The sequence below is a fragment of the Sceloporus occidentalis genome, unplaced genomic scaffold, assembly GCF_023333645.1.
Source record: "Sceloporus occidentalis isolate IW3139 unplaced genomic scaffold, rSceOcc1.0.p SCAF_107, whole genome shotgun sequence".
Classification (NCBI taxonomy): domain Eukaryota; kingdom Metazoa; phylum Chordata; class Lepidosauria; order Squamata; family Phrynosomatidae; genus Sceloporus; species Sceloporus occidentalis.
This window is the reverse complement of record NW_028317087.1, coordinates 526,298-598,386: the sequence shown is the minus strand read 5'-3', so window position 1 is coordinate 598,386 and position 72,089 is coordinate 526,298. Positions and strand designations below refer to the sequence as shown.

Genomic DNA, 72,089 nt, shown 5'->3' with positions numbered 1-72,089 from the left:
TGGAGTCCATGATTCACACCTCAAGGTAAATGCAACAATAAAATAATATATTAGTTGTACATAAATTCTAGAGCAAAGTTTAAAAATGTAGAGCAATCATCAAGGTGGCTCTGGGTTTCTAGGGGCCCTAAAGAAAAGGTCCAGATGGGCTATCTCAAGTACAAGCGATAAAAAGGATAATTCGACGTAAACTAAAAAACACAGTACTTACTGTCACCAGTCTGTTGAGGAAAAAGATACGTCATCATCCTGCTGCCCCCAAACTGTCCTACTTTTGCAGGCTATAGTAATAATGAGCAGGTTGAGAAAATCAAGGATCCCTCAGACAGCTCCTGATATAAAAAATTGATTGAGGTTTGGGCTTTGTCAGCACAATCTTCAATCAAAGCTACCATGGAGTCATTTTCAAGTGGAACGCCGAAATATGAAGTTATATCGCAATATTAAGCCATCCAAGGTAGATACAAATTTAAAGGGAATTAATAGCTTGCCCCTCTCATAGCCTATAAATTGATCTCTTCCACCAATGGGGCCCCTAAGGAGCTGCTTAATCTTCTTATATGCTAGCATTCTAACCATAGGAACTATTGGGATCTACCTGCTCACTGCTTTGCACCTGAATAGTTATTTATTTATATAAACCACAGACTAATGACAATTATTTTTTTTATTTTTTTTTTTATCTTTTCTGTTTAAGCCTAAATTTCACTAAACTAATAATAAACTAATAATATGGCTTGGGGGTGCAACACATTTCTAGAGCAAAAATAACAAAGTACCTGGAGCTGTACCCCCTTTAGTATACCCCCCAACATTTCAGATGTCCAAATCAGGACACCTCTGTTGGGGGTATAGCAAAGGCGTAAGATATGGCCATCTGCCAACCTTACCCTAACAGCCACCTTGCAATGTTAGTGTTGCCGAGAGGTAAAGAGTATTTGGAATGTAGCCGTGTAAAAACAGAAGTCAAGGGCCTGAAGAGATGATACTGATGCTCTTTTCATCAATTTGATATTAAACCAATTGTGACTTGTGCTTTCCAGACATAAATGACCATCATACGACATTGGAATATATATATGTTTTCTTATTTAGTAATTGTTCACAATATCCAGACGTTAATTCATATTTCCTCTACAAACAATGAAAAAAAAGAGATTTAAAAAAATACATTCAGTGGAGTATATTTCCTTTGGCCGACTAGGGGGCAATTTCTGGATGGAGTTAGCCTCTCTGCCATAGAACCAGGGCAGATCACCCTCTTGGTCAGAGATCTCCCCTGTAACCGGCCCATATACACTATGAAGTACTGGGCATTGCTTCCATAGTGACCTCACATCATATCCCAGCATTCAGCATGGTAGAAGGCTGCTGCATGGGGTAGATGGTAGGGGGGTCTGAGGCACTGCACCGGGCCAGGCCTAAGTCAGCTCCCATCCAAGATACGTCTCTGAATATGTTATACATCCCTGTCATGTAGAAACAGGATAAACATTTAAGTTCCCCCAGGGATTTATATCACTCGGTATACCCTAGTAAGTGATCACAGAAATCTATTTAATGTAGTAGGGATATATACCACATGGCCTGCTTTCCTTTACTTTTGTTTACTTTTCATCATTGCATAATTTCCATCCAAAAGTTTAAATGGCAAAATTAAACTTGTTTAATTATTAAAATATTTATGCAAAGTTACTGTTGGGTAGAATGTTAGTATAATATATTTTTTTGATGTAACAGACATATTTTTTGTAGAATAAGACACTAATAGGACATAATACAATGATTTTATATATATATATATATATATATATATATATATATATATATATACACACATCATAAACCTTGTTGTGTTAGCAAATGTTATAATAATTCACAGAATGTGGTGGTGATCATGATGATATTAATTATAATATTTTATAGTGTTTTCAGTAGGGTGAAGAAATGTAAAATTATTTAAAAAAATAATTCAATATATACAGTACAAAACAGCCCCAAAATATCAATAACGTGTGTGTGTAATATATATATATATATATATATATATATATATATATATATAACAACTTTTGATGATACTATACACAAAAAGGTAAAGCTCTGAGATTTATTTTAAAAAATCATTCATGTTTAGGTTCCCACGCCTCTGCCTGATTGTTTTGTCTGCCTTTTGTGTGCAATTTGTGATATAGCTCTAAACGTAAAAAAACCCAAAAAAACATAAAACAGGAAATGAATGTGATAAATTTGAGTACGCAAGGCAAGTCAATAAACCAGAGTTTTGCATAGTGCATGGACACCAGCGTTGTCTATAACAGGTCTAAATCAAGTGTCATTCACATTCACTAAACTGTATCACCTAATTATACTAAATTAGGGCTAAATACTGGGAGACTATTGCAGGTATAGCCCAAATGTTAAGTAATAGTTTGCTTTGTAGGACTGAAAAATAATATACCTCCCAACATTGCTGGCAATCAAAGTGGGACACCGCAAGGGTTATAGGAGAAATAGGGTGAAACATTGAATTTCCATCCACCTTCCAACGCATTGCAGTAGGGTTTTTTGATATGACGTCTGATGGCAGCTCTCCATAAACACAGATCTTAATTATATCTACAGCTCAGTGGGCCAGTCACAGGAGATGCTCAGATCATCCCAAATGGACCATGATTATGAAGCATTTAACATGATGTATCGATTCATACCAAGAGATTTAGAAAGCATCAGTTTATTAACACAGATGGCAAGAGAGGGACACGTTCATATTACATGATCAACATCATAACTTATGGGTATGGCTTTCCCATCTACAAAATGATACTCCAGGAGGAATTTTACCTTCTTTCAAATTACCAACTTGAAACAGATATTTGTGTCCTCTGATCTCTTCTGCGTTACACAAAACACTAAAAAGGGAAAACACTTGAAGTTCATATGTGGTCAAGATGGTAAAACAACAAAAAAAACCCTGCTTTCTTTCATCTGCGACACACAAAACAGTTTCTCCTAGCTGGAGGGGATAATGGGAGGGTCTGGGTCCCAATAAGGGGGTCTCAGTAACTGTTGGGAGTCTAATGACTACTGGTGTCTCCCTAGGGTCAAATTCTAGTTAAGGGCTTTAAAAATCAGAGACCCTGAGGCTACACATAGTCCACAAAGCTACTTATTTCTCTGCTCACAGCCTGCCTGGTCAGACTTCAACGTATTAAGCTGATCAAAGAGTAAATTGAATATATATTGCTAAACACCTTCAGCATAAGAAATCTGTACTTTTAACACATTCGCACATGAATTTAAAATATAAATGTCAAGTTTCCTTGCAAATTGTTAATTAAATCTAGTAGTAGTACCTAAGCAATGCTGTACATTGTACATGTAAATATATAATCTGAATACATGTTTCGTATAAATGTATATATTTTTTTTATTACTGCTATGTACTAATAATAATAGTGATAATGTACTTTTAAAATTACAGCTTAGTTTATTTGTATTTTGGGTTGCGTGCAAATATAGCTGTGCACCTCAACAATAGGTCAACTACTGGAACACAACTTACAACAAAAACTGTAATATGACGTTTCACTTTTTTAAACTGGTAAGTTTCATGAACATTCATTGTCCTTAAACCCATTACCGACTTGCATTGCAAGCCTGTACATGTACGGGCTTCGTCGTGAAGGGGTTTATATACACTATATAACGAAAACTATGTGGACACCCTTCGTAATTATTTTTTTTGCTATATATAGGTATATAAAATCAAGCCACATACAAACATTCGCAGTAGAATGTGTACCAATAAGTGTTATTATTGTTAAGTGGACAGCTCAGTCATGAAGCAGTGGTCCACACACTCAGAGAACATCAGCACAAACACTGTGTTGGGAGCTTTCTGGAATGGATTTCCATAGCCAAGCAGTCACACAAAAGCTGAAGGTCACTATGCCAAGCGGAGTGGAAAAAAGCACATCCCCACTGGACTCAGGAGCATTGGAAATTGAGTGATTAATCACACCTCACTATCTGGAAGTTTGATGTACAAATCTGGGGTTGACTTATACCAGGAGAACACCACCTACTGGAATGCAGAGCTTTGCAGAGGAGGAATAATGGCCTGGGTCTCTTTTTCATGGTTTAGGCTAGGCACTTTAGTTCCAGCATACAAAGATAATTATAGACAATGTTATGCTTCCAACTTTGTGGGCACAGTTTGGAGAAGGCCCTGTACCGGCGCAACTGTGCCTCAATGAACAAAGCAAGGTCCATAAAGACATGGTTTGACAAGTTTTGTGTGGAGGAGCCTAAGTGTCCCTGACCTGAACCCCACTGAACACCCTTGGGATGAATTGGAAGACTGATTGTGAGCCAGGCCTTCTCATCCAACACCAGGGCCTGACCTCACAAATGCTCTTTTGGCTAAATGTGCACAAATTCCCACAACATACTCCAAAGTCATGTGGAAAGCCTTCTCCAAAAGAGTTAAGGCTGTTATAGGTGCAATGGTGGGGGTAACTCTATATCAATGGCCATGGTTTATGAATGGGATGTCCAACAAGGTGTGATGGTCAACTGTCGGTGTACTTATATATATATTAAGGCAAACTGGAATGGAAAGAAAAGAGGGCGCTGGTATTGTGAGCTTAGGGTCTATTAGGAAGTTGTTTTTCTGCCTAAAGTACCGTAGCTCAACTGAGCTATGGGAAGCTCTAAAAGCACTGACTTAAGAACAAGGAGATATACACTTCTAAGAGGCAAAAGAACATATGGATGTTAGGATGCCCATGGACGTTGACTGACGAGGCTATGAATTGTTAATCACTGATAGCTGGATGAACGCAATTTGTGATCCTCCTCTAGAGTTCTAAGGTTGTTTGCACCGCTGGGGTTAGTTACAGCTGCATAATCAAGATCCTTTCATCTCCAAGACCAGACGCAGTGTGAGTTTAAGTCACATTTTCATTTTAAACATTTTCTTGCAGACATTTCCTTTTTAAATGATCATATATTATTTTAATACTCTTTGAACTCCGTATGTTAACTGTATGCTATGATATATGAAAAAGATCCTAGAGCATATATTCAGCCAGAATCAAGGGCGATGTTTTGTACACCTCGTCCCACCTGGAAAATGAGCATGCTACACTATAATGTGCATTTAGAGTAAAACCACATCAATCTTGTATTGTAATCTTCACTGTCAATATAACAAAGAGGACAGGGAAGTGTTATCATTTAGGAAGGTATTTATCCTTTGTAAGCAGAAAGTCACTATACAGTATTACAATGATGGCCATGTGAACTAACAAGAGAAATGTGCCAGATCTCTCTTATTCCCCGAGTGAAACAATGCCTTGGAACATATCAAGATATGAAACGCACACAACAGATGAACACAAAAGAAAAAAACGCAACTGTCTTTTGAGGTTTTTTCCCCCTCTTTGTGTACAGACTAAATGTCTGGGATTGAGGCCAAGTGGACTTGTACTGATAAGAGCTTGACTCTGTCTTTAGTATATGATTCCAAACTTCCAAAAGGTTTGTCAGCATATTGGCCAATTCCATATTTTTAAAATATACCACAACTATGTTTCTCGTAAGAGTTTATATGAATATAATAAAGCCTTTTAATTTTGTGAACTGGATCATATGTCTCTGTGACTCACAGTATGTATCAGTCCAACTCATCACAATAGCTTGGACATATAGTAGAATCTGATAAATTGCATCTTCCAAACTATGGTTATAACATCTTATTAATGTAATCTTTTTGTCTAAAGTAGATCATTAGTTTGGGGAGTTGTTACCCTCAGGCAGTGAAAGGTACATGAGGCAACGATGGAAATTTTACTGGGAAAAATTTACCCTGCACCATGCAATCATTGTAAATGGGCAATATGTCAAGAAAAGAATAAAAAATGACCATGTCTATTTTTTTACTGTCCGATCGAGATGGTCCGCTATCACACCTGGGTATGAGAGTTGGCCTGAATCAAGGCCTTGCCCGTGTACCGTGGTCACGTATATATAATGTGAACAGCTGTTAAAGGGGGTGCTAGACCTCAGATTGGCCTATTTCCTGGAGGATTTAAACTTCAGGCCTACACTTCCTCCTCACCCTTTGTTGGTGGCCCTTGAAGAGTCTGTCAGGTGCATTCCTGATCATACTTTTTGGTTGCTGACTCAGCTTGTTCCTGTGACCTCGGTTCCTCTTATTGATTTGGCTTAGTTCTATCTAGTTTCTGTTTATTGCTGACGCGGATTAAGCTTACGATCGTCCATTTGTCCAAGTTTTGGCTGCCTAGCCTGTTTGATTCCAAGGTTCCTGTATACAAAAAACTAAATCTGTCTCACCATAATAAAGTTGGCAACAAATATATAAACATAATATAAATTAGAGATTTTGGTTATATGGATTGGCCGAAGCATAATTAAGCTCACCCGCCACGTCAAGGCACACTCTCAATAGGGTGAGAACCTACTCTCACCTCCTACATAGGTGGCACACAAAGCAGTTTATACGGCTACCAAAACCTTATTAATGTGTTGGGGGAGGTGCAATTAAACCTCCTCCCATTTAACCCCTGGACAGCAAGCTGCAACCAGACTGATGAGGAGCCAACAACCTCACATATGTGCAAACACGGAAAAGAAAAAATGTTGGTGCGCTAAGCTAGTCTCAGGCTCCTCACCAGTCTGGTTGCACATTTGTATTATTTGAGCCTGAGACTAGCTTAGCGCACCAACATTTTTTCACAGCCTGTTTGTGACCTAGCTTCTGTCCACTTTTGACGGTTGTTCCACCTCCAGGTCCATCTTATTCTGTCCAGACAGTTCCTGAGTCCTGCTTCTCTTCTGTCCGGTCTCCGCATCGGGGTTCCAGCCTCCTACGCTAAATTTAAAATTAGTTACAGAGCCCTTTAGTTAATGTGCAGAATATATCAATTTATGATCAGAATACTATTTTGAATGGAGATCTGTCTATTAACTTCTGTGTTGGTTTTGTGTTATATAGGTGATAATTACATTTTGACAGTATTCACCTTTATTCAGTAATGTGAACCTATTTGTATCTTGGGTGAACTTGCAGAAATCCCTCAGACATTGTTTATTACTCCGTAGAGCAATGATTTTCTGTATGATTATTAATTTTGTATGACATTTTTTAATGCTTTTACTCTCAAAATATATTAATTTAACATTAGGAGTTGTTATTTATACATAACTAAAGAAAAGATAGGCCTGCATTAAGTCCTAGGGTGAGGAACCTATAAAATGACCACATATGGATGAGAAAAGGTCCTTAGCACAAATGAGACAGAACATGTTCTAATATTTAACAGGTGAATGATTCACTAACTAAATGCATGCAATTCTGAAGCAATCAGAAGGGCTCTCTCAATTTTCTCTCCTTTTCTAGTAGCCGCTCTTCATTGACTAAAACAGCAATGATGCAGCCATTAACCTGGAACCTAACTGAGGATCATCCCCTGATGAGTGGTGCAACAAATGGAGATCAAGCAACACAAAGTTGGGTGAAGTAATAGATCAGAAGGCATAGTGAGTCCATTTAAAACATGTACAGCATAAGCATAAAGCTATCCTGAATATAAGACAAGAATGAATATGATTTTTTATTGTTACAGCAGGAAAAGAATAGAGTAGATAGACTAAATGGTTCTTATCTGCTGTCATTTCTTAATATTAACAACTGTTATGACATCACTTTGCTTACCCTCAGACTTAAAACAAATTATAGAAACCACATAAAGGTAACAGTATAGAGGAAACTTGCTACAGTTACAACACAATGTATAAAGCAATATCATAATGGTCATCATAGTTGTCAAGAGCATCTGTATCCCAGCTATTTAGCTACACAGTGGGTGCCTAAATTAAATACAAAACATCTTCCTGAAGGTGCATTGCTTCCTCACTTGGACTTGGTAGTAAACCAATATTGATTTCTTTGTTCAGAAGAAGAAGGTTGGTATGAGCAGAGCCAGGCATGAGTTTGTGAACCTAGTGCATATTAATAAAAATAATTGGTTGATAAAGACTTTAATAAATATGAATCTCAGCATACCTTGTTTTTCACCATGAAAGCCACAATTCCACTAAATTAGATTTTTTTCTCATATACTTACTCAAGCAATATCCTTGCTAGACACCTAAGTTCTGTCATTTCCCATGCATTTCCTATTGTTTACATAATGTTTGGTTAGAGAAATAAGAAAGCTGTTTTTTTTTTTTCTCATGTATCTTACTGTTACTCAAAGCTCCACATCAAGCGCAAGGTAAAGGGAGATTTACTAAGGACACACAGAGATCAGGGCTGCCAGTATGTTTATGCAATAGTGCTTGGAGGTGTATGTGAAATTCCCCTGATGTCCATTAATGTCAAACAGGCCATCAATTCACAGTTTTAGGAAATCATGAAAACTGGATAATCTCCCTATGAAAATGAGCCTTCTTGGTGTTCCTGACCACTACTTTTAGTGGAAGTATCACTAATCATCAAAAAGACCATGTGTTGTAAAGTTCTCCTTAGCAAATACAAATGGTATCGCCTCTCATAGGAATTGCATCATAAAAAATGAAAAACATGCCAAACATTGTTTTCAATGGGTTTAGGGACCGCCCATTGTCCTTAAGGGGTTAATAGTCTTTCAACATGCAATTTGTTTATTGGGCATGGCACAGTGCCATATGCTAACAGTATTAGCATCTGGGCACTCCAATTCTGGTATTTACACATCCTCCCAGTGCAATCCTCTATCTGAACCCAGCTGTGATGGTCCATGCTGTTGATACAATTTCCTGTACTGTCCGACTGTAAGCATCGGCCTGGTACAGGAAGGTTAGTCGGATCTTCAATTATTGCATGGCTGGTTCTATTAAATTTTTTGGCATTCTAATCCTGGTGACCTTTAGATCTGCCCTTTACTTCATACACAAATAGGAAACAGAGGTAGGCAGAATCAGGCTTTGTTCTGGACATTTCAGTAAATGCCCCTTGGGCAACAATGACTTCCCCAAGTCTTGTCACAGACACATTGTCTATCAAAGTCAAATAAACATTACAGAGATGCACAGAGCCTTAGACAGATTGGAAGGTTTCATTAGAGGCACAAATATGTGACAACCATTAATCCTTTAGGTGGATAAGAAATGCTAAACCAAAATTTAGCACTGCATGTAATGCCTAGTCATTATCTGTCATGGGTTTATTACTAATATAGTCAATATGGTTCATATATTAGACATAGTTAAGCCACGGAGTAGCTCCTTATCTTGCTGTATAAAATCTTGCTTGATATAAATGTAAATTTACATAAAAGAAAATTCAAAATCATAAGTAAAGTTTCCACATTGCCATTCTGTTTATTCTATTGTATGTAATCAATGTGAAAATGAGCAAAGTGATGATGGTCAAAAATGGCCATAAAAGTCACTGAAACAAAGGTCCTCTGTGGCACTGCACCCAGGCTCCACTGTAAATGAGGTGCTCTCGAGGTCTTGTAACACAATTTTATGTGATCTTGCAGTAGTAGTGCATCAGTTCACACTGTGTACAAGCTGCTCTGAAGATAGGCTCAGTTTGTTTATGGCATTAGAGGGTGTGTTTCCATATGGTGTTAGAGCGAGTTTACATGTTAATATGTGTCTGTGTGTAAGTCTGTGTGTAAGTGTGTTTTAGTTACATGGAGAAGCAGGGGCCCCCGAGGTGCCAGAAAGTGCCAGAAGTGTGTGACTCTGTTTTATTTATATAAATGTGCGTCAAGGGTTGGGATATTATTATGAGGGCATGCTCATATAGTCTTGTCCACCATTGGGGGTACCAAAAAAATCCTGCACTCAGGAGCAACTGCCACTACTCTAGGCTCACCTCTACATTTATATGAGAACATTTGTGTTATGTATGATGTTATTGGATTTTTTGTAAGGCTGTTGATCCAAACCACCCCTGAACACTGATGGTGTTAGTGGCTAGATAAATATCTTGATTTGCCTTTGTAAAACAGAGCTTCCTGGATAAATCCTGGAGGTACATAATCTAGAGTTAACAGGCTCATGGAAGCCATACCCTGTGGAAATAGCGAAGATTGAAAAGTGTTTGACAATTATAAAAGGAATCAAGGCACAATAGAGAAAAGAGAAATTCAAACAGATCAGCATTCCTGTGTAAATAATCCAAACTGTTGACAAGATGCAGCAATTCATGCTATGCTACAACAAGGGGAAATGGAATTTCAACACGTCCTCATACAGCATGTGCTACTAGCCATCTTACATAATGTTGTTATGTAAGAATAATTAACACTACATTTTAAAATAAACAAATTAACAATCTGGGTGGTATTTGCAGTGCAGTGCTGGGTGCAGTAATGTATTCTAGCATTGAAATAAATAAAGTTTTTTTAAATAAGTTCTAAAGGGCTTCCTTTATTTGCAGATCTGGAGCTTGCCATTGTAGGGCAACACCCTATCGTGACCCCCTCTTCTTGGTTAAGCCCCTCTCTTGTGGTTATACCCCCTCATATCTACTTTTCAGTATTTGTAGACACAAAAAGGGATAATTTTTATTTAATATTTATTAAATCATATTTGGCAGCAATTGAAAAATAAAAGTAATTCTAATCATAAATATATAAATACAGAAAATCAATCTGAAAACTGCCATCACTATATACTGTACCAAACATTGATGTTGGTACAGCATAACTGCCATCACTATATACTGTGCCAGACATTGATGGGTGTACAGCATAACTGCCATAACTTTAAACTGACCCAAACATTGATGGTGGTACAGCATAAATGCCATCCCTATATATATATAGTTTATACTGAGACAGGCACTGATCAGTGATGGGAGTCACTGTGTACCACCATCAGAGGGCCATCACACACATGCTTCATACTTTCTAACACTCTCATAATGTTTCCTTACCTTTTCTTTTGTCCATCTCCTCTTTAGCAGCCCCTCATTGACCTTTTCTTCTTCTGTCTTGTCTGTTTTGCCTCCTCCTCCCACATTCATGCTCACATGCACTTATACAGAGACATTCATGAATGCATACACATTAATGTTCACATGCATTCAAACACACATGCATTAAAAAATAAATACTCCTTCCCTCCTGCACCTCTTTACCGATCCCGCAGCCTCGGGTTTAAAGTGGAATCAAGTGACATAAGGTGACCCCGATATGTTCCTGTAACCCCGTGGCTGTTCAGAATTGTTTACAAAGGGCCCTTCCATTCTGATCTGACCAAGTCCAGGTCTGGAAGGCCCTTTTGAAAACATTTTGAATGGATACGGGGAGACGCACTGGTCGCTCCTGCACACCTCAGACCCTTGTGGGCCCTCGGGCCGCCCCTGGAATAAGACATTTTTTTGTTTACCAGAAGTCAGTATGATAAGTAGTCAGGGTGCTTGTTTAATTGATTTGGCAAAGGTAACAGAGCTAGAACACATACACATGAATAATATGCAGCTGTCTGAAATTATTATATTATGCAAAAACTATTTTAAACAGGACTTAATATTTTTAAACTAATTTTAATGTGACATTGGTAATAACTTTAGACTGACAGTAAAAAGCAGATTCATGCTTGGTATACCTTATGGAGAATCCAGCCAGTAGTAACTGTGGCTTCCAGAAACAGTTTCATTTATACTGACAAATTATAATTTCCATACACTATAAAATGGTGAATGACAAGGGCTTCCCAACAATACAATCAGACAAACGCCACACTTCATCTGGCAGCCACTGGCCTTAAGGTCAGTGCTGCCTTGTAATCCCTAGTCTGGTCATACCCAGCAGGCCCCCAAGAACATTATATACAGTGCTGTATTTGCGCTTCCTGATTTCTTCTAATTTAAGATCATCCAACTAATTTTTTAATGGGAGAGCTGCAAGACCAAACCCATTGCTGACCACAAGGAGCACAGGTTTGCCACAAAACATCTTGATGACCTCCAAGCCTTTTTGGATCAAATTCTGTGGATATAGGCATTAAAAGTTGGTAGACATGGGTCCCATTAGACCTAGTGTATGGTTAGCACAGCATTCTACAATATGAACACCATACCAGTAGTCACACGATGGTGATAGTGTGATGGTCGGGGGCTGCTTTGCTGCTTCAGGGCCTGGACGACTTGGTATAATTGATGGAACCATGAATTCTGCTCTCTACCAGAAAATTTTGAATGAGAACGTCCGGCTGCCAGTTTGTGACCAAAAGCTCAAGCACATTTGGGTTCTGATCCAAAGCACAAAAGCAAGTCCACCTTTGAATGGCTTAAAAGAAACAAAATTAAGTTTTTGTAGTGGCCTAGTCAAGGTCCCCATAGACCTAATTTTAAAAGGTTGACACATAAGACAAGTTGGGTCTAGCACAGCCATAATTTGGTACCATTAAGCCCCTATTCTTAATATTTTATATTTCATCCATTTATATTTCGGAGTCTATTTTGCGATCTCTTGGCTCCTGTGGCGGTGAGCAAAAATGAATAGGGGGTGCTATTCCAGGCAAGCTCCAAGTGGTAATTATTCATTAAGGAACCATTTCACCTTCAAACTAGAGGCCTGGAGGCTTATATTTAATATAAGGAAGGTCACTGAAAGGATAGTGGGTAATGGGACCAGCCTGCCAGCAGAAGTGGTAGAGGCTAATACAGTGAGTGAATTTGAGCACACATGGGTAGACATAAATCTATTCTGAATATAAGACCAAAGGACTGATAAGGTTTGAGTTTTTACCGGAAAAAAAAGCAGACTAGATGGGCCAAATGGCTCTTATCAATAACAACAATCAATAACTGTGTGTTAGTCTCTGCAACTGCCTTGTTTCTATTGCGACCTGCAGCTAGCAGATGCTGGCTGGGGTGGATGGGAGTTGCATTCCAAGAACAACTTATGCTAAACAAAATGCTTAGGAACCATGAATATGTACATGATTAATACACATATCCTGCAGTCATACCACACATACATATAAGGCTCAGTTGTTTATTCATGGTTTCAGTTAGCAAGAAAAAAAGAAACATTGGAAAGCATGTATAAACTTAAGGTCGAGGACCATGTGTGGTCTACAGGAGAGAAGCCTAGCTTCTGTTTCATTGCCAGACAAACAAGAACTTGGTGATAAGCAGAGAGAAATCAAAGGACAAATCCTTGCTCTCATCTGAAATGTATCAAGCCTTCAATGAAATTATGATGATTTATTTTTTTTTGCTTCAGAGATTAGAAAAATATGCTGGCGGAACATCTGGATACGCTATATATAGATGGTAATGGCATACATTACACACATGAAATGGCTTGGGATAGGGAATCCTCTAATTATTGCTGTAAAGACTTTTTTTCTGCTGTGTATAATAAGGTAACATGCTTTCCCTTTGGCTGCATCTAGTATCACACACACACACACAGGGGCGTACCTACAGTATTTGGCACCCGGGGCGGATCCTGTAAGTGGCACCCCCCCCCCACCAAATGTAAAGACATCTACAAAATTATGTTAACAATATTTATTGCACCAATTTGTAAACTGTATGTCAACTGTAAACAACAAGAAATCTGAAAAAATAAATAACTTATAAGTAAAATAAATACGTTTAAATAACATTTACTGAACATATAATAGTGCTTTCTTTAATAACCCTCCAAAAAAACCAGCGTCCACATTGCCCACATAGAACCTGACCAACACCCAAATTACACACACATAGGACGTGCCATCTTTGCCCCCAAACAGCCCAGCATGAGTCAGCATTGTTCCCAAACAGCCGAGTGTACGCCATCTTTGTCCCATGAACACGCTACCTGTGCCTTCTTTGTCCCATAAACACCCTGCCTGTGCCATTTTTGTCCCATAAACACCCTGCTTATACCATCTTTGCCTTTTTGACAAATCAACTATACACCTATGATTAACACAAACACTTTTACAGTCACTCACTAATTCACTTTCATTCACACAATCATTTATTCTTTCACACAAATTATTTACACATATTTATTGATGCATTCTCACAAATTCATTAATTCTCTCACTCATTCACACAATTCATCCACACATTAATCCATTCATTTTCGCTCTCTCATTCTGACTCTTTATTTCAATATTCTTGCTACCCTCCTTTCTCCCTATCTACCCATTATCACCCCCTTCTGCCCTATCTACCCCTTCTCACTATCTACCCCCTATCCCCCCCCGTCTCACTCCCTTCTCCCTATCTACCCCCTCCTAACTATCTACCCTCTGCCCCCTTTGAAGTTCACTTACCTTTCAGGAGTCCTGCGGTGGGGGTGCAAGGCCTCTGTCTCCCAGCTCTGCCACTGTATGGAACAGTATAGAGTGATGGGAGTTATGATGTACTTTAGAGCATAATTATAATGAAAAAGACATTGGAAATGGTACAGCATAACACCCATCACTCTCACACATTTACCAATCCACAGTTACCAATCCACAGATTCCACACATACCAATCCACACATACCAATCCACAGATTCTTGTTGATGTAGATCAAATTGTTTATTATTTACTACTTGTTATGTCATGTTTACCCATTCCACAGCGGAATCAGCTGGCACTATGTAAAACAATAATAGTAATAATTCATATTTTTATATAGAAAAAGGTTCTTAGCATATAGTAACAGATAATGTGGAGTATACTGTCCATAAATAGGTGTTTGATGCGTGGAGGGGCACAACCCTTTTGGTGCACAAGAGTACCCTGATGAAGCTTCATCTGATGACATCTTCTGCTATTGACTTCTGTAATTATTTATCAGATAAGCAAGATATGCTTTGTTATCAAATCAGTGGCTCCTCAGGTTTTGGTGCAAAGCGGTCATCAGGAATAATCTATTGGTAATTCCACCACTTTTATCACAGTGCGCAGGGATTGCTCTTTATTCCCAGTGTCTCCCTTTCTGTGCAGTCAGCTATTACAGATTCCGCCTCACACTTGTAACCTGAGCCTTATTGTCTTAAACGGACTGCAAACCACGGCAGTGAACAATAGGGGGAGCCAGCTAGCTGCTTTTCCAGTCCCAGGAACCTCTCCTTTGTATTTAATGTCTGCACAGTCCTTGTGACACAACTTTCTTGAACCCCATCCTGTAATCCTTGTGGATGTAATATTACCTCAAAAATAGCCAGAATACACAAGCCAGTATGTTTGTTTTTCAACAGGATCGTGCTTCATCTAATGTAACATATAAGTGCAATTAACGGCCACTGATGCATTTACGTATTATTACCACTAAAGGAAAACATAATTCAGTGTTTATTCTAGTTTACTGCCACACTATGGACCTTTTCAGAAATATACACTTTTTGGTAGCAGGGCTAGTAACTGCTGTGACCTTGGAGAAGTAATGGCCGGTGGCTGCAAGTTTCCATTAACCACAGAGTGTCAGGACAAGTAACATGTAACTGACCCATGAAAGCATGCTATATATTTGTGCCTTCAGGACTTGAGCTAAAAGTGAAGGGTGGGAGAGGGGAAGCAGGAAACATCTGGGTCGCTGCTAACCATGGCAACTGCATCTGGTGTTATTATAGGTCTTGAAGAGTAGGCAGCCCTTTGTCTGCCTCTTGACTTTTGTGAGCAAGAAAGGCCATATTACAGCAGGGTGGTAGTCTGCCCCCGTACAAATATGTGAATGCAGAGACTGCAGAAACTGCGGGTATCTTCCCTGTCTTCATAAATACTGTGCATGAAGTCCCTGGGGGTCCAGCGTGTTTTGGCACCAGTGGCGTATTTTCACCTAGGCTAAGGCGGGAAATTTGGAAGGACTGCAGCCTCTTTGCTATAAACCTTGGGCATTCACGCTCCCCAGCCACTATTCAATGGGATGTTACAAGGGAGATGTCTGATCGCCCCAACTGGGCCCATTCCAACTACAGAGGCCCACGCCAAGCCGGCAGAGAATCATAGCATACTGTATTCTGCACCACTCATTCGCTATAATATAATATGTGGTGACGGTAAATGTGTCATTGGAAATATTTAATGTTCCGTGATCGCCAACTTCTTCGATCCCAAAGATATTTCAAAGTTGAATTACTATATATTTGTTGAAGCAAGTTGCTTAGATTGCTTTAGTGCTTGGCCTTGCCTTTCAAGTGTATTTCAATCTCAATCAAATGGTAGTATAGCCGTCTAACTGCATCATGGCTATATAAATCAGGTGTAATGTGTGATTTGTTGCGCCATCGCACCATCTAATTATTGCACATAATCATCATACTGGATCCTGTGTTGGATCGTTATAACTCCTTTGAAGGCAATAATATTACATGATTCGTTAGTAAAAGAGTTCAAGAAAATGGGGCATGTGCAGAAAGCTATCATAAAGAATTAATAGTAGAAAATACTTCAAAAGAGCAAGATAGATGGGTCACTTGGTTCTTTTAACCTGATACTATGTATTTATACAGAAGCCAGTAGTCCTGTAGCTTTCCTCTATGTATGTTGTTAATCATAAATAGTTATCCAACATTGCAGTAAATGATCAGGCAAATAAACATAAACATGTTTGTACATGTATATTGCTTATGAGGAAAAGCATTTTTCTGAGATTAAATTAATATGTACGAAAGAAAAGTATTAGTGTAACAAATGGGTATATCTCACCTACTAAACAGAGGTATTCACTATGCTGGAACAAGGAAAAGGCTTCTTGGAAATTATAACCTGGGAAAGAGGTCAACATTTCTAAATGTATTATTATAAAAACATGTTTTCAGGGCTACCAGATTACAGCACAGCTGATGCAGTTAATATGGGACTGAGCTTCTGTTAATGAAAAAAAAGAAGAACGGAAAAAGAATAGGTATACACGATCGATAGATAGATAGATAGATAGATATGCAGGTGTTGCAACATACTGATATGGTTACAAAATCAAGTGTTTGAAAGTGGATTATGTCACTTACCTTTTCACATCCATGCAGTTCACAGTCAGTTACTTTACTTTTGTTATTTTACTTCAAGGGACTTTAAATTTCCTGATACATACAAAGTCTAATATACTGTATAAAATCCTTAGCAGGAGTGACATCACTGGTTTATGCAGGTGGAAGAATGAGATCAGCATTTGGAGAGCACATTAGACGAGAACACGATCGAGAACTGAGGCCAATAAATGTGTTAGCGTAGGAAAGTTTATGGGGCTTTTAGAGCAGTGAAAACCTAGGAAGAATCATTTCATAACACTCTGTAACAACTCTCTAACACCCTTAAGAGATTCACATGTAGCGATTGAGGAGTATTAGATAACCCTCAAAAGCAAGATGATTTATCCACAGACATTTTAATGGAGTTTTAGGAATAAATAACAAAAAAGGCTTGTTCTTGTATTACAAACAATGTTATTGAGATATATTGTTTAAAGATAATAAGATCAGTGTCAAATGGCTGCAGTAGTAGAATCATTTCTGTTCTGTAGTCTTGTCCTTTCTCCACCTTTACGCTAACAAAGGCTTCCAGAACCTTTGTGTTCTCAGCAGAGATGGAAGATGGCTGGTTCCATGGACTGCACATAAGCTATTGTATGAAACCAATTAAATGCAGAAGCACTCAATGAGATGAGTGATGGGCTAATTCATCCATTTGCTGATCACCTTGGAGCTTTTCCATGTCTGAAGTAGTCTTCTCATAAATGAGGTAGACTTGCAGCCCTCAAGTTGTTATCAGTCCCTCTCACTACTGCCCAGTGCAGTTTGTATTCATAGGGTTCCTTGACTGATCTGAAGGGTTTGTCAACTAGTTGGTCCATAAACTATAGTTTTTAAATGTGGAGCCCTCTTTTTATTGTTCACTTTGTACCAACTGGATCCTTCTGAAAATCATAAAAGCACAAACTGTAACAAATATAGCGCCATAACAAAATAGTAAATCTTTAATAAGTCCATGTCCCTACGTGACCCAATAGATCTTCCAGGGTTATTTTGCACTCTAACATCTAAAGTATATGACATATGGGGAGCAGACTATAACAAGATGCTTCTTTCCTAGATTTTAATTAGACATGTACACTATAGGGAGCCCTAAACTATTGTTAGCATCTTATGCAAACTTCAAATGCAAAGCAACAAGTTCACCACTAGGACAAAGAGGCTTTCATTGAACATCTACAGATGTCATTCTTCATATTATATACATATGTTTGTAGAGGGTAGTGCAAGTTAATGGACTAAACTTAGTTTAGTTTATAAAAAAAACAAAATTAGTTTATCATCCAAAAATTTCTTTGCGATGTGTTACTGCAATTTCTTAACCCCTTAATGACAATGCGTTGTTTTCAATGGGTTTTGAGACCGCCCATTCACCTTAAGGGGTTAAATAATAGTGGCATTATAAAAATATTTTTCATAATCTTTATTTTTTGATTAAGCAGGAGGACACAGAGAAGGTGGTACGGTTTTCCATTAATACTATGGCCTTGGGCAAAAAAGCAGGGATCAATTATTGGTAATTTAATTAGGCACAAATGTCATCTTTATGACATTTGGGGGTGCAACACAGCAAGGAAACATTACTTAAAATGTCTAAGCAAAGGAACTAAGCAGTTATGGTCCCAGTTGTGGAATTGTCCCAAGTCTACATATCTTGTTAGGGCAGTTTAGAAGGACAAAACAATCTGGTACTCAGAGGGGAAGCACTAATTATTTATAGGACTCGGGTAGCATATATTCCTTTAGCTTAACAGGAGCAGTGACCGAGGGCTACATGATATGAAATCATACAAGGAACCAGGCAAATGCCCGCTAAGGCACTGGCCAACATCACTCCATACACACCTGATCTGCCACTGGTTGGATATGCCCAACAGCATGCTGCACAAGCACAAAAATGTAAGGGCTGTCTCATCGGCCCCACTCTGCCCCACTTGGGGGAGACCATCAGGAGGTGCTCTGGAAAACATTTTCTAAAAGTTTGTTTTCTCAATCGCCAAATACAACTCACATCCAGCTTAGCTAACCTTTGTCATGACCAGCTGCTAAAATACAGATATGCCCTACTATTTTAACACACTGATCTTATTTAATGAGTCACCTGAAAACAATTACCCAAGAAAGAGAATTTTAGGGCATTTTTGTAAGTGTAAGGAACCCTGCCAATTCCTTTATTTTTGTGCTTGTATAATACTGAAGCTCATGTCACTATTTTATGGTTTATTCGTATTGATCTCTGGCATTTACCCAAAAATCGAACTGCAGAGATGTATGGAAAGGATACAAAATATCACTTCCTTCTCCCTTTACTGTTTTTCTTTTCCATCACCGGACTGGATACAACATCTGTCTGATATTACGTGTCACAGCAGGAAACATCCCTCGAGGCAGTAAAATGCCAGTGAAGGATGAGCTGCAAAAGCTGTACGGAACACTCGGAATTCATGCATTTGGTAGCCATGTTCACGTTGCTTCTCTCCAGGGCTGATTCTGATTAATTCCCATTGAGTGGAGATTAAAAGCATGCTTTAGTAAGATAAATATTAGCAACGTTATTGTGAGTTGTATTAAATTAAATATGACATTGGGGATTTTGTATTATTATTATATGGAAGTACGAGTTATATTAATGGGTCTCATCCAACAACTTTCTGCTGCACATTATTTTTTTTTTGTGACATGTGTAGACTGCAATATTATAAATGGTAACCGCTACCTTTGACCTATTTACTCAAGAAGTCTACTTAGTATAAATGAACAGAAAATAATGCAATATGGCCATGTTAAGATTAGATAGGACTCACCATGCCATACAGTCAGTGGCGGAACTACCGGGGTCGCGACTGCGACCGGGCCCTGGAGTTCTGCCACTCAGGGGGGCCCAGGCAGGGCCGGACTGGCCCACCGGGAAATTTCCCAGTGGGCCCGCAGATTCGTGGGCCCGGCGGCCGGCTGAGCGGGATTGGAAGGAGCGGGCTGGGCAGGGGGACAATTGCCGAGATCTAACCGAATCGGCTTGCCATATTAAACTCGCACGGACCTTTCACCCCTCACGCTGCTCCCATCACTATGCGGCCATCAGATTGCTGGAAATCTAATCTAAACGGCCGACGCGTGCTGATGCCGCTGGCGGGAGCTACTCTAATACTTTATTAAGCAAGCCTGGGGCAGATGTGCATAACTGGGGGGGGCAGGTTGGCAAATAAAAGGAAATAAAACCAAAAACCAAAAATGTAGCCTGAGAAGGGGGGGTAGATGGTGTGAGAGGAGGGTAGATTGGGTTAGGGGGCCCTTAACAGATTCTCGCACCGGGGCCCTGAGGCTTCTTGTTACGCCCCTGCATACAGTGTGACAGAATCCCCAATATCAATGCTTCAGACAGACGCTTTTATATAGCATTTGGTGGGTGTGCGTTGATTCCTTGCTTTGTTATCGGTACAAATAGAGGAAGCCACCTAGTTATTAAAAAAATCTGTTTCGAAGAAATGAATGGGTCACCAAATTAAGTATGCATTTGGGGAAGGAAATGAGTGTATGGCATGTGAATATAATATTGCCTCTTTAGGTATGATTAAAAAAAAACAAAAAAACATGAAGCTGCAAGGGGTTCACAAATGTCCCCCCAAAACTAATGAAATTAACAGACGATTACTGTATACAGGTTAGGGCTGCAACTAACGATTATTTTCATAATCGATTAGTTGGCCAATTATTTTTTCGATTAATCGATTAATCGGATAAAAAAATGAATGTAAATTTTTCATTTAAAATAATGTAATAAACAAATTATATTAAATACAAACAGCATAATAAAAAAACTTTGATAAAATGCATTTCTTGCCTTTATTTCGCAACCAGCCCCCCCCAATTTATGCACGTTTGAGCCCAGGCTTGCCACGCTGCCTCCCACATATGCCACGCTGCCTCCCACATATGCCACTCCACGCTGCCTCCCACATATGCCACTCCACGCTGCCTCCCACACATACCACTCCACTCTGCCTCCCACATATGCCACTCCACGCTGCCTCCCACACATACCACTCCACGCTGCCTCCCACACATACCACTCCACGCTGCCTCCCACACATACCACTCCACGCTGCCTCCCACACGTCACTCCACTCTGCCTCCCACATATGCCACTCCACTCTGCCTCCCACATATGCCACTCCACGCTGCCTCCCACATATGCCACTCCACGCTGCCTCCCACATATGCCACTCCAAGCTGCCTCCCACATATGTCACTCCACTCTGCCTCCCACACATACCACTCCACTCTGCCTCCCAAATATACCACTCCACGCTGCCTCTCACATGCCACTCCACGCTGCCTCCCACATGCCACTCCACGCTGCCTCCCACATATGCCACTCCACGCTGCCTCCCACATATGCCACTCCACTCTGCCTCCCACATATGCCACTCCACTCTGCCTCCCACATATGCCACTCCACGCTGCCTCCCACATATGCCACTCCATGCTGCCTCCCACATATGCCACTCCACGCTGCCTCCCACATATGCCACTCCACGCTGCCTCCCACATATGCCACTCCACGCTGCCTCCCACATATGCCACTCCACGCTGCCTCCCACATATGCCACTCCACGCTGCCTCCCACACATGCCACTCCACGCTGCCTCCCACACATGCCACTCCACGCTGCCTCCCACACATGCCACTCCACGCTGCCTCCCACATATGCCACTCCACGCTGCCTCCCACATATGCCACTCCACGCTGCCTCCCACATATGCCACTCCACGCTGCCTCCCACATATGCCACTCTGCCTCCCACATATGCCACTCCACGCTGCCTCCCACATATGCCATGCTGCCTCCCACATATGCCACTCCACACTGCCTCCCACATATGCCACTCCACGCTGCCTCTCACATATGCCACTCCACGCTGCCTCTCACATATGCCACTCCACGCTGCCTCCCACATATGCCACTCCACGCTGCCTGCCACATATACCACTCCACGCTGCCTCCCACATATGCCACTCTGCGTCCCACATATACCACTCCACGCTGCCTCCCACATATGCCACTCCACGCTGCCTCCCACATATGCCACTCCACGCTGCCTCCCACATATGCCACTCCACGCTGCCTCCCACATATGCCACTCCACGCTGCCTCCCACATATGCCACTGTGCCTGATACACCTTATACCCCGATACACCACTCCATCCTCCCCAGACATGCCACACTGCCTCCCAGACATGCCACACTGCCCTCCCCACATATGCCACTCCACTCTACCCCCAGATAAGCCACTCCACTCTACCCCCAGATATGCCACTGTGGCCCCAGATCTGCCTTATACACCCTGATACACCACTCTGTCCTCCCCAGACATGCCACACTGCCCTCCCCACATATGCCTTATATACCCTATATGCCTTATACCCCCAGATATGTCACTCCGTCCTCCCCAGATATGCCTTATACCCCCCAGATATCTCATAGTCCCCTCATAGAGTCACAGACCTGTTCACAGCACACTGACACCATACTTTTATAAATAAGTACTGGGTTAATCTTCACTGCCCCCAGGATTTAGATTCCCCTTAGTTTGCCTCCCTTTATCTCTAACTGCACCTTAAGTTAACTTTAATAAATTAATAAAATTAACCCTCAGTCCTCATCATTAAATTAACCCTAAACACCCCATTAACCATAACTGCCCCTAAATTAACCCTAAAGACCCCATCAACCACAGCATCCCCTAAATTAACCCTAAAGACCCCATGAACCACAACAGCCCCTAACTTAACCCTAAACATACCATTAACCAAAACTGCCTCAAATTAACCCCAAACACCCCATTAACCACAGCTGCTCCTAAATTAACCCTAAACACACCATTAACCATAGCTGCCCCTAAATTAACCCTAAACACCCTATTAAGCATAACTGTCCCTAAATTAACCCTAAACACCCCATTAACCATAACTGCCCCTAAATTAACCCTAAACACCCCATTAACCATAACTGCCCCTAAATTAACTCCCACCTCCCCTAACTTTCAGTAGCCCAAATATAAATTTTATACTTACAGTTAGATGAGTGTCACAGCCATGTGGTTCTGGCCTTCTGGGAGAAGGAAGGGGGCGGGGCCAGTTGTCACAGTGATTACAGGGAGGGACTGGTAAGTAGGAGCTGCTGCTGTGAGTCACTAAAACGGATTATATAATGAGGGGTATTTTTCAGAGCGTTTGCTCTGAAAAAACCCTCATTTAATAATCGATAAAAATCGATTCAACTAATCGATAATGAAATTCGTTGGCAACGATTTTCATTATCGATTAGTTGTTGCAGCCCTAATATAGGTATAATGAAAGAAAATTCAAAGACTTGTCTGTGGATGATATTTCTGTTAGGGCAGTTAAGATGTAGAATGCACTGCCAGTTGATACTTTGAAAAAAGATACACAAGCATTCAGGGAATCTTGGATTGTCCTTGGAACATAGGTTATTTTTTTTTTATTATAAATATATACCGTATTGGCCCGATTATAGGCCGGGGTGTGGCCTATAATCGGGGTTTAGCACAGGGATGCGCAATTCGTATCGCCCAAAGCCCGGGACATTATTATTATTTTTTATTTATATAGCGCCAACAATTTACGTAGTGCATAATACAATACATATATTCAATGGGTCTGACAAGATGAGAATTAACATACTAAGACAAACCAATACATTAGGTGAACATGCAGTTCCGGGAGCTGGGCAGGGTTTTTTTTTTTCATTTATCCCTCCTGCAGGCAAGTGGCAGGGTGAGGATCCAGATCCCCCGCAGTGCTGCATGGGACCTGGATCCTCCTCTCTGGCAGCCGGTGGACGTCTGTGCGATGCAGACAACCCCCACTGCTGCTGGCACTTCCGCCAGGGCTTCTATGAAGGAGCGACGACGTTACATGACCTTCCGGTGCTCCACCATAGAAGCCCCAGTGGAAGTAACGGCCAGCAGCAGAGGTTGTCTGAGAGCGTCGCGCTGGAGGGGCCAGTATCCTCCTCTCTGGCAGCCAGTGAAAGTCTGTGCAATGCATGCAGACAACTTCCACTGTTGCCGGCACTTCCACTGGGGCTTCTATGCCGGCGCTCCGTCAGCATGGCGAGCAGCAGCAGAGGTTGTCTATGCGCATTGCGCAGATGTCCACCGGCTGCCCCACTAGACACCATGGAGTCTGGGGATGCATTGGTAAGTCGGGGGGCAGAGTGGCATATCTATAAGTAAAGTGCGTTATGAATTAAGGGGTGAGACCTTAAAATGGCTATTGGTTTTCCATATTTTCATTTGTATATAACACATGCTGACTGCATAATAGATACCAAAAATGTTAAAATACATATATGCCCGTTCACATAAACATAAAATGCTGTTTACTATTCCACTGTGTATTTTTTCTTTAAAAATAATTTTTTCTTTAACATAGCACCAAACTTTGAGGGTGTGGCCTATAATCGAGCCAATAGGGTATTTGTTTTTGAAGTTTCTTCTTTAAGATCAACAGATACTGGTACTTTAACCCCTTCAATCCCCTATAGACGTACCGGGACGTCCAAAAAACGCCCACTAAGAAACCCCTATGGAGGTACCGGTACGTCTAGCCCTTCGTGCAGCGTCGTGTTTGACAGCCTGGACTCCCCCCTGGCAGCAGAAGCCAGCGTCGCTGGCTTTTTGCTGCCCGATCTCTTGTAACATAGTAACATAGTAACATAGTTCATAAGGTTGAAAAAAGACCAAAGTCCATCAAGTTCAACCTATATACATATTGTGTCCCTACTGTGTTGATCCAGAGGAAGGCAAAAAAACCCTTATGAAGCAGATGCCAATTGCCCCATACCAGGGGGAAAATTCCTTCCCGACTCCAAATATGGCAATCAGAATAAATCCCTGGATCAACGTTCTGTCCCTATTAATCTAATATCCATAACTTGTAATATTATTGCTTTCAAGAAACACGTCCAGGCTCCTTTTGAACTCTTTTATTGAGTTTGCCATAACCACTTCCTCTGGCAGAGAGTTCCATAATCTCACCGCTCTTACTGTAAAGAACCCCCGTCTGTGCTGGTGTAGAAACCTTCTTTCCTCCAACCGTAGAGGATGTCCCCTTGTTATAGATACAGTCCTGGGTATAAATAGGTCCTGGGAGTGATCTCTGTAACGTCCCCTTATATATTTATACATAGTTATTAAATCCCCCCTAAGCCGTCTTTTTTCCAAACTAAATAACCCTAATTCTGATAATCTTTCTGGGTACTGTAGTCCTCCCATTCCCCTTATTACTCTGGTTGCCTGTCTTTGAACCCTCTCCAGCTCCACTATATCTTTCTTGTACACTGGTGCCCAGTACTGTACACAGTATTCCATGTGTGGTCTGACTAGTGACTTGTACAGTGGTAGAATTATTTCCTTGTCGTGGGCATCTATGCCCCTTTTGATGCACCCCATGATTTTATTTGCCTTAGCAGCAGCTGCCTGACACTGGTCGCTACAGGTAAATTTACTGTTAACTAAAACTCCTAAGTCCTTTTCCATGTCAGTCGTCCCCAGTGTTTTCCCATTTAATACATATTCCCAGCCTGGATTTTTCTTCCCCATGTGCATAACCTTACATTTATCTGTGTTGAACCTCATCTGCCACATCCCAGCCCAAGCCTCCAACCTATGCAGATCCATTTGTAATCGTGCACTGTCCTCTATTGTGTTAACCACGTTACAGAGCTTAGTATCGTCTGCAAAGATTGATACTTTACTATACAATCCCTCTACAAGGTCATTAATAAATATATTAAAAAGAATAGGACCCAAAACTGACCCCTGTGGTACCCCACTAGCAACAGTAACCCACTCAGAGTATGTACCATTAATAACCACCCTCTGTTTCCTATCACTGAGCCAGTTACTTACCCACATACACACATTCTCCCCCAGCCCAAGCATTCTCATTTTATGTACCAGCCTTTTATGTGGCACCGTATCAAATGCTTTGGAAAAATCAAGATATACGACATCCAGCGATTCACCCCGATCCAGTCTTGAGCTCACCTCCTCATAAAAGCTGATCAGGTTAGTTTGACAGGACCGATCCCTTGTAAACCCATGCTGATATGGAGTCATACACTTATTTTCATTGAGATACTCCAAAATAGCATCTCTTAGGAAACCCTCAAACAGTTTACACACAACAGAAGTTAAACTAACAGGCCTATAATTCCCCGGGTCACTTTTTGTCCCCTTTTTGAATATTGGCACAACATTTGCTATGCGCCAGTCCTGGGGAACAGACCCTGTCACTATAGAGTCCTTGAATATTAGAAATAGGGGTCTGTCTATTACATTACTTAACTCCCTTAGAACGCGGGGGTGAATGCCATCTGGACCTGGTGATTTGTCTATTTTGATTTTTTTTAGGCGGCACTGCACTTCTTCCTGGGTTAGACAGGCGACATGTACTGGGGCAGTTATCTCATCCTGCTGTATATTACCTGGCATTTCATTTTCCTCTGTGAATACAGCAGAGAAGAATATATTTAATAGATTAGCTTTTTCCTGATCCCCGTCTATAACTTCTCCCTCATTACTTTTTAAGGGGCCAACGCTTTCATTTTTAACCTTTTTACTATTTATATAGTTAAAGAACATTTTGGGGTTTGTCTTACTCTCTTTGGCAATGAGTCTTTCTGTCTCCACTTTTGCTGCTTTTATCTGATTTTTACATATTTTATTTTTTTTCCGATAGCTTTTTAGTGCTTCCTCACTGCCTTCCTGTTTTAGTAGCTTAAATGCCTTTTTTTGCCATTTATTACCCCCTTTACATTTTTATTTATCCACATTGGTTTTCTCTTGTTCCTGACTCTTTTATTCCCATACGGTATGTACCTTTCACAGTGAGAATTTAAGATATCCTTAAAAATCTCCCATTGAGTGTCTGTACTCTTGTTTTTGAGGACATTTTCCCAATTTACAATGTTAAGGGCTTCTCTTAGTTGATCAAACTTTGCCTTCCTAAAGTTCATAGTTCTTGTGGCTCCTCTAAGAGTTCCCTTATTGAAGGACAAGTTATAATGTATCATATTGTGATCACTATTTCCTAGATGCCCCCTGACCTGCACATTAGTTACTCTGTCAGGTCTGTTGGTTAATATTAAGTCCAGTAGGGCGCCCCCTCTGGTCGGGTCCTGTACCATTTGGGACAGATAATTATCCTTACTTATAGTCAGAAACCGGTTTCCTTTATGAGATTCACAGGTCTCTGTTTCCCAGTTTATGTCGGGATAGTTAAAGTCCCCCATAATAACCACCTCATTGTGATTTGCTGCCTTGTTTATTTGCTTTAATAATTGATCTTCTGCTGCTTCCATTATATTTGGTGGCTTATAGCAAACCCCGATCAGTATTTTATTATTTTTCTTTCCATATATTTCTACCCATAATGACTCCACATTATCATTTCCCTCACATATATTCTCCCGCAGTGTGGCCTTTAGGCTGGACTTTACATAAAGGCAAACTCCTCCCCCTTTTCATTTTTTTCGATCCTTCCTGAATAGACTATAACCCTGTATGTTAACCGCCCAGTCATAGCTATCATCCAACCATGTCTCTGTTATACCCACTATGTCATAGTTTTCTTCAGACATTATTAACTCCAGTTCGTCAGTTTTATTGGTCAGACTTCTGGCATTAGTAAGCATACAATTTAGAGGTGTATGGTTTTTTTCCCTATGAAGCCTATCCCTATTGACTATTCTAACCCCTCCCTCCGCTCCACCCCCAGGTACATTTATAAGCCCCAGCTTTCTATCTACACTATCTTCCCCTTCTATATTGTAGTTTCCCTCCCCCCCTTTACCTAGTTTAAACACTCCTCCACCCTTCTGGCCATCTTCTCCCCGAGCACAGCTGCACCCTCCCCATTGAGGTGCAGCCCGTCCCTACCGTAGAGCCTGTATCCGACAGAGAAGTCGGCCCAGTTCTCCATGAACCCAAACCCCTCCTTCCTACACCAGCTTCTGAGCCACTTGTTTAGCTCCCTAATCTCCCGCTGCCTCTCTGGTGTGGCACGTGGTACAGGTAATATTTCAGAAAATACTACCTTGGAGGTCCTTGCCTTAAGCTTGCTACCTAAGTCCCTGAAATCATTTTTAAGGACACTCCGCCTACCTCTCACTTTGTCATTGGTGCCAATGTGCACCATGACTGCTGGGTCTTCTCCAGCCCCCCCCAGTAATCTGTCAACCCGATCCGCGATGTGCCGAATGCGAGCGCCAGGCAGACAACACACTGTTCGGCGATCCCGGTCTTTGTGACAGATCGCCCTGTCTGTCCCCCTAATAATTGAGTCCCCCACTACCAGCACCTGTCTGGCCTGCCCTGCGCTCCTCCTTCCCTCCTTACTGGAGCAGACACCCCTCTGGTGGTCAGAGGCAGTGACTTGCTGCAGTACTGCTAACTCTGAACTAACATCCCCCTCATCTGCCAACCGGGCAAACTTGTTGGGGTGTGCTAGATCAGGACTAGCCTCCCTGGCGCTTTTCCCCCTACCCCGCCTTCTAACTGTAACCCAGCTAGCTGCCCGACTGTCCTGTACCTCCATCCCGCTATCCTCCCCCACCTCTACCCCCGAGAGAGCTTGCTCAGTGAGCAGCAGACTCCTCTCCAAGTTGTCAATAGATCTCAGTGTTGCCAGTTGCTCCTCTAGACTCAGGATTTGTGCTTCCAAATGAGCAACCCGCACACATCTCGCACAGCAATATTCACCCTCGAAGCGCTGATCAAGGATTGCATACATTGAGCAAGATGTACACCTGACCGCATTGTCAAACATGGAGGACATCTTGGCAATGGGGATAGCTCAAATAACTGGCAAAAACAGACAGTAAGGTACAATATATATATATATATATATATATATATATATATATAAATATATATATATAAATATATATATAAATATATGGAATCACAAGGATTTATACTTTACCCTCCTTCTTGCTTTTTAACTCCTTCTTTGCTTGTAACTCCTCACTTGTCACTTAGGAGATTCGCCCCAGCTCAGGATTCGCTTGTGTGTCCAAGCTAAATGCAACTGCAAAAGCCAAGCAGAACTCACAGAGACTTAATTACTTAATTAGCAACACACCTGAAATAGCCCTTACCCCTTTTTTTTTGCTTTTTTCAACAAAACTTTACACTGAACACAACACAAACAAACACAGTGCTCCCCCTTGCAATAGTAATGAATATACTCTCCTTCTTTGCTTGTAACTCCTCACTTAGAGATGTCACTTAGGAGATTCGCCCCAGCTCAGGATTCGCTTGTGTGTCCAAGCTAAATGCGCGAAGCCGGAAAACTGTTACAGATAGAAATGCCCGATCGCGCGATCGGGCTTTCCCTTCCAGCTGACGTCACCTGGAAGTTCACGGGAGGACAGGGTATCCCTGCAGGGTCTGTCTAGACCCTGCTGGGCTACCCGATCACTCCGATGAGGGAGCTGTAACAGTTACCGGCACGAATGACGGGCATTGTGAAAAAGCCCACTATACGATCATATTGGAGCACAGATCCCATAATATCCACCCCTGCTTTTTCCCAAATAATGCCCCGGAACAGGTACTTTGGGCTCCTAAAATTTTTACATTTTAGTGACAATTCCCAATGCCCCCTAGGGAGCACCCCCAATTTGACCGTTTATATAAATTGAGGCCCATTATTAATTATTTTTCAAGTAAATTCCCTGAAATTTATACCCCCGATAAAAATGTGGCTATAGACGAGTCCCTGGTCCTATTCAAGGGTAGACTGAACTTCAAACAGTATATCCCGTCCAAGCGCTCGAGGTACGGTGTAAAGTTATATAAACTTTGCGAGACTGGGTATACTGGGTCGGGATATACTGTTTCCCTCAGAATCTACGAAGCGAAGGACAGTCACCTTGATCCCCCTGGCTGCCCACAATCTGTGGGTACTAGTGGGAAGATAGTGTGGGACCTGCTGTCCCCCTATTTGAATAAGGGCTACCACCTCTGGGTGGATAACTTTTATACTAGCCCAGATTTGTTTCATTTTTTATTTTTACAGCAGACCCCGGCATGCGGCACTGTTAGGCCAACCCGCAAGGGTTATCTTAAAATTCTTACGTACCCAAAGCAGAGGCGCGGCACTACCAGTGCTCTGCGCAGTCAGGAGCTGTTGGCCCTCAGGTACACTGACAGGAAGGATGTGTATATCCTCTCCACTATACACAACGAGAAGGTGGTACCTGTCAGTGTACGTGGTCAAGGTGATGCTCAGGGGCTCAGTGCATCACCGATTACAACAAGAACATGGGGGGTGTAGATCTTTCTGACCAGTGTCTGCAGCCGTACCTGGTGCTGCGTAAGACCAAGACCTGGTACAAAAAGGTGGCCATTTTCCTCACCCAGGTTGCCATGTACAACACATATGTGTTGTACAAGAAATGTGCCACTAGGAAGATCTACACCTACCTAGAGTTCCAGCTCAAAATCCTGAGGGATATCCTCTTTGAGCAGCCAATCCCTCATGTGCAGGATGAGAATGTCCTGCGTCTTACCGGCAGGCATTTTCCTTCTGCAATCCCCACCACTGGTGCCAAACAGAAGCCTCAGAAAAGATGCAGAGTCTGTCACAAAAAGGGTATTAGGAAAGACTCCAGGTACCACTGCCCTTCTTGTCCCTCTTTGCCAGGACTCTGCATCGATGAGTGCTTCATGATCTACCACACCTAGGTAGATTATTAAATTTCATTTAAGCCCCATGCCTGCCTGCCTGCCTGCCCGCCCCTGGACTTAAGCCCCTTGCCTGCCTGCCGGCCAACCAGCCAGCCTTAAGCACCCTGACTGCCGCCGGACTTAAGCACCCTGCCGCCTGCCTGCCTGCCGCGGGACTGCCAGCCTTAAGCCCCCTGCCTGCCACCGGCCTTAAGTATCCTGCCTGCCGCCGGACTGCCAGCCTTAAGCCCCCTGCCTGCCAGACAGCCAGCCTTAAGCCCCCCTCCCCGCCGGCCTTAAGCCCCCTCGACTCGACTGGTGTGGAACCCTCGGCTGTCTACCCGGCGGCAGGCTCACGGGAGCCGGGGCCGGGAGCGGGGCCGGGAGCGGGGCCGGGGACTTGGGACTTGGAGCAGGTTGGACCGCCGGTGCGGCACCCTCGGCCGTCTACCCGGCGGCAGGTTCCCGGGAGCCAGGCCTGGGTCGGACCGCCGGTACGGCACCCGGGCTAGGCGAGTCCCGCTGGGGCCGAACGCGCGAGCCGGCTCCCGGCAACTTGAGCGGCTCCCCTAACAATCCGGCGGTGGGTGCCTGATGACCCTGGCGAACCGGGGCAGAGGGGGCACACCACCGGGAAAACCGAGATCGATGGAGCGAGTGTCGGATGCGGCAGGCAAATCCAACCTCATCGACTTCCAGGGTTTTCCAAGCAACTTGGCCTCCCAGAAACGGGGACTTAGAGCGACGGCGCGAGTCGGCCGCGAGCAACTTGTGCGGCCGGGAATGGGGACTTGATACCGGCGGCTCCATGCGGCTCGCGGCTGCCCCGGGCGGCTCGCGGCAGGTTCCCGGGAGCCGCGGCCTCGTCAACTTGGCCGGCCAGCAACCGGGACTTGGAGCAACAGCTCCAGCCAGACGCGAGCAACTTGTACGGCCGGGAACGGGGGAATATCCTCAGAAACACAGAAGTGTTGGTGAAAAAAGTGCACGAAATTAGAGCAATGGCTGACTTTGGCAGTGATTAGCGGCCAAATGGTTGCATGGAAATTGTCCAAATGCTCTTGATGAGATACTCTGGGTTGTCTGCTTTACAGAAATATATACTTTTATGGCAGTATTTATAATTAGGGGGGTGCTAAGCAGCCCCAAATGAAACATAGGTCTACTAAAGCAAAATGTGAAAATTTCACGTTTGGAATCTATAACGCGCATGGTCCCGTTTGTGCCCTGTAAAGTCCAGAAAACCACAAAAAAACTAGGCATGTGGGGTATTTCCGTAATCAGGAGAGGCGGCTGAACAATTTAGGATAGATTTCCCTGCCGTAACACATACCCTGTACAAAAATTCCTAAGAATACTACAAAATACTAAGATGCGTGACAGTGATTGGTGGCCAAATACCTGCATGTAGAATGCCCAAATACCCCTGATAGGATAGCCTGGATTGTCTGCTTTACAGAAATATATACCTTTGTGGGTTTTATTTGTTTCAAATTAGAGTTGCAGTCCCATCATACCTAATGTAAAAATTTAACGGCTTTGTATAAAGTAATGTACACCTTATAGTATGTTGCCTATATGTGCTGGGAAAATTTGGAAAATCTATATAAATTAGGTATTTCTGAAATCAGGACACCTAAATTGATAAATCTGGATGGAATTTTCTGTCTCTACCTAATTTTGTGAGGATTCAGAGGGAAAATGAAAAAAAAACTTCTAAATTTCTAATTCTAAATTTTCAGCTAATCATCCAACTATGGTATCAAAAGAAAGCTCTATCTCTCCTTGAAAAAACAATATATAGTTTATATGGGTGCACTATTCACAGGAAAAGATAATCATCGCTGAACCGACATAGCGCAAAAATGGCAAAATTGCTCCAGGCTTTGAGGTACCAAAAACCCCTGGGATTGAAGGGGTTAAAGGGTTGAACTTGGACTGGTTCTATTGCTAATAGAAACTACATGTTGGGCTGATCTGTGAGCGGTATCAAGCACATTCTATTATTTACAGATGGAATGGAACAGAGGACTAGTTTATTGGATTTAACCAGGTCACAGCAATACGATGGTCTAGACACACCACATTTTTATAAGCCTCAATTCAAGAGTATATGTTTATTTCAAATGCACTTTCTGGAGCTGTATCATCTGCACCTGGGGCCTCCTCAGAGCTTACAAACACATACTCTAGCTTACAAACAGCCAGCAGGGACTTTCTGCAGTACCAATTGTCTGTACATGCACTGTCTTTGAACCTAGGCTTAGAAAAATATATACAACTTTACATATTGAAACTTGTTAAAGGACAGTCTCTCATACAAGCTTTACTTCAATAGATTCCTTTTTGAAAATTATACTTTTTTACTGATTTCCCAGGCAGCACTGCTCTGCAAAGCACACTATGGCTAGGTATGGAAGTGATAAAAGGTTAATGTCTGAGACACAGGGCCTGCCAACTTCACCAAGCAACATGCCCCTTTACCCCCGAACAGCCTACCTGTGCCTTATTTGCCGCCAAATAACCAACAGCTAGTAACAGGATTCAAAAATTTGCTACAGAAATAATATTGTTATTAACATGTATATTGGTACATTAGTGGTAGAAAAAGACGACCGCACAATTATAGCAAGAATCCTTCCTCATGTAAACAAATTGCTTATTGTGTGTCTGGATGCCCATTTCGGACCAATTCTGCATAAAATCTTCAAAATATGACAAACACGGGGAAGGTTTTTTTTGAAAGCGTGTGTAGGCACAGAAGCAAGTGGACAATTGCTCTTCGGTAAGAAGGGTTAACAGGCAGCCGTATATGCGGTGGGTGGTCTGAGCACAGGAAGGCGCCCCCTTGCTGCTTGAAGTCTCTTGCTGCAGCTGGGAGGGGGGGTTGGGTTGGGTTAGCCCAATCCTTCATTACTCACTTGAGTGCCCATCTTTAGTTCTTTCAACTACCCACTTTATATCGGCTTCATTACACCACTGCTCCGTTTGTAATGTAAATGCCCAAACTCAGGGAAGTTTTTCTTTTGGCCTTGTCTGCGGAAGAATACTGAGAGGTATTCAAAACGTATTAACACAAATCAATAGCGGCAATGAAAGGAAAATCTCCTTAGCAACATAATCTTGATTGCAAAAGGAGAACAGAGCATTTAGCAGAACACTGGCCCGCATGAAATACGCAGCAGCCTGGAAGAATTTAACACAATACTTTTTATAATAAAAAAAAAAAAAAAAGGATATTTTGTACAGAAAAAGTAAAATGAGCTCACAATGAACAGTTACTTTTTTTCTCCCCTACAAAGTGCACAATTGGCGACATTAAATCTTTCGTGTGCTACTTTGCAAGGAACTATGATACAATGTAGCTTGGTAAAGTGAAATGACAATGTAGCACACATTATCTACCCTACAGCGGCTTGTCACAGGAGCAAGCGAGGGATTGAAGGAAATCGCATTAATCTGGACAATTAGTGAAAGTGAAAAGGGGGCTTTATAAATCTGTTATTTAACACAATCCCAATGAAATAAGAGGAACCATTTGAACCCGTATTTATTAAACTCCTGTGGCATTAATATCATAGCTTCTCCATTGGACTATTTTTTAAACATGACACCTGAGCCACAGAAGAACGTAGCTGTACCAACGCTATTGTGACTTTTAACCCCTTCAGGAGGAAGGCAGTTTTACACCTTAGGGCTTTCTTTTTAAACCATATAAACCTATATATCATTTAGTATGATGAAAATATAAAATTTTGTAAAGAAAACGTGAAATAAAACCCCAAAACATTCATATAGCTGTTCTGAATTTGGTTTGGTATGTTTTTGGGAACCTACTGAGCCAAAAAAGTTAGGAGCAGTATTTTTTTTTTTTTTTTTTAAGGACTTATATTTACTGTTTTAGGTCAGGTATACAGGTGATTCTCCCTTTTAATATCTGTATTTTTTTTTTGGGGGGGGGGGGTTACCAATCATTTAGAGATGTTTAGAGATAAACATGTGACATGCTAAATTAACTCAGCCCAGAGTAATCTTTTGGTGTATTATTACTACAAGCTTATTATTGACAGCCACAATAGACCATTATTACACTACACTAGACGCTGTCACTAGATGAGTTGTGCTGGACGAAAAGCAATAAACTCATCTTGAAGTGTAAACCCTAACAATTCCCCCCTGCATTAATAAACAGGAAGACTCTTGAGAAATCAGTGTTAATTTAGCGAAGTACCATTTAACGGTTACTAAAAACAATGCACTGCTTAGTGAATAAACCCACGACTCATAACACACCTACCTGTGTCCCAGAAGGATCAACTTTAGGAATTGGGCCAGAGAATGGATGCCTGTGCAACCAGCCCAAACTTTTACTGAAATGATTTTACATTTACCAAGCAAAGCTGTCTGATGCAAAAATGTAAAGTTTAGCAAAGCTAATTTTAAATTATAAAGCTTAAGCAAAGTTCTGACACACGGACACCGATAGCACAATTGAACACATAAGAAAATAGCCTAAAATATTTTAATTTCTATATTTTAATAGGATACAAGTGGGATGACTAAACTAGGCCAAGCATAATACAGCTACCACATATATGGACATTTGAGTATTTAAGATTTTTCCCTTGGGTTTCGGCCATAGTGCATACCATTGCCAGCATTGGTCATGCACACACACGGCATTTAGGGGGGTTAAACTATATTGAAAATCATACTTAGTATAAAACAAAAAGGCAGAGACACAAAAAACATTTTTTCAATAGAATTCATTTTCACCCACACCGTGTTAAGCTCTGGCCACACATCCTTCCACAAAAACAAAAAATCATAACGCCTGGAAATTAAAAAAGGTTTCCTATTTCCATGTCTGACATATACAATGTATCTCAAATGGTGGTTAAGAATAGTGCGTGTATATACACATACACACAGTTCTGTAGTGGTAATATATATGATTACCATAATAAACAGAGCAGCTGTATTTAAAATGCTATACAATATAACCTACAGTTTTAGAACTGAATTGTTTTTTTTCCTCTTTATAATATAGAAAGGTCCAGGTAACTTCAAGTTAAACAATAATGCAACAAACTATTCAAGACCAATCAGTACTAAAATATAAACAAACCAATGTACTGGTGACTTTATGTGCCACAATTAATGTGCATCTGACACCCATTTGAAGTTGATAATGTGCACAATGCTATGCAATGTAAACCTAGAAATTTGTGCACAAAAAGTCTACTATTCTATTGAGTATTTCTGTTTGGTTTCCCAGTGTGAGCGTGACATTGTGGTGGAAGAGTGGGAGATGATGTCCTTTAGACAGTAAAACATTCATGTTTGTGTAGTATCCTTAGTTAAAAAAAAAATACCAAAAAACTGAAACCGAGGAAATCCAGAGCAAATTAACGATAAAAACAAATTTGTGGTCCGAAGAGTCAATAAATGCCACAACATGCACATATTTCCAATGGGTATTCTAGGGTAACAAAGAATGTTTTAACTCCAGTAAATCCGCTGCAGAACCAGCTGACAGGAGAACACCTTCTTCCTCAAATAGATTTCTAATGGTGCAATGACATCTTGGTTTCCAAAACGTGAAGAAAACCCAGCTCTACAGGTGACAAGTCATTAAAGGAAATAAATAAAGCAAAGTAAAAAAAAACACAAAAACAACAACAAAGAACTCCGAGGACAAAAAAACAAACACAAAAAGAAATGATACAAGATAATACATAAGTAGAGCTGTATTGGTTGTCGTCAGAGGACAAAAAGGTAAAGGAGGGGAAAAAAGTTCCACAGAAAAAAAGCCACAGAATTCAGTAGAACCGTCATCGTCGTCTCACCACTGGGAAAGCATCGAGCAAGGCACCATTGGAAATATGAGATACTTGATTTAGTCCTTAGAAAGAAAAAGCCAATGCTAATCCGGTTGAAAAATCGGTGTCTTTGGTAAAAATTCTATCAAGATGACCTATTTAAAAAAAAAAAAAAAACAATCAGTTTTTGCCTAATCAATCACATCATTTGAACAAAAAGTGACATTTATTACCTAATTCAGCTCTGGAGAATCAAAAAAAAAAAGTGTAGAAATTTAAAGACAGAAGAAAGCCACTTACAAAGGGCAAATCAAACAAACACCATAGTAAGGCCTTTTTACTCTGCGTTCATTAAATGATGCCGCACAGTGGGTGTTTTAGAGCAATAAACAACAACACTCACAAAGTATGAAAAGAAGGACACAAACATATGGTTGAGAGGTCACTAAATCTGTTGATGTAAGCACTGGCTAATTATTAACCAACAACCTCAGTTATGCAGTTCATCACATTAGTATCACAAAACAAAAGGGGCCATTCCTTTGATAGCACCTTCACAATGGAAGTATGACTTACCGCTAATCACGCCCATTAAAGAACTAATTAATGATCAAGTGTCAAGGGCCTTGTTTACGGGTCACATTATGAATATGCCACTTTCTTTCAAAGCCAATCGATTGTAAAACAATCTCTCCTTACTTTGTGGTTCTGTAGATATTGGCAACATAGGCATCAGACACAATTATGCACATAACTGAACTTGAGGTTTGGAGGAAATTACCACAAAGGGTTAACAAAGTTAGGAAGATGATGCCCGTGAAACATTTTGAAAGCTACAGCACACAGGAATGCTAATTCCAAGCTCATTAATGAGATGCTATACATTTTATTGTAGCTTTATTTATTTACAACCAGTATGCCAATGTCCTATTAAGCAGCATATACAAGTAAAAACAGCTGCTTAAGTCACTAACAAAGTTGTAATTAAATCTAGTAGAAAACACACAACAAAAAAAAAAAAAAAAAAACACACACACACACACTAAGCATGGATTTATAATGCATCCCGCACATGTTACCAACCCAGAAACAAATCACGCAAAAGCCTTGCAACTTAATCAGCTTTGTGCCAGACACGCACAGATACCACCTGCAAGTATGGATTCTTAACTAGTACTTCCCAAGAGCGAGGTTTGACGTGCACTCGTATCCCTTCCATTAACAGAACTGGGGTCCTCCATCAAATTCTGAATTCCGAGAGTCAATCTTTATTTCATGGGCAGAGGTCATATATTTATTCAATATCTTTAATAGTTTCACCAGAGAATAGCTACTAAATTCATTCATGGAGTAGCAGTGTAGAGGACAGGAATTCTTATTTACTGCCATAGTAAACACAGTTTAACACCAGATAAAACCATTACCTATTCAAATAAACCTCATTAGCATTATACTAAAATACATAAAATAAGAAATACTAAAGACAATATTATTAATTACTCATTAAAAGTTAAACTTCTCGGATCATGGTATCGTTTGCCTATGAGAAGGGGCTAAAGTTATTTTACTGTTCTGTTAAATACACTGAAAATAAACTTGGATACGGGCCATTTAGTATAATGCTAATGAGGATTATGCTTTGTAAGAGAAAACATTTCACACCCCATCAATATACGGCGGGGCTATTTTATTTTAGCAATTAATTTATTATTTTTTTTTTTGTTCTCGGCGGGGCAAAGCCTTGCATTCAGGCCGTTCATAAATGTATAAATCAGGCCTATGCGTGAGCCTATGCATCTGGGAACCGTTGCAAATCCTTCCGCTCGGGTGATTAAGCTCATGACACATTCACTGATTAATAATCACCAAAAGAATAAGATCAGAAGCAAAATAAATGATCATTTAATAGAGAGGCTTACAAAACAGCCCTTTAACTTACATATTCCATCATGTTATTGGTTTCACATTTCCTTTTGCTCAGTCGCCAGTGCAAGCACAGCTGGAAGAAAGAAATCGCAAGAGAAGAAAAATGAGCTGGGTTTTATTGCTATACACACACACACATTAGGCCATTTATCCACCTTTCATATTTTTTGCCTAACAAAAGCATCTGTTTCCATACTGTGCAATTCAGACTTCCACACCACGAAGCTGCTCCCCGTGGTACTCACCTTGTGGTATAACCTATTGTTCTCCCATTCCAATAACTTCTCAATTGATCTTCGTGTCTGGAAGACAAATGGGGGAGAATTTTACTCTTGACTGGCTTAAGAAGAAGAAGAAGAAAAAAAAACCAAAAATCACTTTGCAACTGTTTTTTTTGCTAGCATTTAAAGCTACACGACAGCGATGAGTACAGGGTGGGCTGTGATTTTATCAAACCATTAGTGTTAAATAGTAACTAAAACGGCAATACCTTCACCCTCAGAATCGGAATGCACTAAACAAGTTAATGTAAAATAGCACCTAAATGTGCTTGTAATTGTTTACAGGCTAACAAGAAGGGTAACTGCTTAGACTAAACCCAACGTGTAAAATTATGTACATAACCAAGGATGGAGTAGACACTTCTTAACATTGAATGTCAGATGTTAAAGGAAAAAATATTTTCTTGTAGAGTACAAATAGTGATGTAGGTTAGCATTGGCAAAAGCCTGGCTTTATCTCATTTGATTCCAATAAACTTCCTTTTTCTGCAGACCAGGAGGCGGCCATTGCTGCCAGCCATACGGTAAGTTGGGTGAACTTCCTGTTCAAACATCACACTAAGCTCATTCTTTACGACAATGCCAAGTATGTCCCTTCATAGACTCCTTGGTCTTGGTATGCAGATGGCCGATTAAAGTTGATCCATTCTTTTGGGTTACACAGAGGCAGAATGATAAGTAGATTAGCTAAGACATTATGGATAGTTAAAAAAAAAAAACTGCCCATGCATTAGCCCCTTTAGCCAAACACCTCCTGGCATGTGATATACTTGCCACCAGTTGCTTGGCTCTTCTGCTGGCTTGAGGAACACTCATGGGAGGTATTTCAAAATTTTAACCCCTTAATGACAAAGCCCATACATGTACAGGCTCAAAATGCATTGTTTTCAATGGGTTTAGGGACCGCCTATTGTGCTTAAGGGGTTAATAGGAGTGCCTTGTTGCCACAGGTTAGCCGTTTCACACACTAATTTACCCCTTTTTTATTAGAGCAAAATCACAACCTAAACATAGTTATTCCATTGTGCTGAATTAATACATCAACTACACCAAGTATTTCATCAAATTTGGACTATAACATGCTGCTCTTTGTGAACTACCTTACAGAACAAAAATCTAGCAAGCTTAATTTTATTTGGAAAATGAGGAACAATTAAGCCTAAATAAAAAAAATCTGATTAATTTTCCTTCAGCCCTCAAGCCAGGATTTTGTGTTAGGCAATTATATAAAAACCATGGAAAAAAAAATAAGTAAAAAAGTCTTAATAGCGAATGTGCACTTTTATATGGAAGAATATCCAGAGTAAAATTATAAAGGTGCAATGAACAATTGTTGCACACTAAAGTTACCCGCTGAAATGCTAACGCTTCCAACAGACGGGTATTAACAGTAATTAACAGTATTAATGAGTCTTCTGCAGCTGTGATGGGGGTTTACACAAGAGCAACTTTAACTTGAAACCAAGTATATAAAAAAAACAAAAAAACAAAAAACACATTTACAATAAAATAAAAAAATAAAATAAAAAAAATAGGAGGGAGTTTAACTCCAGAGATGATCTTTATAAGACAAAGAACCAACAGAGAAGCCTAAGAAGGAGGAGGATAAATCACAGTGCCAGGTGTAAAGAGACAAGACAGCTGCAGGTGCAAAGTGACAACGCCGATTTTGGTCATCAAACAGAGCGCAGCTGCGAGATGAAAAATCCCCTTTAATGGAGCACTGGCAACAAAATCCCGAGACTTCAGAAATTATCAAGTTTAATGCCAAATGTTAATATACAATTAGCACGGCCAGAAATTTTCCATTAGAAAGTAACAAAAACATAACCAGCATGGTTACCAATTAAAATTCAATCGTAATGAATTAAGCACAGGACTCCGAGGCTGCCTTGGAATAGTCTGTTAGGGCACTTTCCTTAAAATGGTAATTTGTCACCTTCTAGATTTATAAGATCCATTTTAGAAATGCGATCTTTTCTTCAACCCCCCCCCCTTCACATTTCTTGAAAGTGAAACAGTGGCCTTGCACACAAAGATCAGCAGCCCTTACTTGTATTTTTGTAAAGATAGTCTTTTGAGAGCTGCTAGCCCTTTTGAATGAAAATAGGCCAGCAGTTATGGTCACACTTTGTGTTAATTTAGTTGCCAGTCAGCTCCAAACCAAAAGAAAATAAGGCCATGGAGTGTAATTAACATTCAGTTCAGTCGTTTTGTCCCTCGTCTAGCCCCTAGCTTTGTTCATATTGCCGAATGAATGCTGAAGGCTGTAGGGAAATAGATTTGAATCTAATCGCACCATGAAAAGAACATGATCTAACTGCTTTCAGCCCTCCGTAAATCTGTACTAGGTCTTTAGCACAATGCTACTTCCAATTTGGAAAGCACTGGACGTCTCGCCAATGACTTTGTGAAGGAAGGGAGGAAAAAAAAATACAGGGAAGAAGAAAAAAAGAAAAAAGAAAGAAAGACACGGAGCAGACATAAAAATTCCAATAGTTGTTTAAGCATTAAGAGTTCATTTGCATCACAGCCAACCTGAAAAGGGCTGACCTCTCAAACTGCCTCTCAAGCCTATGAAGATGTAGCCTTGACAAGCGCATATTGACAGAGCTCATTGACTCTGAAAGACGGCTCTATCAATGGAAAAAAGGAAAAAAGGAAAAAAGAACAGCAATAGGTTTCACTCGGAGCAGCCATCTACCCAGCCAGCGGCTGTCTACTCAATGACACTGAATAAGAAATAAAAAAATCTAAACTATATATGTCTGTGCTGCCCGATTCAAAATGGGTATAGAAAACAAATGCATTCATTGGTTTGGTATTTTTTACATCTAGATGGCATGTGGAAAATGATAAAACTTGAATTCCTATCACCACTAGTGTTGTCGTAAATAGTGTTCTAACATGGTTAGAAATGCTAGCTATTCAGGACAAAAACATATAGCATACGTTGCAAAAGAAAAACAAAAGCCTGTTGACAAAACTTTAGGCCCTAAAATGATCTTGTACGGAAGAACTTAATTCGGCTAATTTGGCGACGAGGACTAAACGGAAACCAGTAATTCTCAAACTTTCTGCTTTAGAAGTTGAAGGTTGGGAGCTTGAGATCAGACAACAGGGCAGTCCGCATTTCATCTTTCTTTGCCATGACAGGTGAAATAAAAAGGCCGCGCACGTGCAGCCTAATTAATCACCACGTTTGACATGGTGCTGATCTCCATCAAAAGGCAAACGAGCGCAAATAAACCCAAATGGGATGCTAGACTAGAGAACAGTAGTTGTGTATTTTATAATGAAGACAAATCCACAATAGTTCTTGTAATATTTAGTTATTTATACTTACACGCTTAAAATTTAATGGCTTTATCACGATGAAAGAAAAACGTATCCTGCAAATGCACCATTTTCCACGATAACTGAATCTAAAAACCCACCATATGTTAAGAATTATTTACCAATTTATATAATGCTAACAACTTACGCAGCGCAGTACAATGGCTGAGGAGGAGATAAGTGCATCATATATGTGAAATTACATGTACAAACGGTGGGAGGAGTGCCTTGCGCAAATGAGCTTACACTCTAATTTATTCATATAGACATGAAAACGAGTATCACCAGCATAGTTAAGCTTGGCACTCTTTCCAAATACAGTACTTCTATGTAAAATGCCGTATAGTATAAAATAGCATTCCCAACATTATTTCTGTTCCAAAACCTTCCAAAGACCGAGCTATTTAAGTGTTCTCAGCGCTCAACAAGTGATTCTCCTTATCAGGGAAATCAAAGGCTGCCATTAGACCAAGCAAACTACTGTCCTTGGTGCTATTCTGCTCCCTGAGAGACAGGGTATCATGAATTTAGTCTAAAATCAAGTGCTAAAGATGAACTGACATTTCATCTAATGAATTTAACCCTTTAAGGTTTCAATCATATAATGAACATGGCTTTCAATAATAACGAAATGCAAAAGTTATTTGAAAATAAAACGTTCTTAAAAAATGCTGTTATTCGGTCTGAAGGTTGGCAAAAGTTGTGATATTGTACAAAAATCAGTGAAGCGATAAAGATGTTATTGTGTTTGAACGCCTGGATAGAGACAATGAACCTTGAGCATCAGAAGATTAGACGGAAGGACGTTTTTATGTTACTGAGAGTGTGGTACATAAATAGAGAAGGGGTAGTGCATGCATGGCAGTGGCATAAAGCTATACTGCATCTAAGACAAGACCAAGGACAGCACTATATACTCTACATTCATGCTTCCAATTTACTCTCCCCTAGTTTCCCTTAGAAATGCATCGCAGTGATGGTGACGGCCGGGGGTTGGCCAGCCTACAGTGTTGGGATTGCAGAGTTCTTATTATGATATAAAATTTAACACATACAGAAAAATGTATGAAGAGAAAAAGTTGCAATGTAATAAGCTCTGGCATGGTCCCAACTCTGTATACAACATTCTTAACATTTTCAATAAACTGGTTTATTTAGAAACCACACAGGGACAACGCAAGTGTATACATTTTTATTTTTTTTAATGACGCAAGACTTGTTCCCGGCAATGGCCGGTAGCACCAGAAAGACTACGTATGCCAAAGTAACCTATTCTTGAGGAGACTTGTCAGCCAGTACTTTTACCCCAATCATCCTAACATAACGCATTACACATCGTCCACACTATCATGGAAAGAACCGAGACACACTTACCATATGAACAACAAATCACTCACACAATGTATATTATGGCTGTAACTTTAAGCAACCCGGTGATTATCTTTTTACATTACAGACATTTAATCAAATGTTTATAATACTAAACAGTTCAAACAAAACTGCATTCATTTTATTTATACCCTAATTTTAGGGTATTATAGATGCTTTGCCTGGGAGAAGACATCAACATTTCCTAGGCACTTTCTACATTAAATAATACAAAAAGGAGAAGTAAAGGAAAGTGACTTCATTACGTCTAAGTTTAAAGGGGTACTACGATTTTTTTCTTTTTATCATTACCCGTAAAAGATTTAAAAATATGTTGAAAAGAATATGGTGCCGTTTTCGGTTCTTAAAAGAATTCTACTTTTTGTACAATATATGCATCCTCCTGAAAACGTTAAATGGTTTGTAAGTGTTCCAGCTCTGTCACCTTATCTAATAGTTTTGTTAGCCTCAGTACTGTATTTTATCTTTAGGGAGAAAACAAAACCCAAAACCAAAAGCAGTGCCAAACCAATACAGCAGCGAAAAGTAAAGGACATGAAAAAACATACTTTGTTTACAATCTGTAAAATAACCCAAATTTCCTTTCTAGCTATAGCACGAAATGTAACACTGTTTAGTGAGCATCACAATCCTTCAAGGAAGAAATTAACAGGAGCAGCCTATTACCTTGCAAAAGACAAATAAACTGGCCTGAACGTGCGGTTTAGACAAAAAGTAATTAAAATGACACTTACTCTTTTGCTGAGACATACAACCGGCCACATGCTGCAGCCCAATGTACAGCAGCAGCAGAGACAGCCACACAATAACCAGCGGACATTAATCGGAAGGTTCTTCTTAAGACAACCGTTCACTCTGTTAATGCTGGATTTAAATTCCTCTGGTGCAACCTGCGAGTAAACAACATGCATGTTACTAACAGAAAACCATACATTCATGGATAGAACGTGATGCAATCAGACACATACCTTTCCAGTTAAAGACGACGGAAACTCTGCTTCAAATTTGTTGCTCAGACCAAACCTAAGAGGAAAAAAAAGAGTTAATTGTACTAGGGCTGCAACTAACGATTATTTTCATAACCGATTAGTTGGCCGATTATTTTTTAGATTAATCGGATTAAAAAAATTCAAATTTTCATTAATTTAAAATAATTTAATAAAGTAACGTAAGATATAAGAAACAAACTGCAGAATAAAAAACCTGATAACAATGCATTTCTTGTTTTTATTTCCCAACCTCCCCCCCCCCCAGTTATGCATATTTGAGCCCAGGCTTGCCACACTGCCCTCCCCAGGCTTGCCACACTGCCCTCCCCAGGCTTGCCACACTGCCCTCCCCAGGCTTGCCACACTGCCCTCCCCAGGCTTGCCACACTGCCCTCCCCAGGCTTGCCACACTGCCCTCCCCAGGCTTGCCACACTGCCCTCCCCACATATGCCTTATATAGCCTATATGCCTTATACCCCCAGATATGTCACTCCGTCCTCCTCAGGTATGCCGTATACCCCCCTGATATGCCATAGTGCCCTCATAGGATTTGCAGACTCGTTCACAGACACAATACTTTTATAAATAAGTACTGGGTTAATCTTCACTGCCCCCAGGATTTAGATTCCCCTCAGTTTGCCCCCCTTTACCTCTAACTGCACCTTAAGTTAACTTTATTTAATAACAACTGCCCCTAAATTAACCCTAAACACCCCATCAACCACAACTGCCCCTAAATTAACCCTAAACACCCCATTAACTATAACAGCCCTTAAATTAACCCTAAACACCCCATCAACCCCAACTGCCCCTAAATTAACCCTAAACACCCCATTAACTATAACAGCCCTTAAATTAACCCTAAACACCCCATCAACCACAATTAACCCTAAACACCCCACTAACTATAACTGCCCCTAAATTAACCCTAAACACCCCACTAACTATAAATGCCCCTAAATTAACCCTAAACACCCCACTAACTATAACTGCCCCTAAATTAACCCTAAACACCCCATTTACTATAACTGCCCCTAACTTTCAGCAGCCCAAATATACATTTTATACTCACCAGTGAGTTCTTGAGCCATGTTGATGGTATCGGAAATGGGCGGGGCCTATCGGCACATTGGCCCCGCCCCTTTCTCCCTGTCTGCAGTCACTGCCAATTGGCCCCGCCCCTTTCTCACTGTCCCTCCTTGCAGCCAATCGGCAGTGACTGCAGGGAGGGACTGGAAAAAGGAAGAGGGTGGGCCAATCAGCGGTGACTGCAGGGAGGAACTGTAAGTAGGAGCTGCTGCTGTGAGTCAGACACTAAACGAGGGATATTTGCTCTGAAAAAACCCTCATTTTATAATCGATAAAAATCGATTCAACTAATCGATAATGAAATTCGTTGGCAAAGATTTTCATTATCAATTATTATCGATTTTATCTATTAGTTGTTGCAGCCCTAAATTGTACCAACATCTTAAATCCTAACATGAAAACACACCCAGCACGAAATCTGTCCCTCACAGAGTCATATTTAGGACTTTACCCCAGAACCATGTTTAATACATATCTGTCATGGCCTCCAAACTGTAGAAGTCTCCGTTTTAAGGATTTGCCAAGAAGACTTATAATAGATCCAAACTCAAACTTCATGGGACGTCAAACATCAATAATTGAAACCATTTGCCAGCTGGGTGTCAAAGTGCAGAACACTATACAGCTAAGCTAATAGAGAAGCTCCTTGGGACTGCACCTTCAGCCCTGCAAAGCTCTGTATTTCCAAGGGCGGGTATTTGCTGATGGATCTATGGTTACTATCCATACATTATCCTTCACTGCCCTGTTCACAAAACAGTGCCTAAAGTTATAAAAGTCCTGGCAGCTTGATGCAGGGATCTGCCCGATCTTGGTCAAAAACATGAAGAACTGAAAGCCTATCTACAGATACCAAGTCAAACCACAGACATGTACCGCTGGCCTGCATGCAATCGGGCTATTCACTAAAGGAGGAGTATGGCAGAAGAGTTGAACGTTTCAATACCCTGACTTAATTAGACCTCATACAGGCCCAGCTCAGCCTTCCAGCAGAAGAAGCTTACTGGGGTTTGCCCTTCATAATGCATAGGGACGTAATTGTGATGAAATGGCACCCTCTCCTATAAAATTGTCTATTTAACGAAGGCCTAATTGAGCATTTAATTTATCCATTTGCTATTCTTTACACAGCTGTGTGGATTTCACAACACACACAAACATCCTCTATTCTACCCACTCCTGACGATTAAACATATAAAGCTCTTTATATAGGACTGCATAGCATCTATTCACTGAGAGATGAATTGGCCTGGTTTCAACGCCAAGGGAATAACTCCCGCCAGGTAACAATCCAACTATTAACATATCGATTATTCCAGAAGATGAACCCAACGTGACCGAAGACATGTCATGTTATCCCAGCTCAAGCCCCCAAAAACACCTCCAATACTTCAAAAGACTTTAACCAAGGCATCACAAAACAGCTTGCCCAACATTACAATAATGTATTATTTCCTAAAGCGGACCACAAGTTTGTGACCATCTGCAAACCACTATTAGTTAACTTCTAAAAGCATGTCTCCCCTGGAGTCTTCGGAGTTCCATACTTTGGACAGCTGCATGTATGGCTGGAATCAGGAACTGGAAGCCGACAATTTCCATGAGGCCAACTGGCAACCGAAATACTTACGAGCAGAAGGCACCACATACGACGGAACTCAACAGCTTCTTCCCAAAACTCTACAAACTGTACATTGAAATGGGTTTTGTTTTATTTTACCCACATACCATCTCGCAAACCCAGCAGATATATTGCGTGATGCCTTACTATTCGCTGTCCATGGGCACAGCAAACGGTTTAACAGCCAGTACGTTACCTTATTTCAGAAAATGTTATCATGAAATGTGCTACAGGTCTAAGCTAACCCTTCTCCTTTTTATCCTAACTATTAAAAAAGTAAGAATGACTAGGGGCCAAACACAGCCTGTGCCTGTTCTGCTTTATCACTGTTTTTTTAGTCATGCAGGCATCGTTGACTTAGGGCTGCTGGCGGACGCACCTTACTTATCAAGCCGACGATAAACTCTCCTGCTGATATTAGTAAGAATTCCATACCTATGACCATCGTTCAGGTAAATTTCAATCCTCTGTTCTTACTGTACATACGTAACATGGCCCATCTCATACACAAGCGGTGGTTATAGCCACAAAACCAAGTGTTTCTGACATTGAAAGTTGGGGATTGTATTGGACATATTGTAGTGTCAATGATGAAATGTCCAATATATGACATCTAGTATACTCCCACCATTAAAAACTCAACTACACTTTTAGCACAACCATTATGGGAAAGCATTTTGCATTTTTTATACCCTTGGAAGGGGAAGCATCCCCAGAGTCCAACATATAATAGAATCATGACTACCTGACGTTGCCCATCCAATACATTGGTATCCTGTACTTGCCCATCCAATACTTGCCTCCATTCTGCCCCTCCCAAGAATAAATCAAAGCAAACCCTGGTATTCTAATCATCGTTCAGCAACCACATGGCATTTGTCGGTGAATCCTCAACGGTATGTAAGGACACAACACACAGAGGCATATCGCCCAGCATTACAGATGGGCAAAGCGTGACACCATTATTAAAGGGGTGTGGTTAGAGGCATGTTATGGGCGGGGCAATACCAAGACTTTTTATGACTGCTAGTTATTTGCATAACCGATTAAACCATTTCGAAGAATAATGTATTTTATTTATCGCATAATTTATAATCGCACTTCCACATCATTCTAGTTTTTAGAATTGCAGAACACCGAAATATACTAATACCCAGGTAATAGAGAAAAGGGACATATGGGGAAGGGACTGTCCTGCCTGAAGAGAGACACTTGGGATATGCAGAGGAGGCATTACCGGGCCAGGTCACAGATTATGGCACTATATGGAATGATGATCCAGATCTTCACTCTTCCTATGACCCCATTCAACCCCCTTACTAGCCCGACGCATTCTCCCTGCCTTAAAACACAATCTCCAGACACCCCTCCCCCAAGCACGGCAATAACAATCCACTTTCCGGCTATCGCCTTACACTGTAACATGTCCGCATCCTCGCACTACCACCGGGTCCGGTGAATATTTCAGAAGCTGCTCCTCCAGCGCCCGCTCTTCATCTTCGTCCTCTTCCTCCTCCTCGTAAATCTCATCAAAATCCGCCATCCTAGAAGCTAGCTAAAAAAAAAAAAAAAAAGTGAAGAAATAAACGAATCTACTTCCTTCACTCTCTCCCCGGTACCGTTACCAGGAAGAGGAGGCCGCCATGCCCAGCGTCATGACGAGAAACATTACTTGCGTCAGCACGTTCCATTGACGCACAGGATTACATAGTTCATGACGGGGTTTGCAAAATAGAGTTCTAAACGGAGATTTGTTTAGTCTACGAATGTATGGCACAGTGCTAAACGCGCATAGTAGACGACAAGATTAAACGTTGAGACATGTTGCAAGTATCCTACAATATGGCGTCTGTATTTGTGTTTTGTATCTCTTGTATAGAACGTTGTTGTGAGCAGGATGTAGTTTTTTTTCGATCCTTTAAACTTTATTTGTTTGCAATGTGGCTAACAGTTTCACGGAACATTGGCAAGTGGCAACGCAACGACTGTGCTGAAAGACGAGCTTCAGTGAGCTTCTCCTGGTAGAATAAACTGCATAGTTAAATCTTTCGAGTGACCTTTAAAACGTACTCCATCATGCACAATGCATTGTTCAGGGCTGGCACAGCAAGAAAGGCTTTTAGGGATTGGTGTTTATATGAGTGATCACATTGCCTTTTTTTCTAGACCCCTTTCTGGCATGTTGATCAGCACTTGTAAAGGGCTGCCCTGCAGCATGTGTGGTGCATAAGCACATAATGGAAACAATTACTTAATTATAGCGTCATCCAAGTTATTGCCAGGCTGCACTTACCATTTACTGGTCAGCATCCAGTAAAACTCAATATCTGGGAACTCTGTGTGTAAAGCACAGCTCCCCGGGGTCTCTGGGACAATGTTTTATTTCCCCAGGTTGGGGAGTAGTGTTTGAACATGCCTACTCCCTGCCCATATGCCTTCCCATTCCCCATCCGCTAAGGGCTGTCTGGAGCTAGCCCTTCCCCCGTCACTCCAACAGAAGAGGAAGCGCTATGATAAAAGTTTCTATTGCTGTAACTATATTTTTGGATAACACTATGCAATAGGCAAACAGGACATAAAAAGCAGTGCTGCACACAACAAATTGTACCAAAGCTCTTCTCCCACTACCTGATTTACTGAAGACACCTCATAGGACTTCCCATTGAGAAACATAACCGCCATGTAAAAAAATCTAAAAATTCTGTGAATAAAATGTAAAATCTGTCCCAACTGTTGTTATCTCCCTGCAAAGACCATTTCATTTCTTCTCCCAATTAAGCTCCATGCACATAGTTGAATATTGGTGACTAACCACCAACCAAGTGCTGAAGCCAACATGACACCATCAACACATCTCCTCCCACCCCAGTAACATGCCTCTTCTTGGTGCATATGCAATGGATGTATTGATGGCCATTGGCATTGTAAAATGTTCTACAGATCAAACGTTTACTTCAGAAGACCTGGCTCACAATTCAAGCAGCCAGGCCTGCTACATCTACATTGTACCTATAGGGGTGGTCATAAAGCCACCATCAATGATGGTCTAGTGGAGTACTGGGTGAGCAGGGCCCTTATTGGTAACAATCTCTGTTTTCCTTTTACACGTGAATGCCCAGTATTGTGACTGCTATGTCCATTGCATGTGCATATTAACCCCTAACAAATCAATAAAATAACCACAGACACAGAATTGTAAATTGGATAGAATTGTCCGTAGCTTTATTTAAAAGGGTATAAGAGGCATTACCAACACAAACCATTTAACGTAATAACCAAATAACTTCTTATATATAATATACCGAATACAATCCGCCCCTTTCTCAGCCAGATTGTGTAACACCAAGCCTCTATCCACCTCAACACAGAGGCGACCTTTACCCCTTATAAAACTACGACAATATACATATTACATACCTTACATTTAAACACAAAAGGGGAGGGGGGGTGGGACGCTTGCTCAGCAACAGCTCCTTGAAGATTTCTCTTGAGGTGAATTTAATCTCCCTGCGCGCAGCTTATTTATTTATTTTAGAGTTGCCTCACGCCGTGAGCACAGCTGACTGCACCAATCAGCTGTGCTTATTTTTCCCGCCGCACAGAACGCCCACTCAAACCTCGTGCTGCAGAACAGCTAATTAACCAATCAGCTACGCTAAATAAACTGCCTGCCCAGCAACCTAGAATTAGATTTAGCTAACCTAGCCCACCAAAACTTTATGCCTTAACTTTCCTGACCTTTTAGTGACCCCTGTTATATAACTAATGTCCAGCAATGGACAATTAGCGCGCCGCTTAGGGAGCTTGCGCTTTCAATTACCTGGGGGTAGATATGAGGTAATGAAGGAAACATTCTTTCTGTCCCCAAAACCAGCACAATCACAGATAGACCCCTTCCTAGTAACACTACTGCATTATTTATAATCATCTCAACTAGAGTGGAGTTTGCATGTGGTCAAAGGGCCCGACTGCTGTACCCATTTTCCTCAACATTAAAGTGTCCCTCTGACTACTTAAGACATGTAGCGCAATATATATTAGAATAATCCTACAATAATACATACAGTATATCATATAGAAAATAAAGTAAACGGGTGAGAAATGTTAAAACAAGAGTCCATAGTCAAAAACTGGAGGGTCAGAGGTTTAGAAATTTTACTTTTCTCAGATGGTGGTAAATAAATGGAACAGCTTCCCAGCAAAAGTGGTAGAGGCTAATACAGTGAGGGAAGTTAAACATACATAAGATAGACATAAATGAATAAGACAAGATAAGGACTGAGGTTTGAGTCTTTACATCAGGAAAAATGGACAGACTAGTTGGGTCCAATGGTTCTTGTCTGCCACCAAGTCCTATGTTTCCATGTTGTTAACGCATTTTGGACCATTTATTTTAAATCATAGTTCATGGTTTAGTATAGAGCTTGTTACTAAATTTGGGTGGATGGTTCATGAGCAATTTGTTAGATTTAGGCATAGATTAATTTGTAAATAAATATAAAAAAAAATAGCCTTGCCCATGACATCATCTGCTCTGTCCACCGAAGTCTCCAGCCCCACCCACTAATATTATTGACCGTCCAGAAGAGAGGGGCCTCTCGGTAGCCAGGTATGCCCATAACGTTGTGTGATAAACACAACACACTGGTAAATATTATTTTAATTACTCTACAAGTGATATGCTTACCAAGCCATGATCATATTTAGACATTAGATATTTAGGGTGCTAAAGAAGCCATACAACTAATCATTCTTTCACTCAAGGCCGACAGGAATTTGCCACCTTGTTATATTAACACATTCCATAGAAATACCTGAGGAATGCAAGGCTTTTTTTGTGTACAATATGTAATTCCTAACTACAGGTATTGGCATGTAACCGATGTGTTGATATGTACAGTAGGCCTGTAGCGTTCTCATATTGACTCTGTTCGGCTTGTTCGATACATACAGTGCCTAATGTCTATAAAGATCATAACACGCAAGCAACGTGGCAATCAAAGAAGGCAGATTAAAAAAAGAGAGAAAGGAAATTTAGGCATTTCTCTTTAAATACTTTCTTTCCAAATGTAACACGTTTTATGGCTGGACTTCGTTTGGCAGTAAAATGTGTTAACATTTCTGGCCTATTACGCTCTAAAGCTTTTGCAAAATAAACCTTGCAGATATCCCAATAGTAGCTGAATATAAAGTTCATCCAGGAATTTTTGGATGACCCAAAGGAAATTGAAATGATCTGCCAGTGCTCAATAATAATGATACAATCATATCATTCAGAGTCAATCCTTAGTCTTGCTTGCTCTGCCTTTGAAGGGACGGTGCAGTTTTGCAGAATTTTATTTGATATTTTTTTCTAATTCTATTGGCGTCAATGATCTATGTCTTTGAGTAAACTGATACTATTTCTTTACTTCTCTACCCAGTGGCTGCTGCCAGACGTCATCCAGACATGGCTTGTGATGTGTGCCACTGTGGACAGGCACACCCAATACACTCTCTCCTAGTTACAAGGCTCGGGATTGAGTTTAGTGGTGTCCTCCAAGATCATGAAACCAGAGGGATGGGGTGTTTCCTTTTTATACTGACTATTTAGTGCTTAGAGTCTATGTGGCGCTACAGAAAGTGGTACAGAAGCTGCCCCCATGATGCTCATCCATCGTACTAGCCAGCCAGTCTCTGTGTACAAAAACATGCTAAGTCAGTAATCACAAGGCACTAGAGGACAGACACAGCTCCCTTTTTTACAGAGAATGGATAGATAAGGTGGAAGAGACAAGGATAATGGAGGAGCTAGTTAAGCTCTCCATGGACCAGGTTGCATCGTACATTCACAGGTTCTGGGAACTTTGGGAGATTGATCTTGGAAAGTGAATAAAGGGCCCTCCTTTTCTTCTCTTTTTACCTTTGTCTTCTATTTCAATTTCTAACTGGGGTTCACTTCTTTCCCCCTTTAGAATCCATCACTTAGGTTCAAGCAAGCTAAGAATTTACATGGGCATAGATGGGCCCTGAACATCAACATGCAGGCCCTGAACAGCATGATGACAGGAATAATGGGTTTAAATTTGGCTACACTTTGTTTCTTCGATTCAAATGTTGTGTACTTGAAGTATGCGTCTTTAGGTGGTGCTTTCAGCGCCTTCCTGTTTTCTTGACAAAATCAAATAAAAATTGATCTTCAGTAAAGTAAAACCTGTCGTAGATTGAGGAGAGCTGTCTATCCCATGCAAGTTATTTATCTTGCCAATTGGCCCATGTAACCATTCTGTTATGGATTGTCCAATAGGGCCATCTGCCCTGCAGTGTATTACCGTTTATATTGTTTTAGTAACCCCTCATACTTTAAGAGCCATTATTTTTGTAATCAAATAAAGTTTAAACATAAAACAGTGTATTAAATTCTGCTTTTTAATAAAGTAGGCAGGTTAAAAATCTTGAGGAATTAAAAAATAATTGTATGACCATTTAACTCAAGCAACAATTCATTTTGAGAACCCTTTACAATCAATTTTCTCAAGGACTGGGTATTTAATAAAATAGTTAATGTCTGAAAGGGACTTATTTACTAATATAAGTGCATTCTTCCTATTGATTTACTCATAAATCATATTTAGTTATTCATTGTTCTTCTTTGTAATTTCCTATATTTGTATGGCACATTCTCATATTACCCCATCTGATATTAATTATGAAGTAGATTTACACGAGGCATGGTCTTTAGTCCTAAATGTGCTGACTAAGAGGGCTTTGCTACTACCTGCACATGACTCTAAGCTGAAACTGACCTGAAATACTTTGGCAAGATCTCTAACATAATCAGAAATGCAAAGGCTTACATAAAGAATAACATACCAACTAGAAAAGAACCCTTCTCAATGAGGGTAATTCCACCCTATGAAAGACCCTTACTCCAATGTCTGACACTCTCAAAACTACAAGTTTGATTAACTCAGTAGGGATGGAACAAATCTTTCAGTTTCCACTAACAGCAACATAATTTTACCAGCAAGCAAATTGTATGCAGACATTGAAAGAAATCATGTAACAAGTGGAGACTGACAGATAATATTTCAAAATGTTTTCTTGTCCATGTATTCAGAACAGCTGTCAATAATAGCAATGAATGACCTATGGCCTCTCAGTAAGAATCCTCTATGTTTCCTGGTCAAATGCTTCACAGGACTGTACATTCACTGCTCAGAACTTGCTCAATGCTACACATGAGGCTGGTTCTACATGATTATTATCATCAGTTGCTGGAACCAGCTAGGACAACATTTGTGAAGAATGAAACTTAAAACAAGTGAGTGACTAGGGAAAAATGATTTCTAAAGACACATAAGATTCCTCTTAGAACACAAGGGTTTCAGAATAAACTTGCTGGGCTCAGATGAGCAGTGGATATGGGTAGTAAATAATAAATACCAAGCACAAATACTTCAGTGTATTTCTCAGCTGCCTCAAATACATTTATGGGGGCTGGTGGTAATTAGAAGCTCTCCCCACATTGCACTAGAATTTTTAGTGTTAACAGGGCAGGATTGTGCCTGTATTTTCTTCCTTTAAAAAAATGAATAATTTAATATAACTTCCTTCTTATTACTATATTCCTTTAGGGTATATTTATTTAAAATGAAGCAAAAGTATATTGCAATATATTTACATAGACTGGAGGGTAAATCTAAATTTATCACATACAATTACATGCCTAAAAAACCTAACTTGGAGGAATGATCCATACCTTAAGTAGTAACAATTGTGACCTTACAGACTATTTTGAGATGTCTTGCCCAATGTGTGTATCTATAATTTGTGGTAACACTCAATTGCAGTTAAGAGCATGGAAATGAGAAAATTCAATGGGCAATGGAAGTGATTTCCCTGAAAGGTCCTCTTTTCATCAGTTAAAGGCTTTTCTTCAAACTGCTGGGCTCCTGTAATGAGATTCTTTTAAGCTCTTACAAGCCCCCTTGTAATATTGCATCCTCATCATTGGGAAAACCCTACTTTTTAACCATTACTACATATCTGTTAGTATTCAAATCCTTGGTTCCTGAAAGGAAAACCCTTGTGCTATTCTTGCTGAATGCACTTCTCAGTTCATATAATTCTCTGGCCTTTTGATGTGCCACAATGCACGTTACGCCCAAAGATTGTCTCTTCAGACAGATCTACAATGCTTGGCTTGATGTCTGAAAGTGAAATTGACAGCAAGGATGCTGGAGCTCCCACGCTTGAGCCAATACAGAGACTTTAGTCCAATTCCTTGGACCAGAAAACAAGATATTTTCACACTACACCCCAAAGTTGCAGAGTCCAACATATACACTGTTACATAGTTTATCGTGTGCATCAACCCATGAAGACCACTTCTTCCATTCACCATCAGGCTCCCCACCATATCAACAGGACCTCAGAAATCCCACGGATAAAGAGGAAAAGTGAGAGAAATTAATATTGCAGCTGTTCTTCTGATTAATGAGAGATAATTGCTTCTGAAAAGTCACCCCTGTGGCATTTTGTTGTGTCCCAGATCTTTGTTCTTTTCCACTATTATTGAGGACTTTTCTTGAAGGGTTCTTTTCAGTTTTTGGTATTCACAAAGTGTTGCCTGGTTACAGATAATGGGGAAATCTCTGGCTATATCGGATAAGATGTGCCACAGACAGCAATATCACAATGCTACTCTTAAACAGCGATGGATACAAGTTAACGATGTGCTTTCAATAAAACATTAATAGACTTGTTCACGCTTTTTATAATGATCTCATTAGTGAAGGCAAGGGCAATCCATGTCCCCCAGAACAACTAACATCCAAAGCTGGGTAACATGAAACAATCAATAGTAAATACCTAGATTGATAGAGATAGATAGATAGATAGATAGATGATAGATAGATAGATAATATAATGATATTATATATATATATATATATATATATATATATCTTAGATAGAAAGTATATATATAGATAGATAGGACAGATAATAAATAAATATGGTAGAAAAAATAAATAGGTAATAGGTATGATGGATGATAGATAGATAGATAGATAGATAGATAGATAGATAGATAGATAGATAGATAGATAGATAGAATATGACAGGTAGATGTTAACCAGATCAATCATTATTATATTTATTGTTGATGTACCAATGTATTATTGCTTCAGCACAATCCTACATCATGTTAGGACTATATCGATTTTATAAATACACATAGATTGTAAGCTCTGATAACCAGACCCCTCCATTCGCTCTGCCTCTGCTTATATTTCTTATTGCCTGTATAACTCATTGTACAGCACTTCAGAATCTGCTGGTGCTCTATACATTAAATATCTACTTTTTAGATATGTTTTAGCACATGTTCTAAATTAATATGGGTTCTCTCCTATCTGTTGCAAATACCCAAATTTGTTCTGAAACCTATTAAGTTCTTATTACAGATGGATGTGCTAGATCTATACTTGGAGCAGGGATGTTTGAATACATCTTTCTAGCAGAGCATACAGTGTTAGGATCAGTGCACAGTTGCCTGTTGAGACAATAAGATGTTCTTTTCTGAAGTCTTCTCCTAATAAAAGGGGTAATTTAGTTACATTCCCATTTGTTCCACTGTCTTGATCTGAGCACAGACAAAGCTATACTCTGTCACTCCCAGTAGAATGGAGGAAATCAAAGGATTTTCCCTTAAAAGGACTCATTTTCTCCTTGAATTATGAAAGTAATGGCCAGGTATCAGCCTGTGCTCAGTACCCAACTGTTTAATACCTTCTAAATCCTTCCACGTGGCCCCACTAGTCGTGGCAATTAGAGCTCATTATAGGCTCATAAGAGCTCTCATTTCAGGGATTACTTAATAACCAATGAAATTTTATCAGACAGAATTATGGAAAAAATCAAATTGTAAGGAGGTCTATGTGCTGTGGGCACACTTCTAGCATCATTCCGCCTGGCTTGTAATATCTCTGCCTTGAAATCACTTTTTAAAGGTTCTTATCACTGCACATACTTTGTTATTCCAATTACTGAGCCAGCATCTGATGTGTGAGTTTTATTATACCTGACTTGAAAAAAAATAATAATATGGAGCAGATGGATGAGATCAAAGTGTGGCGTCTAGTAGTGTAAATATGAATATAAGAACGGAATAAACATAAATCAGAAAATAGCAAGTAAACTTGTAATGTTTGCTGATCACACACATGCAGACTTTTCTTTCACTGTTAATAGACTTAAATACTATATTTCTTATTTTTCTGCAAACAAAATAGTACACACTTATAAAGTTTAATTTATGACTTAATGGATTATGATCTAGGTTCTTATCTATTTTGTATAGACATCGTATATACGTTTGAGTGCTAATAGAACCCCTTGATTGCCAGGCTGGTTATGAATGCTTTGCCCTGGCAGCTTGCACTCAAACAGTTAAGTCCAACAGAACTTCTTTCATTAAGAAATGAAACGGTTGTGAGTTCCTTAAATGTAAAAATCTATTTTTTCTGGTTATCTTGAATGTTCTCAGTTTTATACTAATTGTAAATTAAAATATTAGTGCATATAAAGACCTTTGTTTTTGTGGATAAGCTATGGAGCAACTGTACCTCTTCTCAGCATTAATCTGAACTCTCAAAGGAGAGCTTGTTTTTCTAGATTTCATTGGCATGGTCAAATAATTCTAATTATTATAATTTACAAAACGATGTACAAATATGAAGACCTTTTGCAAGTGGTTTATTACTTAAAGAGTACTTTTAAATAATAAAGATCCTGCATAACTGCATCTTTAAGGTGCATCTATAAAAATAAAATTCGGAAGAAAACGAATAAAAGTTAAAAAAATTACAAAAAGTCTAAAAAAATGTGAAGAGTAATACAACATAAAAGAAAAACATATATATATATATATATATATATATATATATATATATGTGTGTGTGTGAGAGATAATTGATAATGATAATTAATAATGACAATTCTCATTATTATGTTATTATATTTCATAGATTTTAAGTGTATTTATGTCACAGCAAACATAAAAGTAGACACTTTTATTATACAAACTCTTTTATAGACTTGTGTGTCTGCTGGGGTATTCAGATCCTGGGTAATAAACCAGTTATGTGCCTAAATGCAATACATTGGTATTAAAATGCTCTTCTCTGGAAGAGTATATCGTACATATATTTTCTTTGCATTATATAGTTTCTGTACACTTTTTGGAGCTGGGTAAGAAACTTTCCTTTATTTAATCAGCTACTAGTTATATATAGTCTTGTATAATTTGTATTAAAGGTGTGTTATTGTAGCAACATGACTGCTTTTTAACGTGTCCGATGTGTTTGCCGGTAAATACTATTACCCAGAAAATACTACTAAAAGAATACCATTAACAATTGAGCTATTGATAATTCAAATATCCATAATGTTTATAATCTATTTAATTTACAGACACATCTACATGTATAATGATTTTTCTCTTTAGATTAAAGCACCAAAAAAAAAAAAAAGATGCAGGGAAAGAAGAAAAGAGAGGAGAGCAGGTGGTCAGTTTGGCAAATAGTTTCTAAACCGATTTAAATTTGACACTGACCCTTCCATTGCTGTAAAACGTGCTAATTGTTGTCACAAGATGTTGGATTAGCACATTTCTGAAATAACTCCCTGTTTACAATCCACAGATTCACCATCCATGTAAGCACTCTAATGGAATCCTAATCACAACCAAATAGCTCAATAACCAGTTTCAGCAGTCTAATTGCCTTCTCTAAATCCTGAGCTGGAAGACACAGAAGTCTCAAGACAGCTTTATCATAACTGTAGCTCCCAGAGCTTTAGCCAAAGTCTCTAGGCAAGTTGTGTTGCTTCAATGCACCCAACAATATCAACTTGATGCATATACATTATAGGCATCAGGTTAGATGTCCCACAGCATAATCTGCGTTGTATGCTATTCTGCAATGAATATCTTCAAATTAATCCATTACACATAAAAGGTGGACAGCAAATACATAGAAACATGAAAACACTGCCTCATCTAATCTCCCCATTTTTCCTGATGTAAAGTCTCAGACCATAACTAGTCCTTGGTTTTATCTTAGATTTAGGATAACATCCCATGTATGTTCAAATTCTCTCACTGTATTAGCCTCTACCACTCATGATGGGGCGCTCTTCCACTTATCTACCACCCTCTCAGTAAACTAAAACTTCCTTAACTTACATCTTAGCCTCTGACCCTCTAGTTATAGATTATGACCTCCTGTTGTAACATTTCTCCTTATGAAATAGGCAATACTGACCTAGATTTCTATGCTTCCCAAACTGTTTTATACACATATCTGTCTATATTTATATGCTGGTATAATATGTACAATAATGCAATAATTACCAGGCTATTTTGAGTATTTAAAGTTGCTCTGATAATAGTTTTAACTGATATTATGCAAATAATGAACATAATTCAATTCAGGGGAAGCTCTAGCTACTATACTTGCTATAGTATACTCAGTATTGTGTAAAGGCCAAGTTTACAGTTGCTTAAATTATGTGATATGATACCTGATGTACAGTCTGTCATATGTGTAGGTTAATGTGTAGTATAGTGTAGAGCCTAACTTACATTTCAGATTGCCATTGTTAATTGAGTTGTGAACACCAAGTAGACCTGATGTTCTTTAAGAATGATTTAATGAGGCTAATTGAGTGTTCAGCCCAATACCCTCTCACTAATCCACCCAGTCCTTTGTAATCATGTCTACTCTACTTCTGTCTGTCTTTGGTTATGAAATATGAAATCACCCTGGACAGGCCACATTGAAGCAATGATGCATTTCACTTTGAAACTGTTTCAGCACAAACCTGGCGGAGATCAAAGACAAGTCTATAATTTAGAAATATTCCCAAATTTACTTAAGCTTTTTTTCTTTCTGTGTCAATACCTTTGGGTTAAAAAATCAAACTGATCAAATTATATTTTAACTATCCCACCAGGATATTTTAGAATGATTTATATTATTTTTTTATAGTCTATATTATCTGATAATATAACGATTGCACAGCACTGCGGAACTATATAAATAATATATATATATAATAATAATAAAATAATAAATTGTATATATATATATATATATATAATAAAACAATAACAACAATAATAAAAATAATAATAACTCTAAAAGTAAAGGAGTTTATATGCACTAACATTTATATTCCTGTATTTGATCTCTAGTGATAGGATATTATTTAACTAATTTATTACCTGTGATTTTCAACATCAAATTCTAATTTTTAACAACCCACGGCCAAATTAAAGAATATCTGAAGGTCATTAATGACTACATGCCTTACAGACTGGGTGGTTGCAAAAGGGTTAAATAATTAAACTCTTCGCATTTAGCATGCTTATTTTCGCGGAACACAAAATACAGATTTACATGATTTTATTTTATTAGGAAGGAAACCACGGTGAATTAAATATTAAATAAGGATAATGAATTTTCAACCACAGAAAGAGTATCCACTTCCTAAGCACAGATCACATAGTATTGGGATAGGGTAGTACCGAGTATATTGGAGGTATCTCCTTAGTATAGCTGTCCTAGCTAGAATTTATCTTGCTTTATATAACATTAACAAAACAAACACTTTGCCAGAGTTTTTCTCCACTTGTTTTGTTAACTTGGACAAGCTATCAAGTGGGTTCAATCAAGTGGATGAGATGTAGCTTTGAATCCTTTTCAATTATCACGTGTTAATGGTCTCTGTGAAATCCCAGGCAGGGGATACACGTGGGTGACGTTAGGACCAGCCCTCTCCAGGGACCCTTTTGTCTAGCTATTCGACATAAGCACCTTCTGAGCCACAGAGACATTCAGAGGAAGCCCAAACTGCTGTTTGTTAAGAGACCAGGGAGTGTCAAGAGATCTGCGATGTCTAGGTCCTTCTATGTCGACTCTTTAATCATTAAAGACTCCAACAGACCATCTCCAGCTCTACCTGATCACCTCCACCACCATCATCATCATCATGGGCAAGACTTTCTCCTACCCATCAGCATGTCTTCTCCCACAGTCATGTCGGTTTCTGCACCGGTATGTCCCTCCAGGAAGAGTGGCAGCTTCTGTGTCTGTCCCATCTGTATCACCTCTCACCTGCACTCATCCAGAACCGGTATCCCTTTAATGAAGAGCCAGTTCTCAGCTGGAGAAACTCAGTACTGCCAGAGGATGAGCCAGCAACCAACCTCAGCTATAATGCATCCAGGACATGCACCTGTCTGCAATCCCACTTACAACGTTACGGACCCTAGGAGATTCCACTGCTTGTCAATGGGTAAGCATGCTCTACACTGTACCTCCAGTTTATCTCTGGGATGTGTTTGTGTGTTATTACAGACCAAACCCCTGCTCATATTTTGTTATGTTAAAAAACCATCCCTATCAATTTGACATGTTCCTAAATGCATAACATAACCTCACCCATGCAGAAAAAAGGTTAAGAAAGCAGGCACTCATTTATACATATAATAATACATTATACATAATATTGTCATGTTAGAGGTCAATGACTGGAAATAGTGTTGTTGCATGAACGCTAATTTAACCCTTTGAGTGCTCTTTCACTATACTGTCAAATTTATTAACCCTTAACTACCACATTTTTCAGATCCATTTATTTGATTCAATCTGATGATCATTATTATTATTATCATTATTATTAGCTTATTACGGATGTTTATATCTGTAACATAATCACCTGTTTGCTTGCTTGTGTTTTTAGACAAACATTATAAAGTTTTAACTTTTTTTTTATTACAGGGACTCCCGATAACAACCATATACCGAATGGTAAACGAATGAGGACAGCTTTCACTAGTAGCCAACTTCTGGAGCTAGAGAGGGAGTTCTCCTCCAACATGTACCTCTCAAGGCTGAGAAGAATAGAAATAGCCACCTACCTGAACCTGTCAGAGAAACAGGTGAAGATCTGGTTTCAGAACAGAAGGGTAAAACACAAGAAAGAGAATAAAGGATCACAGAGAAACACCTATGGAGGCTGCAAGTGTACAGGGAACCAGGGACACTACCCAAGATCTGAAGATGAGGAATCCTTATCTCCAGCTTCTACAAGTGAGGACAAGGACATCTCACCTTTATAGGCTGGCCACCCAGCCTCTATGGGACTTTTAAAACCTTATGCACTTGTGATGTACATATATGCAGATCTATGTATGCTTCTCTAGTAAAGTTTAAGGCATGTTTCTTAAAATGCAGGTCATACTTAGATCTCTGACTATTCATGGGTCAATTTGTTTTGAGGGATTATTGTAAATCTGCAGAGAAGATCCTATATCTCTCATATAAACAGAGATAAACATACTTTCTGCCATCTCCAGCATATGTACATGACATTTGCTGTAGCCTGTAAATAATGGGTTTATTTGCTACAATGAAGAATTTCAGAGAGTTTATTGTGTCCTATCTGTAAATAGACCAGTTCCACCATTTGCCCTCAGATCACCTGCATGTGAATAGTTTTATACAAAGCTATATTTATATTTATTTAAATAAAATCTGATAGAAGCGAGCAACAGGTATTTTTATGGATGGTCAAATATTTTTACAGACCTCCTTGTAAATATGTCAATATAGTTAATATCCTAGACCTAGGTCTAAGAACGAAATAAAGAATTAAAAATATCCTCGAAATAAATTGGATTTTCATTTGTGTGTTTGTTTAATAATAGTCTTGCTCTACAACTCATTAATGGGTTTCGTAACTGGTACATTTATTTCCTTGTTTTCTTTCTTGAATAATTACCCTTTTTAGAGTTTGTATATTTATGAGGACCCAAGCAATAACTTTCCTAGCCAGAAATATACTAAACAAAATTGTAATGATAAAAATAAATTTGTATCATCAGCCCACAGGTAATCTTTGCCAAAGTAATATACATATATATATATATATACTTAATAGGAATACACAGGTACATTAATCATAGTAGCAAAAAGTGAGATGCACACCACCGCAATTTGGCACATAAAGCGTTAAAAAAGGTCCTTAAAAATCTTAGATCCTTTTCATATTAGCATCCAGACCTTAGAACAGGTGGCTGTTTACCACTTTTTAGTGGACCAATTTTTAAATGATTTTCCTTTGCTGATGAAGAAGATGTGATAATTAGAACTAGGATAGCAATCAATAAAGATGGGGATCCAATTTAACCATTCCAGTGTTAAGCAGCACACTGGCATCCAGAGCTCACTATTTAATGTTTTTGGTTGCTTGTTTAAAGAAACAATTACATTTTTTTACATGATCTTGTATATTTCGTACCCATTGTACAGCGCTACGTAATTTGATGGCGCTATAACAATAAATAATAATTTTCTGTAAATCATGCTGTTTTGTAAGATTTCTGTTATATTACAGGTACTGTAAAAAATAGAATCCCCACTGGCCGTAGCCCTTTGGATAGAATGAACAAGCACTCACTGTCTCTAACCCGGCAAGTCTGTGCTGCTCCTTTGAACACTCTAAGGAGAGACATTGATCTGAAGAGCTCCAAGCACTGCTACCAATGGCTCTTTTCTGATAGAGGGCAGGGTTCAGAGAGATGCCACAAAAACAGCCAAATTAAAGAGAGGTTGGGGGGAAAGTATCTGAGTCATATTACAAACACTATGGTGGTATCTAAAGAACATTACATACTTTACCTGGCAAAATATACATTTCATACAGAAGATGACTATTTTTTTAATCTAATTTGGGAAAAAATCACTGTGCCTCTTAATCACTTTTAACTGATTTCCAATATTTTGCTTCGGCCAATTAACGTAGTAATGTAGTCTGGTGACAATTAAAGACATGTGCACAGATATTTCGTACAATTAAAACTAGATGAAGCAGTGGACCGATCAGGAATAGCTTTTGTAATGTAAAATAATAAATGCCTTGTTCATTCTGGTTTGGTGATATGACTATTGAAGACCACAAATGGTCCAAAACTATTCATGCTTCAAACTTAGTAAAGCATCACTCATGCAGAGTTATAGCGTTCAATATAAATCATTACAAGTAGTTATAAGTAGTTACAAAACTTATAAACCATTGTTTTATTAACTCTGATCATAGTAATTCTTCATACCCCAGACAAAATAGCCACAGATACCCTGCTTTAAATTAGCTTAGCCAGCATTTTCCCAGGGTCGCTAGGCTCTAGGTTATACTTTGGGTTTTTGGACCCCAAATACCCCTGTTACATTATTCTTTAATTCATTCATTGCTATTTCGTAATCCCTATACTCCACAGTATACCCAAATAATTATTACAACATCCTGACACTAGATATATGGATTTATAGAAACTGACATTTGCGAAAAGGGTACCTTCATATTTTGCAGTCACCAAGCCTGTAAAGGTAACCCAATGAACATTTCTCAATCTCACAGTTACTAATTAGCTGGCACCAAGCGGTCAACCTATATACTCCTTGCATCTCAATAGGGCTCATTGAAGAAAGTGCCTGTTAATATCCACCCAGTATAGCAGAGTAATAGTATTAATCCTTTGCAGGCTGTACCTGTTGCCTGAATAGCCCTGTGAAAGAAGCCCCCTGCTATAGAGGCTGCCATACAATACACACAGGACTAAAGGCTTCCACCAAATGAATACATTCTCTGTGTATTTTACAATTATCTTTGCACTATTGTGGTTTTATCCTCTGGGAACAACTTGGGTACCAGGAAGGCAAGTAGCTCATGTCAGTGACACTTTACTGCTCCATTATACTGTGGTTCTGCATTTCTAATTTTTTATCAAATTTATAGAAGATGTAAAATGATCTTTTCTAAGACCATCAAACTCTCCTAAATCTCTTTTTAGTGTCGCAAATATAATCCAAAATTGCATTTGTTGGTTTATATTCAAATGTAACAATGTGCCAGGTGTGGTGAGTTACACACAGTATGCTTGATTCTCTGGTTCTTGAATGGTTAACCAAGACCTGGACTGGGGCACAATCTGGGTACAGAACAAAGTAACTAGTTGCAGATTAATGAAGCACTAACAATTTCAATGTGTTTAAGGGCTGGGACTGGCACTGCCAAACGCTGATCGTGTGGTGCTGGCCAGCCTTTGCTTCATCATGCCCCCTTTTATGATGGGAAGACAAAGATGGATAGAAGGACATTGAAAAGCCAGAGGAGCATTTTCTAAGAGCCCAAGAAAGGGCTCTGTCAGTATGGCACAAGGACTATAGATCTTTTACGACTTTGTATCAGCTGCATCATTCTAAAATAAACTGTTAAAGTACCATGAAATGGAGCAGTATGCCTGTAGGGAGAAGAAGGCTACACTGGAGTTTAACAGTCTGGGTCTCTCTAACCTTTATCACCACTGTAGCATTTAACGGGTTAAATGATTTTACTTTTAAGATGATCTTGCTAAGGAGTGGCATTTTCGTAGCCTTTTTAACGAATTGAAATTTTATTATTGTCCTATAGCTTTAGGATTATATACATATAGTGCATTTCTATTTATAGATTGGGTACAATTGTGGAAAATTGTGTGTACAAAATTCGTGGAAATTTCACTGTGTGGATTAAATAGATATGTTATTAGTTTCTCGCATTTCCTAGTTTCAGTTTATTGAAATCTATCAACAGCTGACATTTTTCATATTTAATAATATTTAATTGCTTTTTTAGAGCAAGTGCTTGAGTATCCAAAATTCTTAATAATAAAAAAATACAAGTTATTTACTTAAAATTTTCTTTATAAAGCAATATGTCTGACAAGGGTCCTGATGGTTACCCACACCCCCCAAATGGGAAAAATGCATTGATAAGTTAGATTTCCTGGCAAAAAAAGAAGTATTTTTGAAGCTGAGACCCCCAACTGCTGCAGTTCCAGAGTCTTTGAAGGCTCAGCTAAAGGGTTATGTGGGATTGAGAGAACCAGTTAGTCACTGTTTCATTAGGAAACTATTTGAACCTTGCAACATGTGGTAATTTCTGGGGCATGCTGAAAAGGGGGGATTATGTAGGAGGGACACAAGGAAATCAGAATACGGTTAATTTAACTCGTTTTCTGGTAGAATTTTCGATACATTCCTAATTGACTGTGGAGGCAGGTGTAGTCTGAGTCCCATGCAGGCTCATTCACCATGGGAATAAATGGGTTCTTTTTCATCTCACACTGCTCACAATATATCATCAGGGAAAAGACATGCAATGAATATGTTGATTTTTTTTATATTAATTGAATTACTCCCTATGTTGCAGGTGTGGGATTCAAAACTAGAAAAAAAACTATGCAATGGATGAGAATTAGCACTACAATGAGAATTTTATTAGCTTGATGTGGGGCATCTAGATCTAAATTGTCACAACACCAAAAGGATATTTATTTTCTCTATAAAGGCACCATTTATTTGTGGACATTAGTTAATCATCCAAATAGTAATTAGCAACAATCATCTTTCCTTACCACCATCATCATCATCATCATCATTTTTATAGCAAAAAAAGTTGATATTAATAGCTGATATTAGCCATTAATATTCGCAGTATTAACAATACAACTAGGAAAGATTTTATGTGCATTTTACTCTCCTGAGTGATGAAGCAACTCATTTGTAAAACAACTAAAATTAGTGATACAATCAGGATTACAAATACACAATATACCATCTTTTGACATAATTTGAGCATTATAGAGAATTGGACGTCTGTTTTTAAAAAAAAATAAAAATATTTTCATCAGATATAAAGCCATATATATAAGGGTGATATATGGAAATGACCCAGCACCAGCAGATAAACACCCGCAGGCCATGGGATGGTTTATTGCATGGTCCTATAGTAAAAATCACTTATTCTACATAACAAAGAATAATTAAGTTTCCCATTGAAGCATTAAGCAGCTGGTTATCCATTGGGAAAGAAAAGTGGGAGGAAACACGAATATATTAATTGTGACCAAAAAGTTCCTTTTTTTGTCCTTTATTGGGGGAAAGGGGTGAGAATGGAAGAGGCAGTGTGGATCCTGGGTGAATAGGATGCAGACTTTTTGGATGGATGCCACCTGACCAATATTGGCCTTTTTGACATTGAAAGACACAGTTGTCATGGATCCATAGTTTATTTGAAGACCTTGTAGATAAGAGTGACATGGGGTGTTGTAGAAGGGGCTGATGTGCAGGGATGGGTGGGCGCGTGTCCTGACCATTCTCCCCCAGCTCATTGCTGCATAGAGTCAGTGGTCCGGGTCATCACACAGCACGCCTCTGACTTCATTGTGACTCACACTATATGAGTCTGCTCTGCAGAGGTCACACTGCAGGCTTTCTGCGTGGAGGAGGGCTCATTGCCCCTTATGTCTGCAGCTGGGTAGCTGTGAGCCTGCGCTAAGCAAACATATAGGAGTGATCAAATGGCTTCACAACAGCCCATAAACCCACAAGTTTCCACCCTAATGGTGCAGCTTAACAAATAAACAGTCTGAATGCCAGCTAGCTATTGTCCCTACTTCTTTCACAGGCACTGGGGTGTGAGATATACAGTATTCAAAGCCACCTAACTAAAATGTGTAACAATTTTTTTTTCTTTAGGTCTATAGGAAGTAAGGCACAAGTGTTAAGAACTTCTTCCAACAAAAACATTACTATGAAAAAAAAACTGCTGTGGGCAGAGAGCACTATTCATGGAGTTCATTTAACTCTAGTGAAGCCGCAGCTTTACTGCGGAGAAGAATTGACTCCCTCCCTTGTGGTCCCCGCAGAGAGGTGAGAGATGGTGAAATGTAGCCAATTAAAGCGATCATCTGACCAGTTGGATATATTTTCTCTAGTGCTGTGCCCACAATCTTAATTTAAATCAGCACACTAAAAATTAACACATACATATATGCTATACAGCACTCTGGAATATGATGGCGCTATATTAATCAGTAAACATTATAATAATAATAATAATTTATTAATCAGACTTGGGAAAAAATGAGAAAAATGCTTGGACTACAACTCTCCTTAACCACATTTTCCATGGGGGGGGGGGAGGCTGCTCTGTTATAAAGATTTTGGGACACTTAAGCTTTTTTGTGTGCTTCGCTTGCAATTCCACATACGGCCACCAGGGTGGAATAAATTCTTGCACAAAATGCACACATTTCTAAATCAGTTTCATCCTACCTAGCTGTGACTTCCAGCAGGGAAAAAATATCCTGCATTAATTACAATATAATGATACTACAGATCTATTATCAATCCGGTGATTTATTTACATTTTCATGTTTCCAAACCTTGTTTAGACTGCAATTCCTTCTGCAAACTATTACAATACTACATACAAGTACCGTATTTGCTCGATTATAAGACAAGGTTTTTTTCAGAGCAAATGCTCTGAGAAATACCCCTCGTCTTATAATCGAGGTCGTCTTCTAATAAGACCTCAAAAAAATGTCCGCTGGGACCAGGCTGCTTACCGGGCTTTAGTCGGAAGCAGCGTCTCTGCTGCTAGCAGCAGGAGAACAGGAAGCTAGCAGTGTCACATAATTCTGCCTCCCCCTCCTTCCTCTGGGGGCGGGGCCAGAGAAGTTGCTCGCACAGCCGGGCCCCTGCAGAAGTCTTCGAGTGAGAGATCTGCAGTTCAGGTAAGGGGGTGGGGGAGGGTTTTTGAGCAAGTATGTGTGATTAATGCAATGAATGAGTATTTAAATGTTTGTGAATGAGTTTGTGTGTGTGATTGCATGGATGTGTAAGGGGGGTGGTGGTAGCATGTCATAGGGAGGCTGTACTCACACTCCTATCATCCCCAGGTTCCAGCATGTACTGGCTGCCTTGGCTTGATAGGAGTGTGATCGCTGTTAGCAGTTATATATATATATATATATATATATATATATATATATATATATATATATACCTCCAGAAATGCATTCTAACCCCCTATATGCCACTCTGCCCCATGATATGCTTTTTAACCCCCTATATGCCACTCTGGCATATAGGGGGTTAAAAGGCATATCATGGGGCAGAGTGGCATATAGGAGGGTATAAGACATTTCTGGAGGCAGAGTGGCATATAGAGGGTTAAAAGTCACATCATGGGGCAGAGTGGCAAATAGGGGTATAAGGCATTTCTGGGGGCAGAGTGGCAACCCTGGGGCAGATGTGCATAACTGGGGGGGCAGGTTGGCAGATAAAAGGAAATAAAAAATATATTTTTTTTTCTCAATCATAGCTTTTATTAAATATGAAAAAATTGTTTACATGAATTAATATTTACTAGCAAATTTTTTTTCCTATAGGGTAGTCTTATATTCAGGCGTTTTGTTTTTTTCCTAAATTAATATTTAGATTTTGGGGGGTCGTTTTATAATCAGGGTCATCTTATAATCGAGCAAATATGGTAATCTGTCAAGTATCATACAATATTCAAAGTGCCATTTCAATGTCATATTAACTATAATTGTTTAAAATTCTACATTAAATGTTGCTAAAATATGTTTCATTTTTCACATGAAATCAGAAAAGCCTTGTGTGTGGAATAACTACAAGCATTCTATTAGTCAGTAGCAATATAAACGTGAAATATTTGTTTGAGAGCTAAGGAATACATTCTACATATTTAATAGATATTTTCATGATTTTGTTATTGGTATAGTTTTTTTTTCTAGAGTAATTTTTTATGAAAGTTTTATAAATGTACAAAAAGTGGTACATTGATCCAGATGTACATATTACAGACAGACAAACATAAGCTACAAGGGCCCTCCCATTTCCAAACAGTTTCCACATTGGGGCCATGGTGACCCTCCCCAAGATCTCTCTATTGCCCAAACATGTGGTCTGGATTTTAGTCACCAGATGAGCACCTTTGCCCATTGTTGGGTTCGCTTACCCACTAAGCACTAGAGAGGGACCAGTAAGTATGATTACTCCCCTTACACAGCAAGCTGAGACTAGCATTGCTATAGTTTTCTTAAGGGACACCAAAATGTCCCATGCAGTTCCCTGAAAATGTTATGCATATTAAAGTATTTAATAATAATATCGACTGAAATGCCAAAAAAGCCCATAAGATTAAAGGTAATGTTTATAAATTAATTTCATTATGCTTAAAGCTGTATAGGCGAGTATTTGCCTTTAATATACTATTTATATTAGTATGGAAGCAATTTAAGCTTGCACATTATCAATCTCTGTCAATAAGTGAGGATATAGGTTATTTCTATTAAGTAACACTAGACTATTACCGCTGGGTCTCTTTGATTGCTATTCAATTTATCAAACAGGCCAGATGATCAAATAGTTTCTCTTATCTAGAAAATACATATAGAAAAACTATGAACAGATATCACTTTGAAGTTGTGTGTGTAAACTAGAGATCCCGTACCATGATTTTAATTTAATTCTCTATATTAGGTAGAGATTTGCAACCGTGTGTCTGCAGATCATCAAATTAATTTCATGAGATGACTAGATCTTAACGATAATCATGTTATTACTCAGAGAAGTAGAAGCCCCAATTTTATTTTATTTTTTCCACTGAAATTTGAACCAACTATTAGCTAATAAAGAAATTAGCAATAATAGCCTTAGTTTTCCACCAAAAGGGTACATGTAAAATGTAACCCTGAAACATTTTAGAATAGCGCTTTAATGTTGCAAAACTCTCTAATAAATATGTGTAAATGGAGGTGACATCATTCTTAAGGCCCCAACATTAATGTGGAAGTGCTTAGGCTGCATCTGGTGGTAGAAAATGATGCCTCGGAGCCCTTGTCACACTGACATACCACGAGTCTCCCCTACAGACTAGGAACTAATCTTTCCAATTGTCTTGGGAGATGAAAGTTCTCTCCAACTGCTCTACAGGAGATCAGATGTTTCCTAATGACCCTCTATGTATACAAGTTCCCTAGCAGTATTGCTTCATTGAGGCAACTCCATGTGTCCTGGGACTATCAATAACTCCCACATGCTAACTTCTGTCCATAACAATATATATGACTATGGGGCCTTATTTAAAACATGTCTAGATTTTAAGTATCTAAAATTGAACAGGTATCGGGTGCATCTGTAGGGTCACTAACTTTGTTTAAGGTGTCTGATCAAGTTACTATTTTCTGAGCAGTTTTGACACTCTAATTTGTTTCTCTTTAAGTTCCCATTAATATTGTATCAGTTTATTTGGTAGTGATAGCCCCCAATTTCATAAACATTGAGTTGCTTTCAATACATTTTACTGGTCTTGACAGGATTCCAGGTACAGTTTCCTCTACACTTGCAGGCAGTACAAGTCTGTCTCTTAAATCCTAATTTTTACAGAGCCGTAAACCAGCAAATATTCCAATAATTGCAATTGAATTGAAATTGAACAACCTCCCATCAGAAGTGGTAGAGGCTAATACAGCGAGTCAATTTAAACATTCACGGGATAGGCATAAGGCTTTTTTTCCGAATGTAAGACAGGTTCACTTTAAAGAATGGGTAGACTAGATGGGCCGAATGGTTCTTATCTGTCGTCAATGTTTCTATACTTCTAACATGCTTGGATTCTGAATACACCAAGGTATCAAAACTCTTGCACACAGAGAAACACAACACTCATGTGGCTACTAATGCATTTGTGCGACACAAACATTTCTTGCCCAGTGTCCTCCCTTCATTCATTTGATTTTTTTCTCTAAAGTAGGATTTTGAAGGACAGCTGCAGTTTTAACTTCACATTATCTTCTGAAGAAACAAACCTAGTGAGCTTCTGCTGCAAGAAGCCTTTGGTTGCCTATGTACAATGCACAAGGAATTCCCACCACTAGACAGAGCTAGGCAATTATGTCCTGCTGCCCAGACTCTTGGTA

The 72,089-nt window shown here is 39.6% G+C and overlaps 2 protein-coding genes across 2 annotated transcripts; one reads left to right on the top strand and one right to left on the bottom strand.

Moving 5' to 3' along the window:
• Positions 1-36,681: 36,681 nt before the first annotated feature.
• Positions 36,682-48,752, bottom strand: LOC149283235 (cysteine-rich hydrophobic domain-containing protein 2-like). The gene is made up of 6 exons (XM_089497807.1): positions 48,625-48,752; positions 44,478-44,532; positions 44,244-44,399; positions 38,749-38,805; positions 38,517-38,576; positions 36,682-36,732 (listed from the first exon to the last, which is right to left on the bottom strand). Exons 1-6 carry the CDS (start codon positions 48,750-48,752, stop codon positions 36,682-36,684), a joined length of 507 nt encoding a protein of 168 aa, XP_089353933.1.
• A 12,397-nt stretch (positions 48,753-61,149) lies between these two features.
• On the top strand, positions 61,150-62,378 carry LOC149283234 (GS homeobox 2-like). The gene is made up of 2 exons (XM_089497756.1): positions 61,150-61,552; positions 62,038-62,378. Exons 1-2 carry the CDS (start codon positions 61,150-61,152, stop codon positions 62,376-62,378), a joined length of 744 nt encoding a protein of 247 aa, XP_089353882.1.
• The last annotated feature ends 9,711 nt before the right edge of the window (positions 62,379-72,089 follow it).

Bases quoted from the DNA above. Each gene is read 5' to 3' on its own strand.
- LOC149283235 (XM_089497807.1), bottom strand. From the start codon at position 48,752: ATGGCGGATTTTGATGAGATTTACGAGGAGGAGGAAGAGGACGAAGAT. The intron at 38,806-44,243 runs GTAAGTGTCATT...TTTGTCTTCCAG, and splicing joins TTGTATGTCTCAGCAAAAGA to ACACGAAGATCAATTGAGAA. The intron at 36,733-38,516 runs GTAAGTTAAAGG...TTTTTTAAATAG, and splicing joins CCAATAACATGATGGAATAT to GTCATCTTGATAGAATTTTT.
- LOC149283234 (XM_089497756.1), top strand. From the start codon at position 61,150: ATGTCTAGGTCCTTCTATGTCGACTCTTTAATCATTAAAGACTCCAAC. The intron at 61,553-62,037 runs GTAAGCATGCTC...TTTTTATTACAG, and splicing joins ATTCCACTGCTTGTCAATGG to GGACTCCCGATAACAACCAT.